This window comes from Apus apus, chromosome 2, assembly GCF_020740795.1.
Source record: "Apus apus isolate bApuApu2 chromosome 2, bApuApu2.pri.cur, whole genome shotgun sequence".
Taxonomy (NCBI): Eukaryota; Metazoa; Chordata; class Aves; order Apodiformes; family Apodidae; genus Apus; species Apus apus.
In genome coordinates this window covers 116,809,641-116,881,284 of record NC_067283.1, presented here as the reverse complement: position 1 = coordinate 116,881,284, position 71,644 = coordinate 116,809,641, and the positions used below count along the sequence as shown (strand labels likewise).

The window sequence follows — 71,644 nt, the reverse complement described above, 5'->3', positions numbered from 1 at the left end:
TGTAGTGTTATGGGGTAATCTTTATGAGTAAGTTTGTTTAAGATGGATACAGACAAACATCTATGAAGGCACAGACAGAGAAGGCACTTCCTTAAGCAAGGGGATGGACTGGATCACCTCTTGAGGTGAGCCTGATCACCTTCCAGTCCTGCTCTGGCCATAGAGAGTTGCCCTTGAACAACTTACTTCCTTGAACAGAGGAACTGGGCAATATTTTTGTCCATGGAGTGATATCAGAGATCACGGTCACTGCCCTTCCTCCTAAATTGAAGTCCATCAGGTACAGTCAAATTCAGTTCTTAGTGTTACCAGGACTAGAGAGAGAAAAGTCTGGCCTAAAAGTGATGGCAAAACCTGGTCGCAAACACATAAAAATATTAAATAGTCCAAATGTTTTGCAATTATCAGTGTGAAAGGGTGCCTTACTGAACAAATGGCTCAAATGGCTTAGAGACACCGGACCAAGCATGTTACTCAGGCATTAATCTGTTGTACTTTATTCCCTAAGAAACACTGCTTTTGCAATAAACTTGACTATGGCTTCTGACTTCTCATCAACCTACAAATGAGGTTTGTCACAGTTCTGGCTGGATTTTCTGGTTTTATTGAAGAATGAAACACTCCTACAATCTGAAATTAATTACAATATTTTTCTCACTTGTCTTTAAATAAATTCCCCCATTAAAAGAAGTGTGTTCCCTAACATTCAGATTCTCAATAAACTCAAAAAGGCTTTTACCTTTTCTTTCTGCTGTGGTTTAGTCAAGATTATAATTTGTACACCCTCATCTCAATGATGGAGAAGAAAATATAAAATTTTCATTTTAGGCAGAATATTTTAAGTTACACTTTCGTAAATGTTCAAATGAAAATTACTTGATAGTACATGAGAATATGTTAGGAAAAAAACCCCTCCACAAAACCAAAGAATGTCTTGTTAAACATTTAAATTCCTGATGACTAAAGTATCCTGCACAGATCTCTTCAGCAAAGCCCAAGCTCCTGTAAAGTTTTATGACCCTTCAACCCTTCAGAAGACTTTCTTGTTTGGTGTGCACACAGTGCGTGGGCAAGCTGAAAGGGCGTACAAGGAGGCATGTCACCCACACTTGGTATTACAACTCATCTACTTCATCTTCATTTGTGCAAATTCTACCCACTTAAGCAATTGCTGCACATACACCCACTCAACTGCTTGCAATAGAAAGAATGCTATTGTTCCAGTATTTATCTGAAGTAATAACTAGAGCAAGGTGGCCTAACCTCTTGACAATCAGGACTTGAACTCTATTATAATGTTTCTTTCGAGAGTTGATGGTGCGTACAGTTTATAATGCCTGTAGTGGTGCAAAATCCTTCAGAAGCAACTGGGCCATCAATTTGACTGCTCTAAACTGGAGACCTCAGTCCTAACTATAAGTCCAGACATGGTACAAGTTGTACAGCCCTATGTAAAGGAAAATATCTAATGAGATAAGGCCATATTTTACTGTGTACGTGTGCATAGATTCAGAAAAAAATTGTGTTCAGGTGTATGTAATAGTTAATAGCCATACAATTTGCATACATGTCTGTCAGTCACTCCATCACAGGGCAAGTACATTCAATACACTTAAGTCCTGCTAAAAGATGTACACTTATGGTAATCACTCGTATTTTGACTGGACACACCAACACTGGGCTTGCTCCATTCTGCCCAGAATGGTGCTGTGTTATCAGAGAAACAAACGATGTGTGTATGCTTTTGCTAAGGTATCACACAAGTGTTGCAACTCAGAATGCAGTATGTGCAACTGCTGCAAGTGTTTCTGAACCCCTGTGTACATTTGGGAGGAACTGTTTTTTCCTCACTCTTCTTTGAACTTTCTGGCAGCAGGTTGTGACATGATGGTCATTTTTGGGAGGCAAAATTTAAGTATTTTGATTCTATGAGCTATACACAGATCTTGTTTGGCTTTGCCAACTGCTTATTGAGCTTTCAGCCATTGATATGAAGGTTAGTCCATTGTGAAGCTGGAGTAAAGGGAGGGAAACCATCAATTATATTTCTGACCTGCATCTAGACTCACCTACTACAAAACTTTAAAAAATGCAGTGTGCTTGTGTTCAAAATGAGCATAACCTTTTAATATCTAAATATCTGCAAAGATTCAGTCCTCTTTATATACTATAACTCCTCTCAATATATAGCATCGATCAAACTACAACTAAGAAGAGCAATTCATCCTGTTACCTCTAAGTGCAAAAGTAGCTCACAGCTATCAGTGCAGGCAATGAAATTTTATGATAACTGCTGAATTCCAGGAGACCAGAGTAAGAGAGAAATGTAAGGGACTACTAGAGGTTGTGGGAATGAAACATGGGGGGCTGTAAAACACTGGTGCAGTTTAACAGATATCATAGAATCACAGGGGTTGGAAGGGACCTCTGAAGGTCATCAAGTCCAACCTCCCTGATAGAGCAGGACCACCTAGGACAGATCACACAGGAACACATCCAGATGGGTCTTGAAAATCTTCAGAGGAGACTCCACAACCTTTCTGGGCAGCCTGTTCCAATGCTCCATCACCCTCACAGTAAAGAAGTTTTTTCCTCATGTTGAGGTGGAACTTCCTGTGTTGTAACTTCGTGCTGTTTCCCCTTGTCCTGTCACAGGGCATCACTGAAAAGAGATTGGCCCATTCTTTACATCTACCCTTCAGGTATTTATAGACATTAATAAAGTCCCCTCTTAGTCTTCTCAAGACTAAACAGCCTCAGGTCTCTTAGTCTTTCCTCATAAGACAGGTGTTCCAGTCCCTTAATCATCCTTGTAGCCCTCTGTTGGAATATCCTAAGTAAATCCCTGTTCCTCTTGAACTGGAAAGCCCAGAACTGGACACTGTACTCCAGATGCGGTCTTACAAGTGCAGAGTTGAGGAGGAGGAGAACCTCTCTTGATTTGCTGGACACACTCTTCTTAATACATCCCAGTTTACTATTGGCTCTCTTGGCTACAGGGGCACATTGCTGTCCCATGGATAACTTGTTGTCCACCAGGACTCTAAGGTCCTTCTCCACGGAGATGCTTTCTAGCAAGTCAACCTCTAATCTGTACTGGTGCATGGTGTTATTCCTCCCCAGGTGCAGGACTCTATGCTTATTCTGGTTAAACCTCATTAGGTTCCTCTTTGTCCAGCTCTCCAGTTTGTTCCAATCTTGCTGAATGGCTGCATAGCCTTCCAGTGAATCAGCCAATCCTCCCAGTTTTGTATCATCAATAAACTTGCTGAGGATGCACTCTGTCCCCTCATCCAGATTGTTGATGAAGATGTTGAATAAGACTGGGCCCAGTACTGACCCCTGGGGAACACCACAAGTCACAGGTCTCCAAATGGACTCTGCATTGTTGATCACAACCCTCTGGGCTCTATTGTTTACTCAGTTATTGATTCATCTCACAGTCCACACTTCCTCAGCTTATCCCCAAGGATGTTATGGGAGACAGTGTGAAAAGCCTTGCTAAAGTTGAGGAAGACAGCATCCACTGTTCTTCCTGCACCTGTTCGTTCTGTCACGTCATCATAGAAGGCTATCAGATTAGTCAGACATAATTTAGAATCACAGAATCATAGAACGGTTTGGGTTGGAAGGGACCTTAAAGATCATCTAGTTCCAACCCCCCCTGCATGGTCAGGGACACCTCCTGATAGCCCAGGTTGCTCAAGGCCCCATCCAACCTGGTCTTGAAGACCTCCAGGGAGGGGGCATCCACAACCTCCCTGGGCAACCTGTTCCAGCATCTCACCACCCTTTCGGGAAAGAACTTTTTCCTAATGTCTAACCTGAATCTCCCCTCTTTAAGCTTCAAACCATTGTCCCTTGTCCTCTCACTACACACCCATGTGAAAAGCCCTACCCCAGCTTTCTTGTAAGCCCCCTTCAGATATTGGAAAGTTGCTATAAGATCACCATAGAACCTCTTCTTCTCTAGGCCAAACAATCCCAACTTCCTCAGCCTATCATCTTCACAGGGGAGGTGCTCCAGCCCTCTGATCATCTTCATGGCTCTCCTCTGGACATGCTCGAGGAGTTCTATGTCCTTCTTCTGCTGGGGACTCCAGAACAGGACACAGCACTGGAGGTGGGGTCTCACCAGAGCAGAAAATTCTATTAATGTCAATGAAGTGGAGGTATATTGGAAAAGAATACAGAGGACACTTGCAAAATATTAAGGTATAGAGAAAAGAGAACCATACCTGCTCAACACCATGTTCTTTTATAAATTGAAAGAGACACAAAAATTCCCGATGACTTGTCACATCTCTGGTATCAGAAAATGAACTGTGGGAAACCATGAAAAAGTATGCATGACAAGAAGGCAGGATGAAAAACTATTTTTCTAGTGAAGGGTTACAATACTGTCACGTGGCAGACTCCAGCTGCAGTGTTTAGAAGGTTTCCAGCCTTTGGGGCTGAAGAACCATCGTCCCTGCCACTGTTAGACACCGAATTTGGAGCTAGCTGACCTACATTGACAGCTGTGAAAGAGAAAAATAATGACACCAGGGATATGACAAAGAAATCAAGAGACTTGAGCAGCAAAGCAGCCTTGGCTCTCATGGTCTTGTGTATGTAAGAGGGGTGGCTTACAGAGAGTATGGCATCCACATCAATGAGCTCTTCCTCGAGCTCAGATTAAATACTCTGTTTTTGCCGAGGTCAACCCCTTCTGCTTCAGGGCAAACGAACTGAGTAGGTTTTAGACCACAGAATCTTAATGTCAAGTGATTTTCTATTTTCATCCATGTCAGAAACGATATTTGCAAGTACACGCTGAGGCTGAGCTCTCAGCTTTGGCAGAGTTTGGCTTGACTCTGTCCATTTTACATAGGCAAATAGAGACTAAGCTTTCACATTTAATGTCTGCATTCCCCTGCCTGAGCAATAGAGATCGTCACACCATCTACAGTCAACAAATTCAATCCATCTAACAGCTTTCCAATAATGTTATTGAGGGGTGTTTCCTAAGGAAAAAACAGTATCCTTTTCTTTATCTGCTCATTTTTCTTATCTCCATCATTTGAGCATGTGTTCCAGAAAATAATAATAAAAACCCCCCATTATTTGTCTCAGCTTCCACCTCTGCTGCTTCCAAAGAAGCCTGCAAATGATCCCAGAGCTGTGGTACTGTCCTGATTCCCACATTTTAGCATCAGTGCTTGATACCTCTAGAATGTCAATTCTGAAAGAAAAAAAAAATAAAATAGGGCCAAGTTCAGCTTGTTGAGACTTGAGACCTCCAAGACAACCACCTCTTCTTATCACTCTACATTACTAGCTGAAATAAGATCCAGTCCAAAGGACCCATGAAGACCATCACTTGCTCCAGCTTGGGGTCGATACCATTACTAACACCATCCGGGTTCTGGTGTTTATATCAGCAAGTATAAAGAGACAGAAGGCAAAACTGAGGCACTTAAAAAACACTAGTATCAAGTCATCAGTTTCTTTTAGATAAGAAACTTCACAGCTTTCCCCACCCAAATGGTCACCCTATGTTAACTATCAATCCTTCCACATTGTCCTGGTTTGAGCCAGGATTAAGCCAATTTTTCTTTCACTGATTCTTTTTTTCCTTCAGTAAGCTTTCTTTTAACTAGCAACTGTGTGTTCTGCTAGGCTGATAAGACAGTGGAATGTTTTTCTAACTACTGAGGTTTCAAGGTTACACCTTCACTCCGCCGGCTCAGACACTATGGGGAGATCTCTGACCCCCCCGTGGGAGGCTGAGTTAGACAGACAGCAAAATTGGCCAAAGATATTCCATTCCATATATCTACGTAAGCTCAAAGGAAGGACAGAGATCTTAGAAGACAGCTTCCTCCTTCTTCTCGCCTTCTCTTCCATCCATGGCCGGCGTCCGGGGAGGACTCTGCTCATCCATCACTGTCGACCCTTAGGCTCGAGCTCTCCTGACCCTCATAACTCTCCGCTTTCTCCAGCAGCGGCTCCGGGATTTCTCGGGACTCTTCCCAGTTCAGGGGAGTGCTGTGGGAGTTGCTGGGGGTGGGGGGAGGCGAGAGGCTTTTGCCCATATCTGAATATATCTGTATATAATTGTATATATTTTCTTGTGTGATTCATTAGTGTTTTAATTAAAGTTGTGTAGTTTAGTTTTCAATCCAGCCAAGTCTCTCTCTTTTTCTCTCTCTCCTTCCCTACCTGGGTGGGGGGGGGAGGGGATTGAGAGCATTGTTGTCGGACCTGAGTCAAACGGTGACACACATGCTGCTGGGACCATCCTTGGCAAAAGGGAGACAGCTCTGAGCTGAACTCACATGCAGTGCTGTGCAAGCAATACCAGACTAGGACCACCAACTTTCTGTAACTTATTTATTTCAACTTTCAAATAGCAATAGAAACTTTGTTACTTCTCCTGTAAACAGATTCAGAATTTTTTTTTCCTAGAATTCTTATCTGAACATGAAATGTCCTAAAGTTACAGACTTGCCATTAACACTCATCTATTCTGACTGACCTTTAACTGAGTTACTTTCTTCCTACTTAACCCCAACATTATTTAACATAGAGTTATATCCTGTGTGAAATTTGCTAGGCTTAAAAAAAAGCCACATGTCTCTTATTCTCCTAAAACAAGCTTCCCCATCTCTGTCATCCTTTGAACTCTTTTCCGTTTCTGTTTCTTTTTTGGTGTTTTTTTTTTGTTTTGTTTTGTTTTTCCCCTTTTCTGCTTCTTTCTTTGTGTTTGAAACAAGCTGCTGGTGCTTTTAATACCATATGGGCCCACAATAATGGAATACAACACCATAGATGTGCAGTCTCACTGCTCTGTTGAATCACAGAATTATTGAGGCTGGAAAAGATCTCTGAGATTATCACACCAACCTATGACCTAACACCACCACATCAGCTAGACCATGGCACTAAGTGCCACATCCAGCCTTTCTTTAAACACCTCCAGGGATGGTGACTCCACCATTTCCCTGGGCAGTCCATTCCAATACCTAATCACCCTTTCCATGAGGAAGTGCTTCCTAATATCCAACTTAAACCTCCCCAGGCACAGCTTCAGGCCACGTCCTCTCATCTTGTCACTAGTTCCCTGGAAGAAGTGCCTGACCCGCACCTAACTACAACCTCCCTTCAGGCAGTTGTAGAGAGTGATAAGGTCCCCCCCTATGTCTCCTCCAGGCTAAACAACCCCAGCTCCCTCAGCCTATCCGTATAAGACTTTCCCTCTAGTCCCTTCACCAGCCTTGTTGCTCTCCTCTGGACCTGCTCCAGCACCTCAATATCCTTCTTGAAGTGAGGGGCCTAGAACTGGACACAGTACTGGAGGTGACGCCTCACCAGTGCTGAGTACAGGGGGAGAATTACATCCCTTCTCCTTTTGGCCACACGATTCCTGATACAAGCCAGGATGCCATTGGCCTTCTGGGCCACCTGGGCACACTGCTGACTTGTGTTCAATTGGTTGTCAACCAGCACTCCCAGGTCCCTCTCTGCTGGGCTGCTGTCCAGCCACTCTTCCCCCAGTCTGTAGAGCTGCCAGGGGTTATTTTGGCCAAAGTGTAGGACCTGGAACTTGGTAGTGTTGAACCTCACACCACTGGCCTCGACCCATCAACCCAGCCTGTCCAGGTCCTTCTGCAGCTTCTTCCTACCCTTCAGCAGATCGACACTCCCCCCCAACTTGGTGTCATCTGTGAATTTACTAAGGATAGACTTGTTGCCCTCATCCAGGTTGTCAATAAAGATGTTGAATAGAACTGGTGTCCCTGAGGGACACCACTGGTCACTGGACACCAGCTGGATGCAACTCCATTCACCATCACTCTCTGGGCCTGGTCATCCAGCCAGTTTTTAAACCAGCAAAGGGTGCACCTGCCCAAGCTGTGGATTGCTAGCTTCTCCAGGAGGATGCTGTGGGAGACTGTGTCAAAGGTTTTGCTGAAGTCTAGATAGAACATATCCACAGCCTTCCCCTAGTCCACTAGGCGGGTCACCCAGTCACAGAAGGAGATCAGACTGGTTAGGCAGGACCTTCCTTTCATAAACCCATGCTGGCTGGGCCTGATCCCCTGGTCATCTTGTACATGCCGCTTGAGGCACTCAGGATGATCTGTTCCATAACCTTGCCAGGCACCAATGTCAGGCTGGCAGGCCTATAGCTCCTCAGATCCTCCTTCTGGCCCTTCTTGTGGATGGGTGTCACATTGGCCAACCTCCAGTCATCTGGGACCTCCCCAGTCAGCCAGGACTGGTGATAAATGATGGAGAGTGGCTTAACCAGTTCTTCCGCCAGCTCCCTCAGCACCCTAGGATGAATTCCATCTGGACCCATGGACTTGTTAGGATCTAAGTGGCACAGCAGGTCCCTAACTACTTCCTCCTGGATTACAGGAGGGGAATTCTGCTCCCCATCCCTGTCTACCAGCTCAGGAGCTCAGTTGTCCTGAGGATGGCCAGTCTGCTTGTTAAAGACAGAGGCAAAGAAGGTGTTAAGTAACTCAGCCTTTTTCTTGTCTTCCATTACTATATTCCCCCCCATATCTAATAAAGAATGGAGATTTTCCCTGGCTGTTCTTTTATTATTAAAGTATTTACAAAAGCAGATTTTATTGTCTTTAACAGAAATGGCCAGATCAAGTTCTAACTGAGCTTTTGCATCTCTAATTCTCTTTCTACATGACTTTAAAATATCCTTAAACTCTTCCTGATTCACCTGCCCCTTTTTTCCAAAGTTGATACACTCATTTTTTATTTGAGTTCTTGCAATAGTTCCCTGCTCAACTAGGCTGGTCTTCTTCCCTGCCGGCTCCTTTTTCGGCACATAGGGACAGCCTGCTCCTGTGTCTTCATCATTTCATTCTTAAAGTAAGCCCAGCCTTCCTGGGCCCCTTTATTTTTGAGGGCTGCTTCCCAAGGGACTCTCCAAACCAGCATCCTGAATAGACCAAAGTCAGCCCTCCAGAAGTCCAAGGTAGAGGTTTTGCAAAAGACCCTCCTAACTTCAACACATATTGAAAATTCTATCGTATGATAGATCACTCTGCCCAAGACGACTTCCAACCTCTACATCCCTCACAAGACCTTCTCTGTTAACAAGCAGTAGGTTCAGTAAGGTGCTTTCGCTAGTTGGCTCCCTCACTAGCTGTGTTAGGAAGTTGCCTTCCACACAGTCCAGGAACCTCTGGGACTGTTCCCTCTCCTCTGTGTTACATTTCCAGTAGACATCTGGGCAGCTGAAGTCCACTACGAGAACAAGGGCAAGTGATCACCAGTCCTCTGCCAGCTGCTCATAGTATATTTCATCAGCTTCTACATCCTGGCTGGGAGATCTACCACAAACTTCCACCAAGATGTCTGCCTTATTGGCCTTCTCCTTGATTCTTACCCATTGACACTCAACACTGTCATTCACATTGTTAAGTTCTAGGAATTCAAATCTATCCCTAGCATAGAAGGCCACCTCTCCTCCCTTGCCTATGCCTTCTGAAAAGTTGGTAGCCATCAATCGCAGCACTCCAGTTGTACGAGTCCTTCCACCACGTATTCTGTGATGGCAACTATATAATTGTTTTCCTGCTGTACAACGGCCTCCAGCTCCTCCTGTTTGTTGCCCATGCTGCATGCATTTGTGTAGATGCACTTCAGCTGGGCCAATTGACCTGCCACTTTTTGGGGGGACAAACCCTAATTCCCACCTGACTGCACTGAGACATTTCTGTAGTTACCAGCCTATCACTACCCCTCATGTCTTTGCTACTACATGGATCACCATCCCCCACCTCTACTCAGTCAACAGATTGCAAGAACTTGCTAGCACTGTTACCCACAAGCACTGGCATGCTGCTCCCAGCCTCCACTCTAGTAATCCTGTTTTCATCTCCATTCCCATTCAAACCTACTTTAAAGCCCTTTCAATGAGCCCGGCTAAGTCTTGTCCCAGGATCCTTCTTCCCCTTCGGGTTAGGCTTCCCCCACCTGTTGCCATGCCTCGTGTCATTGTAGACCAACCTACGATCAAACAAACAGAAGTCCTCCCGGTTGCACCAGTCTTGGAGCCAGGAGTTAATCTGCTAGGTCTTCCTGTTTATCCATTCATCAGTCCCTGCAACAGATGGGATAGAGGAGAGCACTACTTGTGCTCCTGATCCTTTAGCCAGCCGTGCCAGGGCCCTGAAGTCTCTCTTCATTGTCCCTAGACTTCTGGTAGCTACCTCATCACTGCCTACTTGAAATATCAGTAATGGGTAGTAATCTCAGGGCTGAACTGGGGTAGGGAGATTCCTCTGTATATCCTTAATCCTGGCCCAAGGGAGGCAGATGACTTCCCTAAGATGTGGGTCTGGCCTGTATATAGGGCCTTGCACTTGCTGTCTAAACAAGAAGGAAAGAGAATAAATACAATATTTCAAAGATCTCAGTAATGCCTTCTACACTGGCTGTACACGTCACTAATCCTGCCAGGAATTCTCAGATAAACTCTAAGGTTATACTTACCTCTGTCATAGCTTCCTCCCAACAGAAGGATTGCCTGGCAGTATTTACAATTAGAGGATAAAACATGAACTTACAATTTATCTATGTCTTGAACTACTATTTACTTAACACATATTGGTCTGCAACACATTGAGCACTGCAGAACACAGGAGACTCCAAACTGTTCTTACTTTCTCAAATATAGGTGTTAAACTTGGTATTCTTCAGTTATCTGGAATTCTTACCTTTATTAAGCTACTAAAAAAATACTACTGGGCCTGCAATGACATCTGCTAGACATAGCTCTTGTATAGATTAAGAAAACTAACTGGTTCTATCCTTACAATTTCGGAACCTTGATTTTTCATTTCAACTTAGAAATTTCTGGACCTTCATTGTTGTTATCGATCTGCCAATGTTGTATCTCATTTCCTTTGTTAAAATGATAACAAAGTACTTTTTCAGCCCTATTAATTTTTTGTTTCTTTCACCTCAATTTGTTGCTACTTTTGGTTTCATCTAAGGTAGGAAATCTTCACTGTTACTTCCATTCCCCCCACCCCGTTTAACATACATTCCTGATTCACATGACACAGTTTACTATACCAACCAGTTCCTTTTTCTCAGTTTCTCATAGAATCTTTATATTAATGATATTATAGATTATACTCTAGATATTTGTACAATGATATTGGACTTTCTTTCTAAAATTTTTGCCCATTGTTTAATCTAAAAATTCAACTGTTGAAATTTTTCATCTCTTATATCATAGAATAATACAATGCCAGGTTGGAAGGGAACTCGAGGATCATCTGGTCCAACCTTTCTAGGGTAATACTATATCTTCTCCCACTCCTTAAGATTCAAATGCCTAAATTCTGACTTCATGTAATGACATGCTATTCAAGACTCTTTATTTCAATGCATTTTTCAATATCTGTATCATTGTGAACATTACTTCATTACAGATCTGCTTTTCAATAGCAGTTGTAGTTCCTACATTTCTTTCCAGTTTATTTTCAAGATAGGACACCATCATGCAAATACAAGGAAACAAAACACATACAAACAAACCAAAAGACTTTATTTCAGCTATATTTGGGCTTGGCCAGTAAGGGTTATGTACAACCTTTTTTCTATCTGCATTGATCACCTAAATCTACTTTTGTGACTTAAAGACTTTATATCTGCATTCTCTTGACTTCTTTACTAGCAAAACCACTTCTCCAATGATTCTGCTTCTCCATGCTAGGAAAGGTATATCAAGTTTTTCCTAAATGTCTTCTCTCACAAGAAAAGCTGTCATTGATGAAGTCTGCCTTGAGCCACAGAGGCCAGAAGCCAGCAGAGAAGCATCACTGGTGGGTGCTTTTTTCAGGTTTGTGACTACTTCCCTGAGTCACAGGTACAGCACAATGTATGTGCAGGAATAAATGTACTGCAGCCATGCATTTTATTTCATGGGAGCTATGCAAGGGCTGAAACTGGGATGAATGTGGCTAAAGAGAAGATGCTAAGATTGCAGCACTGTCTTGTGACCTCTGCATCCTCTGAAGAGAAGGTGTCAAGCCAATTTGCTTGTGTCAGCTGAATCAAGACTCAAAAAGTTTGGTGAGAGTCTAGGTGCTGAAGAATTTTCTTTGGGATAAATCCTACTGGACAACTATTGCAAATCCCCTTTACAGTGCTATTGAATAAGCTTGCTTACTTCTCTGAGCATTTTAAAGTTTGGGTCAGTATTTCTTAAGAACTTTCTGTCACACTGTGAACAGCAGTTGGTGGACAATTCTGCCCTCCTTCAAGACTTGTTTCAGTCCTGAACCAGTATGCTGTATCCTGGAAGAGGCAGACTCCAAGTTCTCTCTCAGAAGCCGTTTTAATCTTAAGAGGAGGACTCTAATAATAGAAACATTTTTTCTGGTGTTCACCTGGGAAACTAGATTCTAGGTTCCTCTCCTCTTCATTTGCAAATCACTGTTATTCCTCAATTTCTTGTTCTGTATCAAATCAGAAATTCTATCACCTGTCTTAAACAGGTCATATTAATCCTTTCCTGAATGTAAAAGTTGATACCTATTGGTCTTATCAATCTAAATGTGGCCTCTGCCATACTAACCACAGGGTGAATAACAATATGTAAGTCCATTATGTTTCAGGTTTCCTCTGCTCAATTTAGCTGCAACAGCATGCTCTAGTTGCGTTCTATTTAATTATATCCTGTCTATGTGACAGCCAGTTCTCCTAAGCTTTTTAAAGAGATTACTTCCTCTGCAAAACCAGCTCAACTCACTCATCAGTGCCATTGTCTGAGAGTTTCTTTAATCAGTGTCCACACAAACTGACTGGAAGCATGTTCCGGGGAGGCTTCATTCTTCCAAGCAGAGAGCAGGTGCTCCTGCCTTATGGACAGTGGTGGAGGCCATGTGGGAAGCTGTGCAAATGCTGAAATCCACTACCTGCAGCTGTTTTAGATCCCATCTCCCCACAGGATATACTGGCTGAACTGCGTGGAATTTCAAAGTAGCTGGATAGGAAACACTACTTCATCAATCATAGAATGGTTTGTGTTGGAAGGGACCCGAAGATCATCTAGCTCTAACCCCCTGCATCTTCCACTGGATCAGGTTGATCCAAGCTCCATCCAACCTGGCCTTGAACACTTCCAGGGACGGAACATCCACACCTTCTCTGATCAACCTGTTACAGTGTCACTTTCACAGAAAGGAATTTCTTCCTAATATCTAATCTAAATGTACCCTCTTCCAGTTAAAAGCCATCACCCCTTGTCCTGTTGCTATGCGCCCTTGTGAAAAGCCCCTCCCCAGCTCTCCTGTAGCCCCTCCAGGCACTGGAAGGCTGCTATGTCCTCTCCCCAGGAGCCTTCTCCTCTCCAGGATGAACAACCCCAAGCCTCTCCAGCCTGTCTCCATACCAAAGGTGCTCCAGCCCTCGGCTCATCTTCGTGGCCCTCCTCTGGACTCGCCCCGCCAGCTCTATGCCCATCTCGGGCTAAGCCACAGCCTCCTACCCCCGCCTGCCCGCCCGAGCTGCCGCTGCCCAGGCTTCCCGTGCCAGAGCCTCCTTCCTCCTCGCTCGCTCCTGGGCAGCTCTCCCCGGTAACCGCGGCAGGGACGGGGCGCTCCGGCCCCGCCGCGGGGCAGAGGAGCGGGCAGAGCGGCGCGGCGCGTCCCGCTGCAGCGCTGCCAGCGGAGGTTCGGGCGCGGAACCCCCCGGGGCTGCCAGGCCCAGTCCCGCCTCCCGGGGCCCCGGTGCGTGGGCGGCGACGCGCTTATCCCGGGAGACGGGGCCCGGGCCGCCGCGTCCTGGTGCGGGCCGGGCGGCCGCGGGCAGGTGAGCGGGGCCGGGGCGGGGCGGGCGGCGGGAGCGGGCGGCCCTTACCCCCGAGGGGGCACCGGGGCAGTGCCCCTGTTATAGGTGAATCAGGAATTTAATTTGCTGGTCAAATGTGAGTGTATGTGGCTGGGTGTTAAGCTGCAATGTTTGTGAAATGTTTGTAGTTCTGTTCTGTTATGTAATGGTTAATGTTGGAAGGCGCCGGGGCAGTGCCCCTGTACTCGAGCAACGGGCTTTCCTCAGGGGCTCTTAGCACCAGAAAGGGAGGGAGCCCCCCCTCCCCCCTAGTTTTCGCAGGTTGATGGCGTTTGAAAACGTTAATTACGTTTCCAGGCGAAGAAAAGGGGTAAATGTTGGTGTCGGCCACTTGCTCTGTTTTACCTGTGCCTGAGCGTGACGGGGGCCGCCACGAAACGGAGGTGCTGCTCCTCATAGACCTTCTTCCAGCTCTTGCCTGCCACATTTCAGGACACGTAGCTGAGGTGCCCAGCCAGGATAGTTCCTCGTTTGCATGTGGTGAACCAAACTCGCGTGGGAATTCCATTAATTGTATTTGCTGAGGCTGTCAGAGAATAAACGGGAAACAATGGGTTAGGTCCTCTCAGTGAGTGCAAAAGGGGGAATTGCCACCAAAAGCAGGGCACTGGGCTCTCTAATTGCTGATAGTTTCTAGTTTGGGGGTACCATAGAATCATAGAATGGTTTGGGTTGAAAGGGACCCTAAAGATCATCTAGATCCAACCCCTCTGCGTGGGCAGGGACACCTCCCACTAGATCAGTTTGCTCAGAGCCCCATCCAGTCTGACCTTGTACACTTCTGAGGATGGGGAATCCACAGCTTCCCTGAGCAACCTGTTCCAGTGTCCCACCACCCTCACAGGAAAGAATTTCTTCTTAATGTCTAACCTAAATCTCCCCTCCACCAGTTTTAATCCATTTCCTCTTGTCCTCTCACTACATGCCTTTGCAAAAAGTTCCTCCCCAGCTTGGAGTGGATGTACTGGTAGTCCATGAAGGTAGGGAAGGCTGTAGAAACATAGCAATGTAGAAGATGGATGGATGGATTTATAGAGGCAAATAAAGTGGGTGATGACCAGCAAAACAGTTATTTTCTGTGGAACTGGCACCAGAAATCTGGGAAATGTAAAAATGACATTGTAAGGAAAGATGCAGAGTTGTACCTATTAAATCATTCCCCCTTGCAGTTGATTTTGACAGAAGAGAAAGTGGAAGCTTGTCAGAAGAAAGCATATGTCAAAAAAACCTCTACAGAAGAGTCTCCAGTTACATGAAACTCATCTGCCCGCTATGCTCTGCTAAACCTGCTGCCAAGAACAAACTGGTAAGCAGGAAGACTGAGTTTATTCACTCTTTAAGCATGGTTGAAAGCCAGCTACAAGGTTCTAATTTCGATGCCATAGGTCTCTTGTCACAGCTTTGTTGCACTTCCGTATCCGGGGATTACAGTGTTGACAAGATTATCCTTATAATGGTGGTTCAGCAAGAGCTGGGGTGCTGAATGACAGGAAGCTTTTTTTTGTAATGGGAGCTCCCCTGTAAGTAGGGAGACATTAGTTCTGTCTCCCTCTGACACCACCTGTAATTTTACATCGTGGATACAGCTATTATTCTGGAATTCGATATGCTTTATAGGTGGAGCCCAAACAAACATCTTGCAAATCAACACAGATGTTGTTCTCTAGGTGAAGAATGAAATCTCCCAGAACAGTAACAATTCAAGTCCATCACTAGATGGGATGAGAAAAATAGAGACAATTTAAAAAATGTTTGTTCACAAAACACTATACCCACTTGTTAACATTTTATGGGATATTCAGTATTGAAGAACATGGGGGCTGCTCTTGGCTCAGATTGGACAAAAGGGGAAGAGAAATTCCTCTCTTAAATTTTGGGACTTGAGGCAAACCAGAACAGTTAGTAGTAAACATGTTGTGGTAACACCCTTGCATTGTCTTCCAGTGTGTACTCAAGCAGGTCTGTAGTAATAGCCTTGTAATAGACACTCAGATAATTATGTAATTATTTGCTATATGGTGTTTGCTAGAAAGGATGCTTCAAAATTGTGTTTTCAGTCTCAGCAAGGGGCTGGTGTGAGCTAGCCAGTAGAACATGTCAAAAATAGAAGTTCTGTCCTCTTGTCCTTTGATGTTATACTGGCAGCACAGAGGGATGCATTTACTGCGCTGGACTTGCATCATATTGTCTGAAAACAAGGGTCAGGGTTCAGTGATCAGGCGTCATTCTTTCCTTATTAAATGTTGGAAGCAGCATACAACTGAACTGTGGGAGCAGGAACTGAAACCTGGTTGAGCACCCAGTTTATAGAAAAAAGCCATGCTACTTCTAGTCAGTCATTTATTCTTTCTCCACTCTGGCTTGGATTCAACTGGAATGATGTTGAATCGGCTTGTGTCCCACCCACCCAGCTGGCTGGTGTATGCTGAACTCACTCCTTGTGTACACAACTACTTTCTTATGTCCTCAGTCAAATCTGCCCTGCTAATACCTGGTTTTTGGGTTTCTAAACATATTTTTGCACATTTACATATTTTAATTTCTTTCTAAAGTATTTTATTAGTGTCTACATTCAACTTAAAATTGGAAATTAATAAGTTGCTATGTTCATTTATACTGTAGTCTGTGAGCAAACAATGTTAAATGTACGTGTCTTCCAGCCAGCAAATACTTTTCTGTTACATAAAAAAAACTGGGATAGAGAAGGTGGAATCAGTGGGATGTTACATTGTTTACATTGATCAATTTAAGCATCCTATTAATATTGGGAGAAAATTCTGAAAATGCTCAATAATATAGACCGTAGACTCAACTTGTATTTGTTGGGGGTTTCGCTAATGGCTACTTTTTTTGTCATGTCAGTTGATTACATTATTCATTTATTCTGTGTTCAATTTAATGAGCTTTATTTTTTTAATCAAAATGCCAAGTGACAGTCGTAATGTATGCTCATAATCCCTGTAGGCCAACTTAAGTTTGGGCTGTTTCCAAGAGGGGTTTTGCTTGTGCCAGCATTTTCACAGCCTTCTGTTAGCAGGGAGCCAGCTGATCCTGTTGGAGACCAGCCTGGTGGGGAGAACATACGGCAAGGAGCTGGTGGAAGGGCTAGTTCCAAGTTCCAGCTGATTTGTGGCTTGAAGTGACTCTTTCACAAGCCCCTAGTAGCACTGTATGTGCATGACACCTGTACAAGCTATTGAACCTCCCATTTCCTCAAAGAATGGAGATCCCTTGTTTTTCTCAACATCTGTTTCCCACAAAATTATAGAGTTGCATCAGTTACCTTGGTCACATACCAGCTTTTTAGTAATCTTGCCAGCAATTCATCTGGCTGTTGAGTTTGTAGTTACTTGTGTCTGGGAACTCTGGAATAATCTTAAACCTCTTCCAGTCCTCTGGATTTTCCCTGGTCTTTCAAGAGTTACTGAAAAATTTAATTTCAGGAGGCCAGAGGGAATTTCAGGTATTTTTAAAAGAATGTGACAAGAATGTAAAAGAATGGTACAAGAAGGTACCTGGACTGGTTAGTCTTAAAATGTTGGTAGATTATATAATCTGTTGATCATCACGTTCCTGTCAGTGATCACTATATCCGTATTAATCCCATATCATATAGGGATTATTATTGGTACATTCACTATAGTGTCATGATCTGATAATCAGGTACATGGAGATTCTTTGCAATCCTGCCAGAGCAAAACAAAGGTAATACAGTATCGGGTGCACAAATAGGCTTCTCTTTAGGTAGAGCTTAGCTGGTAAAAGTTATAACTATATATTTGTCATAAGCTTATAGCAGATGTGATAGCTAACCCTAAACTACAAAAGAGAAGGATCAGGAAAGGAAATAAAGAGTTAAAGGAAAGTCACCACCCAGAGCTCCAGTGGAGTCCTGTTGGTCTCACAGTAGAAGAGGGGTGGTGGTCTAGTCCTAGGAGGCATCTAGAGAATGATGCTCTTCTCCTTTATTTAGTTAATTCCTGGAATAGCCACAGTGGTTACCCAATCACTGTTCCACTTTTGTAGTGAAATTCTTTATCACCTCCTCTGAATAGACTTCAAGTCTTTTCTGCCAAGTTGGTGATTTACATGAAAACACTCCCTGAGCCGCAGTTAATACGAGGCCTGGTTATCGCTGGATGTCCTTGCTCAGTGCTAGCTGTGGCACCGATTGTGTGCTTTTGTGTCTACAATCTCAGCACATCCCCCACGGAACTCCCCAGTTTGCAGTTGCCTTCATGCAGCATTTGCCACATTGTTGGCACATCTGGGGACTTGCTGAGTAAAATGGTTTGGTGGGTTGGTGAGACATCTCTTTAGTACAGCAATAAATCGTGCTTAACTCTTAGATGTCTCAAGACAAACACCAAACCAGTGTCTGAATACACTGTTTATCTCTTGGGCTGGTAGAGACAAGCACCATATATCCTGAGACAAGCACTTAACATGTCCTTCCCTGGGCTCTGACAGCACAGTATGCTCTGCAGGTGTTAGAGGATTTGCAGTCCTTGCTCTTATCAGCAACTTTAAACAATAACTTCTTTACTATAGAGTAGCACCAGCCATCAGCTTTATCCTTCCTAAACACCTTTAGAGACTTGAATATCTGAATCATGTAGACTGTTCCTGTTATTTCTTTCATGTTATTGATAAAATCTCTTTTCAGTGGTGATTTCCAGATCTTCCTATATCTTAGCCAGGCACCAGTCATCAAGATATCAACAATCCTGTATTAATCCTCATGACATTCTTAGTCACATTGGTTTTATTTGTTTGTGCCATGCTGAGCATCATTTGATACAGTGCTTGCTTCCTTTGAGCTCCTTGTTTACTATCCTTCCAGCTTGTGCTCTACCTATGAAACTGCCTTTATCTCAGCCTGAGAGTTTTTGCACGTTTACCCTTATGATTCTCTTGCCTATCCCTCTGAAGGGGGGGGGAGCAAGCAAGTGGCTGTGTGGTGCTCAGCTGCCTACTGGAGTTAAACCATGACAGTCCTTTTTGGTGCCCAACATAGAGCTCAAAAAGTTTGAGGTAAGGACATGTTTGATTGGAGTCTGAAAGACCAAATTTATTGCTTTTACAGCAACTTATCAGCAAGGTTTGCCATGGGGCTTGTTTGCCTTACTGCATGTTAAAGAGTATAGTGCTTGTTCGTGGCTACTTTTTGCTTTTACTGTTTGCTGTGCTCCTTGTCTTCCATAACTCTGATCAGAGCCATGCTTTAACATCAGTCCACTCCTATATTCTACTGAGGGCTTCAAAGAAGAAAAACAAAAGTGGAGTGGGTAGTGTATCACAGGCTTGCTCATTTAAATACATAGCTGAAGACAAAGTCGGAGAAGTTTGGACTTTCTCTACGTTATGATCTTGGCACTGACTGTGGCAACTATGATTTGTTTCTTGTACATACTTGTTCTGTTGTTGGAGCAGAAAATCTTACTCATTAAATAAGTAGTAACCTGATTGAGGCAAATAAAAGCTGTATTCAGTTAAGGATTACTGAACCTGATCACAATGTTTAAATCTCTGGCTAATGCTCAAGACTCTTAAAATCAGCTAGCAGTGCTAGAGTGCTCTTGCATTCCAGAGAAACCACTACTTGCTGTCAGACCCGCAGGCTGAGCTGTAGGAACAGACTAACTAGGGAGCAGCAAATGGGAAACATATCACTAGGGCCGTCAAGCCCACTTGGCCTTTGCCAGAGCTGGAAAATTTGAAAGAAGGGTGTGTTGGCATGGTTGTGTGGATGAGGGGTGAAGAGCTGCTTTTCCTAGTGTTACCAGCACTTCCAAATGCTATCTCAGGCACCTTCAGACCTTGGGAAGGGGCCACAGCTGCCCAGGTTTTGCTTGCAGCTCTTCAGCTTCTCCCTCTGTTTTTTGTTCCCCTTGCCACCGGTTGCTGCCAAACTGGGAGAGACCAGAAGGCCAGGCTGGATTCCCTGCAGAGGACTGGGAGAACCCAGCCATTGGTAGCAGTCTTCTTGGCTAATGATGCTGAAAATATTGCCACATACCCTCTTTTGAGATTCTAATAAGTAAGCCTTACTTATACAGAGAAATCATCTGATCAGCCATGTTCCATGGATCCTGAGGTTTCCTTGGACTCCAGCCCTTGTCCTTTCAGCATATGTTATCTGGATGTATAAACATGATGCATAAAAACATAACATAACCTCATCACTCTTTAAAATCGGCAGTGGATGGCAAGCACCAGCAGCTATCTTAGCATGACAGAGAGACAAAAGGTTTGACTCTGTGCTACACAAAACAGGCATCAGGTTTATGTACAGAAAACTTTTTTTCCTAAATTGAGAAACTTTCATGATTAGAGAAATTAGAGCGCTTTTTTTTTCTTTCCTTTTTTTTTTTTTTTTTCCTGGTCCATGCAGGACGTGATAGGCAGAAGAGAATCCTGTGCTTCAGGACAGATACCGATGACCATCCTAAGCTGCTTTGCCTACATATTGGAAGAATGGACTGTTGTGGAATACCTGAAGAAATACCTTTTTCATGTGATCATTGTCTTGCTGACAATTTCTGCAATATTAGTTTTTTTTATAGTTCCTTTAACAATCCTCTTTTTTCTTTACCTTACTAATATTTTTCTTCTAATATATCAGAGGAACAGTGAGGTAAAAGATGATCCCTTGAGTGAAGTCTGGGATAGTGCAAGGAAAAGTATAGCAAGGTTTTGGGATGTATATGCAAGAATCTGGCATGGTAAGTATGACACAGCTTGTTGGAAGGTTTGAATTACGATAAATAGTAAATACACGAGTTTTAATATACTGTTTTATTTCTTCCAAATGGATGCAAAGAAATTACATTTATTATACTTTGTATGGCATCTAACTCAAAAGTATTTGCTTAAAAGACTGATTGCAACATAGAATAAGCAGGATGAGAGGGATAAATTAGTTTACACAAGGTAAATTTGTCTTATGTGGCTAGGCAGGTGCACTTCTCTGTATAAGGTATGAGAGTGCAGTGTGGTGTCAATGTTAGTTTTAGGAATGCAATTGTGAGATAGATATGTGATTTAGTTTTTACCGTAGTAGCTGCTTAAAACCCACTTGATAAATGGCCAAAACACAACAACTACTTGGAAATGTAATTAGTGTCTTTTTAGTTGGCAACAACTACTTTGTGTTATAATTGAAAATAATTTGAAGAGCTGTAGGGACCGATAAATAATTAGATATCACATTTAAGTTTGTACTGTGGCAGAATTTAAAAGTAACCTGATTTTTCAGTTTCATTACACTCAACCTTCAGATACTTTCAACACACTGTGCTCCCTAAGAAGATCCTCAGCTGAGCCCTAGGGTTTTGTTCTTCCCACAGATGTAGTTGAAGGCTCAACTTTGCTTAACTTAAAGCAAGACTTAACTTTGCTGCCCTAAAGATGAAGAATAACAGGCTGTTATCTATGTTGCTGTCCTTCCTCACAGCTTTTTCATCTTTGAACATCCTGCAGTATAAAACTTTCTCCACCTCTAGGTAGGACTCTGCATGTTCCTTTCCCATCCTTCTCCCAGAATGGCTCATGATAGGAGCTGTAGTAGGGATGGAGATGAAGGCAGACAAGGTGGAAGAGAGCTCTTAGTTGGCAGATGCTGTGGTTTTCCCAAGCCTTTGTATACATTAGTCTCTGAGTCTGGCTTCACCTAAAACTTAAATGAAACATAGGAAGAGTCAGGAGAGGGATTTACAGAAGTCCATGTCTGTGAGGAAATTCCCTTCCATTGTGAAGTGAATACAGAATCACAGAATCATTCTGGTTGGAGAAGACCTTTAAGATAATCAAGTCCAACCATAACCTAACTCTGCCAAGTCCAGTGCTTAAACCACGTCCCTAAGCACCACATCTACATGGCTCTTAAACACCTGTGGGAATGGTGATTCACCCACCCCTCTAGGCAGCCTATTCTAACGTTTTATTACCCTTTCAGTGAAGAAGCTTCTTCTAATAGCTAACCTAAATCTCCTTTGGCACAACTTGAGCCCATTTTTTCTTGTCCTATTGCTTGGATAGGGATAGGTTACTTGGGAGAAGAGACCAACCTCCCCCTCACTACAACCTCTTCTCAGGTAGTTGTAGAGAGTGATAAGGTCTCCCCTCAGCCTCCTTTTCTGCAGACTAAACAACCCCAGTTCCCTCAGCCACTCCCCATAAGACTTTTTCTCCAGACCCTTCATCAGCTTCGTTGCCCTTCTCTGGACTTGCTCCAGTACCTCAATGTCTTCCTTGTAGTGAGGGGCCCAGAACTGAATACAGTACTTGAGGTGCAGCCTCATCTGTGCTGAGTCTGGGGGGAGGATCACTTCCTGCTGGTCACACTATTCCTGATACAAGCCAGGATGGTGTTGGCTCATATTCAGCCACTTGTCAATCAACATCCCCAGATCCTATTCTGCCAAGCAGCCTTCCAGCCATTCTTCCCCAAACCTGTAACTCTTGTGGAAAGAATGTCTCTTTGGGATTCTTACAGATTCTGGTTTGGACTTAAACATCTCAACCAGAGAAACTTTTTATTTTGTCAAATCCCAAACTTTTCATTCTGTCTAACAAAAATGGAGATTCACATTTCCACCACACTTCAGGAAAGTATCCTGGCTGCTCATCTGCATCTCATTTTGCCAATGAAGTGTTTTCACATAAGTATAGGGGTTTTTTTGTTTGTTTTGTTTGTTTGGGTTTTTTTAACTATTGTACTTTGGAGTGGGAAAAGTTGCTAATGGGAAATAATTAATTTAGTCCCCTCATGGGGGAAAATGTCAGTTTCAGGTCTGATCTAGTGGTTAAACTGACCAACAAATTAGTCCACCAATCACCTGTGGTTTTTGAGGAGCTTTCTCTTTGTTATCGACCAAAAGTTCTTAAATCTTTTAAAATCTGTGGCAGAGGCTTTCACAACTCTCTGAAAGTAATTTAACAAAGGACAGAAAAGAATTTTCTTTAAATTGCCAAGTGATTTGCAGCTATCATTGTCAGTGTATTCCGTTCCATCCCAAACAGGTTATGAGCTTCATGGTGTGGAAAACCTACCAGAAGGTCCAGGCATCCTTGTGTATTACCATGGAGCTATTCCTATAGACTACCTTTACTTTTTGTCTAGGCTGTTTCTCTGGAAAAAAAGACTCTGTTTGTCAGTAGCTGATCATTTTGTCTTTCGTTTACCAGGTAAGGACATGTTCTCTTGTATTTAAGCATCCTGGATTAACTCAACCTATTGCTGGTTTTGGTGAAGTTTACATTTATTACACTATCAAGACAGCTTTTATACTAAAATACTGCTTTTAGACATTTAAGCTAAAAGCTGGTTGATGCAGAAGGGCAAACAGGGTAGAAGATCCTGTCTTTTAAGTGAAAAGTCATAAAAATACTGGTAGACCCTCCAAAGCCAACATCCCTTTGAGATGAAATGTTATGCCTCAGTAGAAGGTGTAGGACAGGACTATATTAATGATCAATAGGCTGTGAGTGCAGAAGAGCCCACTAAGTGGTAGGATATCAATTATCTACATGTCCTCTACACTGAGTAGACATTACAGTGGGGTATGACATCAAATCTGTCTTTTCATCAAAGCCTTGATTAGAGTACAAAACTTACTTGAAGATTTTATTGTTGAAGAGACCTCTGTAATACTGACCACCACAATACCTTCAACACATTGTAGGCTGACGAACAAATAATTCCATTGTGAAAAGGAGACTATACAGGAAAGCAAATCTCATTTGCTCTCAGAAAAACAAGGCATAAAGAAAGAGCATCCAGAAGGAATAGCAGAGAGATTATTTAAAGGCACCTTTATACCACTTACATTAAAAATTATTATAAAAATAAAGAGTAAAATAAGCTATTTAAAAGTAGAAGGACATTCTTCAGAAAAGGAAGTTGTGTCCAAACACTGAAAACAAAGAGCATAAAGTCAAGCAAGTTTGAAGTAAGAACATATTAAGGCACTGCTAGAAAGATGATGAGGAAGAATTTGCTAAAGCATACTTAGTAGTACTAAAAATATCAAGGCATAGCTAAAGGTCATCAAGAGATTATTGGCTTTTAAGAGGACCCCTAAATGAAGATAAAGGTTAGCAGAATCTTGCAAAGGAGACTTTTTAGGTGATAAATGAGGGGTTACTGGTTCAAATTGAAGCCTCTGTAGCACAGATTTTTATTACAAATATATAGTAAACTACTGTCACACCAAGCAACACTCTCAGCTATGTGATTTCCGGACTTCTGATGTGTATATAACATACTGCTTGAATTATGTTCATGCTAGAGGAACAGAAGGTGGCAAATATGGTGTCAACCTATAAAAAGGCTACCGAAAACACAACTGATAAAAAAGACCACAAATAATGGAGATTATGCCTCTACATTTGCTGCATTAGTAGGAAATGTGACTAAAAGTAATAGACTGACTGGAACTTCTCCCTAACTCTCTCTTGCTCTACCATACTTGTTTTTTGCAGAGAAATGTTGAACTTCACAGACTGGTTCTTTGAAGAATGCTCATGAGCATAGGCTGAACCTCAGTCTGTTGGATTAATTACAGGCATGGGAGAGGTCTTTTTGTGCATTAATAAGTGGTTAACAGCTAAGTAATAAAGGGTAGGAATAAATAGCTAATTTTCACAAAGAAGCAGAATTCAACAGGTATACCGATGAAGATCAGTGCTGGCACCTAAATTATTCAACATAATATTAATGTAGATCAGGGAGGTGACAGCTTAATACTGGCCATTTTTTTTCAAGGCAGTAAAAGCCCACATAGTGAGCATGATTAACTTCAAATTCTAAATCACAAAGGGATTAAACAAAATCAACATCTGTCTTTGACAGAAAGATTTATCAAACATAATGCCTTGACTAAGATTAAATACAATTCAGTTACAGGATGTGGCACTGTTTATTCCATTGTCTTCTAATGTTTCTGCTGCAGACCTTTGTTGTGGTCCCAGCCACCATTTCTGGCAGTCCATTTATTAATATAAACAATTTATTTTCAAGCCATGATGTTGGAACAGTGAATTTGGAGACTGGGGAAGCTCTCCTTGGCTGAAGCTCTCCATGGGGTTTCCAAACTGATAGATTTAAAACGTGGAGGTAATACAAGAAAGCATAGAGTGGTTCTATGGATCTCAGTCTTTCTTTTGGAGAAATCCCAGTTGTGGAAATGAGGGAGATTCACCAGACTGTTCACACAGTGCTGAAACTGCCCTGCTAACTTCTGCCATTCATGCATCTTAAGAGCTGTAGAGCAGTTCAATTTGATCCACGTAGTTTACAATTTAACAAAAAAATACTCATTATAACAACTCAGAACCTCAATGTTTAAAATATTAAACATCACATTTTTAAAGAGCACTAGGAGTAGTCACTTATCAGGTATTTATTTTTGTAGTAATGTTTATTGTACTGAAAGTTTATATTCTTTTCTATATTAAAATATATTAAAAGAAGGAGGAAGGAATAGATGCTTATTTTGAGATTTCTAGCTATGATGCACAAGTTTTGGTTGCATGGCTAATAATGAATTATTACAGAAAATGGCATGTTGAGGCATTAATTTACTGAGCTGCTCCTGATAAGCTGCTTTATTTTTTGGGGCAAAAAAACTTGTCGTGTTTGTCATTTTGCCATTATTTACTCCATAGGTGTTTTACTTCCTTTGTACAAATTTGTCTTAGTCTAAATATATTGCTATTACATTTTAATTTAGCTGTAATCTTGTTCCCACACATAAGCAATATTTGCGTTATATTGTTATAACAATATGTATTTGCTACTTACTGATTGCAGGACTTAAATTATTACTCAAAGTGACGGGTGTTATGCCAGGTACAAGGGAAGAGTGTCTCATTGCACTGAAGAATGGACACCTGGTGTCCATCTCACCAGGTGGAGTCAGAGAAGCACTATTCAGTGATGAAAGTTATCAGCTAATGTGGGGGAATCGAAAAGGCTTTGCACAGCTTGCTCTAGAGGCAAAAGTGGTGAGTATTATATGTTACCAAAACCAGTTTATGCTTATTGCATACATGCTTAATTATAAAAAGCAGTTTAGGAGTGTTTGTTGGAATATCTTCCAGAAAGAAGAAGAGATTTCAGAGTACAGTTTTCTTTTTCTTTTCCCTCCACTTTCTTCAAGCAAATTAATCTGTAGGGAGCAAGGTTTTTTATGGAACTGTATAGCTTTTTCCTGACTGTTGTAAGGCATCTGCCTCTGCAGTTCCATGTCTACAGTTTCGTCATGCAGGCATCCAGTTTCTTGTCTTGACTATATTTCAGGTACCTTCACTGTCATCCTTCTTCATATTCCCATAAGGATTCATTCATTTTTCTTATCCTACTGGACTTCTATCTTTATCTTACTTCTGTATACCCAGTCATTTTCTTATGGCTCTTGAATACATTATCCTTATCTTTTGTTGTTCTAATTAATTACGGAAGGGTCCAGGATTTTGTTCTTACCTGTTCTTTTCTTCATGTTTTTGAAAGATTGCATCAACTAACACAAGGTGTGTCTACATAAGTGTCTGAGGTTGAATCATGTGTGCACTTCTGAAGCAGTTTTTCCATCTCACTCACTTATCATGCTTTCTTTCACATCATGGAAAATGTTAGAATACCTGAGCTTCATTCTTTTTGGCTGAAATGAAACCAAAAGTGGGACTTAATACTCGCAATTGCAAATGGGCCTTCAGTCAATGGTACCAAACAAGAATTAGTTACACATCAAAACAGAGCACTGAAATGTGTTGATGTCAGAACCTCAGCATCCTCTAGAGTTGTGCTTCTGTTTGTTTTCACCCCACTAATGTACACATGACCACAGTTTCAGTTACATTTTCCATATGAATTATGATCTGCAAATACAAACTTCTACTTCTTCCATCTGATTTCACATTTCACATGGTGAGACTGTTTCTCTGACACATTTCATTTGGGATGGCATAGAGCTGAAAGAGCAGCAATCGTCTCTTTTTCCTAACTGCCATTTCTCCTCATCATCACCTCTAGAAAGGAGTTTTCTGTCTTAATTTAGACTTAGCATACCTAGTGCTCTTTGTGTCTGACAATACTGGTACACCTCCAAGATTCAGCTGTTTTGCTGTGAACTTTCTGCTGCTTTCTTATTAGTTCATACCATCATTGTTCTTTACATTCTTATGTATAGCTCATCAATTGCAGTGCTCTTCATTGGCCTTCCACATAAACATAATCCTTTTCTGTCTACGTAGGATAACCTGTACAGGGAGATGAGTTCTTCCCATGGAAATTGAATTTCTTACCACCCCTTTCAGATTTCTTGAGCAATTATCTCACTTTCTTGCCCCATCCAATTTGTTGCTTCTCAAACTTTGCTTTGGTTTCTTGTGCTATAGAATCATAGAATGGTTTGGGTTGGAAGGGACCTTAAAGATCATCTAGTTCCAACTCCCCTGTATGGGCAGGCACACCTTCCACTAGACCAGATACCTCAAAGCCCCATCCAGCCTGGTTTGAACCCTTCCAGGGATGAGGCATCCACAATACAAAGTACCTAGAGATGCAAAATGCAGCTTCAGATTAATATTTCTTCATAACCTTATCTATCTCTGAAACCTTGTCCAGTAGGTTGAGGGAGGTTCTCCTCCCCCTCTCCTCTGCCCTAGTGAGACCCTACCTGGAGTACTGTGTCGAGTTCTGGGCTCCCCAGTTCAAGAGGAACAGGAATTTACTTGGGAGAGTCCAACAGAGGCCTATGAGGATGATTAAGGGACTGGAACACCTGTCTTATGAGGAAAGGCTGGGAGACCTGGGGCTGTTTAGTCTAGAGAGGAGAAGACTGAGAGAGGACCTTATTAATGTCTATAAATATCTGAAGGGTAACTGTCAAGAAGGAGGGCCCAATCTCTTTTCAGTTGTGCCCTGTGATAGGACAAGGGACAATGGATGCAAACTAAAGCAGAGGAAGTTCCACCTCAACATGAAGAAAAACTTCTTTACTGTAAGGGTCACAGATCACTGGAACAGGCTGCCCAGAGACATTGTGGAGTCTCCTTTTCTAGAGACTTTCAAGACCCATCTGGATGCATTTCTGAGTGACCTGCCCTAGATTCTGTGGTGGTCCTGCTCTGGCAGGGGGGTTGGACTTGATGATCTCCACAGGTTCCTTCCAACCCCTAACATTCTGTGATTCTGTAAACTCTGGAATAAATTTAGGGGCACTTATCCAATGGTTAAAGCAATTTTAGGCTGGGAGTCCTATTTCTGCTTCTTTGTCTTCTTATGTGGCCTTTTTAAAGTCATGTTTTACATTCTGCTCCCCTCTCCTGCCCTTTTTCTCAGAAGTGTGGGCTAGTAAATGTTAGTCACAATACTTCTTATATTGTATAGGCCTGTACTTCACCACTACTAAGAAAATATCAAAATGTGAATAGGATAAAGCCAGTCTAATTGATATGGGCATTCTGAATTTCCTTACACTGTTTTCTTCCTGTACATTAATTTAATAATAAAGAGTCAGAAAGAGGTGTCACTTTAACAACTTGAGTGAATCCTCATAATTTTGCTTTCATATCTGTCTTTCAAGCTACTTCAGACATTTCAACAGTCTTTTGCCAGATGTTTTCACTTCACTTAGAACCCCATAGTATAATTCTACAACACAATACGTTGTTTAGGTTTTGTTTAGATAAAAATCGAATTAAAATACTCTGAGTGCACTTTAATATAGAGTGCCACCCTGGTCAAAACACATCACAAAAATTCTTATTAGTACTCCTATTAATCCTTTCAGACTTCCATAATTTAGAATTACATGGAAATAGCTGAATAGTAGTACCTAAAATTCTTAGCACCTTCTATTGACAGAGTTTGTTTTTGTTTTGTTTTGTTTTTTTTTAATTAAATGACTTGGGTATTCATTGAAGATAAGGTTCTCAACAGTGTGAAAGGTTCTTGTGGTCATTTGTATGTTTAGTAAAACAGATACTGCATAGGATTATCTGCTACGCAGAGGGCAGAGAGTATTTTCTCCTTTGATATCTACTAGCCTGAGCTCACGTTTACAGTGATGCTGTCAGAGAAGGAGAGTGTTACTATTTAATGTTAAGACTCAGTGAACTTCTGGGACATGTATTTGTCTCGGTTAAATTTCTCAGGGGTGATCCAGCTCTCTTGCACTATTCCTAAAATTTAAAGAGTTTTGTCTACCTGATAGGTGGGTTTCAAACATTTTAAATGTTAGACTTACAATATTCAAACAGTAGCTGAAGCTAAGTGTGGTATTTTTAGTGTCGAGTAGTTGTATGCTTTTAAAAGAATACTATTTTTTTTTAGACAGAGAAACTGCACGACTTCATTTTATGGTTCAGTCAGCAATACTGCAATTAACACATAACATACAAGTTATTTTTTTAGAATCTCAGTTATATTTTGTAATGTGCAGTCAGAATGAAAGGTATAAACCTCTAATACAATGTCAGTCGTTTTCCTTACAAATGGTGACTTTAAAACAGCAATGTTTGTGGGAGCTGAGAAATAGAATTTAACTTCTATTCTGGAGTTTACAAGATTTTTTGTTTGCTGCTTACCTAACTGATAATTATCCTTTGTATCCAGCTGAGGTTTTTTAGCTGAATTAAAATGCACTAAAATATAAATTCAAATCTGGTATAACATTTTCCTCTTTTTTTTTCTTTCTGATTCCTTAGCCCATCATTCCAATGTATACTCAAAATGTCCGAGAAGGATATAGGATGTTTAAAGAAAGAAGTAAGAACTTCAGAATTTAAGTATTTGGAATGTTTTCTCCCCTCTTCTTTTAGGTTTCTCTCATTTTTCTCTTAGATTTTGCTTTTCAGACTTCGCTTTACTTTGGATTCTCTTAACATGCTTGCTGTGGGTCAGAAGTATCACCAATATGGAAACAGCTTGTGCATAACTGGTTTGTGCTGTGTGATTTTGTTCTTTCATGCAGCCTTATTTCAGCAATCTATCAAGTCTATCAAGCTTTGTTTTGGTGGAGTTTCCTAAATGCTGTGATTTCTTCCTGACTGTCAGAGAAAGCATGCATTTTCAAGAAGTCTTCCATATTAATCAGATTTCAAGTTTGGATTGTGTTTTCTGTGACTGTAACCTCACTTTTTCCTCCCTTAAACTATTTCAGAACTCTTTAGACAGCTGTATGAAAGCACTCGATTGCCGTTTACTCCTCCATACGGAGGACTCCCAGTTAAATTCCGCACATACATTGGGGAGCCAATCCCTTACGATCCAAATGTAACTACAGAGGAGTTAGTTGAAAAGGTAAGTTAGCTCTCCTGGCAATATTGAACTGCACACTTGGCGCTCTGTTATATATGGACTTGAAACTCATTTTTTGTATGGTTGAATAAAGATAAAATAGAGTTTTACTGGCCTGTTAAAGCAATGGGCACTTCAGCTCCAGCATTTAACGTACGGGTACCTACAAGTATTGACTTTGTAGTAGTTGATTGGGATGCTCTCATCCTTTCAGAATGTGAGTTCTGTCTTCTTGGGATGCTAATGTTGTTTCTCCCATACCTTTGATAACTTTGATAAGTGAAATGATGTAAACTATTGTCACGTTTGACTCAGGATTGGCAATTAACCCAGTGACAATAATGCTGTCAGTCCCCTTCCCCCTCCCACCCAGGTAGGGAAGGAGAGAGAAAATGAAGGGAAGAGACTTTCTGGATTGAAAACTAAACTAGACAGCTTTAATTAAAAATTAATTATAAAAGAAACAATGTCCAAATATATACAAATGTGTGCAGGAATGTGCAAAGCCCGTATCATGTCCCTCCACCCCCAGCAACTCCCAGGGCATCTCCTGAGCTGTGAGCAGTTCTGAAATGTCCCGGAGATGCCAGAGAGAGTGGCAGAGCAGATGGGAGCTGAGGGGAGAGTTGTGAGGGTCAGGAATGCATGGGCCTAGAGGCCAAAGGAGATGGATAGATGGAGTCATCCCTGGACGCCAGCTATGGACAGAAGAAAATGGAAGAAGAAGAAGGAAAGAAGTTGACTTCTGTCATCTCTGACCTTACACCGAGCTTACATAGATATATGGAATGGAATACTTGGGTCAATTTTACTGTCTGTCTAGTCCACTCCTCCCTACGGGGGAGCTGCAAATATGACTCTTCTGCTCCTGTAGCATCTGAGGCAGCAGAACAAAATATCCGTCCACTAGCTGGAAAACTTCCTGCTAGTTAAAAGAGAGCTCACTGACAGAAAAAAAAAAATCAGTAATAGAAAAATTGGCTTCATCCTTGCTCAAACCAGGACAACTATTGTTTTAAATTCAGTTTTCAGTAACAAGGAAAATAAATTTCATTTATAACAAATACCATTCAGAATCTTCTCTAAATAACATGGGGCTCTAGAAACTAAGTTCCAGAAGAGCTTCAGCCACTTTGACAAAAGGAAAATGTTTAAAAATAATTTTCATTCAAAATAGAAAAATATTTTTAGTACCTACAGCTTGGTAAAAGCAGTGGTTTGCAGGAGCATAAAACCATTTACAGATCCTAGGTTTAGGCATTTTTCAAAACACTAATATATACAGAAAATGCACTTGTAAAAAAAAACTCCATGGAAGATGAAAGGAGAGCTCTATGCAAAAAAATATAATAAAATCTGCTATGGCCTAGGACTACACAGATCAAAATACTTTTTAGGAATCACTGCTGTAAAAAACACCTCACTGCCCCCGAAACGATGTCAGATGGCCAGTTTTTCTTTTCTTTCCTTTTCCCCTCCCCCCCGTTTCTTTTAAGGAGCTATTGCCATTGTGCTGGGCTTCACAGTAGTGAAACCAGAAAGACGGGTTTGGTCGGTTACAAGGGAACTGCCCCAACAAGCTGTGGAGTTCAGTTTCAGCAGGTTTAGGAGGCTGGAAACAATATTAGTGCTAAAACTGCCCTTATGGTTATCCATATTCTTGTATTTTGGGAGAACAGTATTTTGTGTACCAGCAAAAGTGACTCTCAAATTTCCCATGACATTGATTTGCTTTAGTAAGTCAAGCTTTGACCACCCACTTCAGTGGAAGTATGGTTACATCTTCCATGGCTCGTATATTTCAAGAAAACTCAACTTCAATGAGGTTTGAAATTAGCCATGTCCTGGCTGACCTCTATCTGATCCTGCCCTGGAAATCAGTCTGGACATGAATCTGTAAGGGAAATTTTGGCTACTCATTTCTTCTATTCCCAGGGATATTCTACCATCACTCTGGGTAGACTACCAGAGTATGTAGCTACTTATTTCAAGTTTAAATACATGAGGAAAAACTAAGGGAGATTATTCCTTATCCCTAGTAGAAATACAGAATATTCTATGTATTATCTTCATAAACCTGCATTTGAGTCTCATGTAGAGTATAAAAATATAATCAGAATTTAGATACAAATTATCTTCTTGTGTGCATGCTGTACATGATACAGTTGCAGAAGAACTCATGTTGGGAAGGACAGACGGAGGTTCCTACTCCAAATTCTTGGTCCCAGCAAGGTCAGCTAGAGATCAGATTAGGTTAGTCAGGCATTATCCAGCACCTGGATATTGAAAACCTTCAGGGAAGGAGATGGCACAAACTTAGTATCTGCATGCGTTAAAGGCTGCTTGGACTTAGTAATGCCAAGGTTTGATAAATCTCAATACTTTGAGCCTGTTCAAACTGCAGTCTGTTTTTATCTCTTTCCAAGGGAAGAGTCATGAGGACAACCAGCTAATATAAAAGACAACTTTCTTCTTAAAGTAGATGTTATGTGTGAATTTCCCAATGCCATTTAAACCTCTGAGAGGTCAGTCATTATACTTCCTTCCTTGCATCATCCCTTCTCTTCTCTTCTCTTTTCAGACAAAGACTGCTGTTCAGGCTCTCATAAGCAAGCACCAAACAATCCCAGGCAGCATATGGAAGGCTTTACTGGAGCGATTTGATAAATGTTGTAAAAGTGATTAAAATGCTTATGTTTATTTCATTGTTTTTACAGCATACATTAAAAACCAATGTCCTATGGCAATGATGACTAATAATTGGCATTCAAGCAGTTTAATTAACAATTGGTGTTCAACAAGTTGCTACAGAGTTGACAATGAAAACAATTAACCTCTTGAATTGAGCAACGCAACAGCTAAATTTCCCTAAAGGAAATGATGTAGCCAGGATTTACCTGGTTCCTAAAACAAGTATGTCCATACATCTGAGAGCCTCAGTTTTATCTAAATGGTGGTTTTATGGTTTGAGTGGTTCATAGTCCAGTTTCAGAGCAGAACCTTAGGGCCAGTGTTTTCCCACCAGAGTCCACCCTTAGTGGACACGTTCCCCATTGGACCCCACACAAGACAGTGTCAGAAGAAAAACTCTCACTTTAGCTAATGATCTACTTAGATCAGGTCATTTTTCTGGAGTGACTACACAAAGAGAAACAATCCCATTAAACCAGATACTAGACTTCTACAAACACAACAGCTTAGTGGTTCAGTACCCTAGAAACTAGGAATGCTACACCAGAGACATTTCCCCCACAGAAAGAAGACTCTCAGAGAAAAAAAATAGCTTTAGTTATGTGTAGCACTATGGAAATACACGTAGAAAGTATTTTCAGGTCTGAGCTGATACATACATGCGCTATTGCACCACACAGTGCTGGTTGAGGGGACGAGGCTGCCCCCAGGTTGAGAATCCCTGTATTCCAGCATGTCTGCAGTATGGATGTGCTTTACTCACCCAGATATCCTGGTAAACAGGGAGTAGGCTTGGCGGAAGTTTATGTAGGTAATGAAGGGTTGAAGCACATCCTAACTGGTGGTTTGCCTAAAAAATGCAGTACTGCAACAATGTTATCTCCATATGGATCGAACCTAAATGCCTGCTTGGAAAGGTGCACACAGGCAGAGACGTCTTCCTAATACAACTGGCAAAACATTGAAACTTGCTACAAAGTAGAATGTGCTTTTATAGGCTGTGGGATGGTGTTACTGGTGGGAGTGGGAGAACTTTGTGTAATCTATCCAATCTGCCATTAAATGCGACCAAGTCTCTTAACATCAAACACCAAGAAAGGCAATTTTTGTGCTTCATGCTTCCTCCTTTTAATTCCCATATCATCTTTCCCTCAACATCTTAAGACTTTATGTAGCATCTAAGGAAATATATAAAACTTTTTCCCATTTTCACTAGAAAACTAAATCTATTATTTGGATTAAAATAAATCAATTTTCTTCCCATGCTGCTTCTCCACAAATATTTCTGGCACAATCTGCAGAGGGGAGCAGAATAGACAGGTGGGTTATTTCCCTAGAGCAAAAAGAAAAGAATCCTGTCCTGAAAAATAAAATTTCTCAAATTCATTCTAATACATAGGAATGTTTACTTGATCACCTCAACTCTAATTGCTGTGCACAGGTCGAAAGCTTTTTCTCCCAGCAGAGACTGAACATGCATAGGAGATGATAAACTAAAGCAAACCAAGATGCTGACTCACATGCCTGGACACAAACAGGAATTCAAACCATGCAGCCTTACACACAGTGAACTCCAACAATATAAGCTAAATTTTAAAAGTCTGAGCTTAAGCTGAGTTAGAAAAGGAACTAAAAGAAAGGGCTATCAAATCCTCAGATAGCCACAGATGAAGAAGCAAGAGGAATTAAGAGTAACTGGAATCTGAAAGCACTCATTGTATTGCAGAAACTATGCAAAAGGAACTGACGACACCCTCCTCTGAATATCCCATCCTATTTTTCAAGTACAGTAGCATAATCAATGAATACGTTGTAGTCATCTGAATTTGCACAACCTTCCAAACTCTGAGCCCTCTGGATACCTGATGCCACAGGCTGTGCAGCAACTCTGACCAGAGCACCAGCCCTGGATAACTAATATGTGATCAGACCACTGATTGTCTTTCAAAGTGGGGGTTTGAGCCTAGATCTCCTGTATCTCAGACAGCTCTTAGCAGTTTGCTAACAAAGCTCCAAGTTTTTCCTGGACTATTTTATTATACAGCAGCTTCTCTGTCTTATCTGCAGCATTGCTGAAGTGAGCTGGAGTGAAAACTAATTTCTATTCGTTGTCTTATACCACAGTTGGCTTAAAAGTATTTTCTGGGGTCTCAAGGTGGTAGACAAAACTATTACTGGGATGTGTGAGTGAGTTTGAATGACATGTGACAGTGGTTTTTCTAATACAAAAAATTTGAACATATTTTTTCCAGAAATATTAGAATATTGCTCTAATTAAGAGAGAGTTGTTATTATTTTAGAGTCCCCCCCCCCATCGCTAAATTTTTACTCTTTTTAAGAGCAGTATTATAAAAAGCAGAACTAGAAACTGGTACTATAGAAACTAGCAGAAACAAGTATGTATTTTCATACAAGCAGAATGGTCAGTGCAGATCAAATCACTCCCCTACTACACACTTTCTGGCCTCTGTCATACAATGAAAAAGAGATGAAAAACAGCCCATGCAAATGACCTGTGTCCTCCTTGAAGGTAAGCAGCATTTACGACTCTTTTGGGGTACAGTGTGCCTAATGAACAATGACAGCCAGTCAGGAAAATGCAACAGGGAAAGGTCTGGAAGTGCTCACAGCCAGCTGTGGCTAAACTGATCCCACCTGAAGGTGACTGTAGAATTATCGAATCACTTGGTTAGAAAAGACCTTTCGGATCAGCAAGTCCAACCTTTAACACAACACTGGCACGTCCACCACTAAACCTCATCCCTAAGCACCACATCTCCACCTCTTTTAAATACTTCCAGGGATGGCGACTCCTCGACTTCCCCGGGCAGCCTCTTCCAGTGTCTTAATACTCTTTCAGCGAAGAAATTTTTCCTAATATCCAATCTAAGCGTGCCCTGGCACAACCTGAGCCCATTCCCTCTTCTCCTGCCTCTCGTTACTTGGGAGAAGAAACCAACCCCGCCCCCCCTCTCCACAACCTCCTCTCAGGTTGTTGCAGAGCGACGAGGTCTCCCGCCAGCCTCCTCTTCTCCAGGCTAAACCACCCCAGCTCCCTCAGCCTCTCCTCGCAGGGCTCGTTCTCTAGAGGCTGCACCAGCTTGGCGGCTCTTCTCGGGACCAGCACCGGGACCAGCACCAGCACCAGCACCACCAGCACCAGCATCAGCAGCACCAGCAGCACCACCACCACCACCAGCACCACCAGCACCACCAGCACCAGCAGCCCCAGCACCACCAGCACCACCAGCACCACCAGCCCCAGCACCACCACCAGCACCACCAGCACCACCAGCCCCAGCACCACCACCAGCACCACCACCAGCACCAGCACCAGCACCACCAGCCCCAGCACCAGCACCACCAGCACCAGCACCACCACCAGCACCACCAGCCCCAGCCCCAGCACCACCAGCCCCCCCCCCACCCCCCCGCTCCTTAGGTCGGTTTTCACTCGGCAACACCTCGTCCCGGGAGGGAGTCCCGCACCCCCCGCACCCCCCGCACCCCCCGCAGGGCCCGGCGGGGCACGCGCGCCCCCCAGCGGCGCCCCCGCAACCACCGCCCCGCCCCGCCGGAAGCGGTGCGTGCCGGACGCGGTCCGGGCGGCTCCCGCGGCCCCGGCGGCGCGGAGTTCCCCCGTCCCCGTTGCCCTCGTTCCCCCGGCGGCCCCCGCCGCCTCCTCCGCCCCCGCCCCGCCGCAGGGAACCGCCCTCGCCCGGCCGCCCCGCGGGCACCCGGCCTCCGCGGGGGCGGCGGGCGGAGAAGTAAAACGAGGCCCCGGCAGGGACGGGGTGCTGGAGCCGGAGCCGCCGCCGCCAGGGGAAGGTGAGCGGAGCCCGCCCGGCGGGATGGGGGCCTGCTCCCGGGCCTGGCCCTCGCGGCGGGCCCCGGGCGGGAGGTGGCTTTTCGGGATCGCCACCCAGCCCGGGGCCTTCCTCCAGGCGTCGCCGGGACAGGGACGGCGGGGCGGGGCCGGGCCGGGCCGGGCCGGGCCGGGCTGGGCTGTGTTCTCCTCAGAAGGGGCGCCTCGACCCCCCCGCGGGAGGGGCCGCTGCCCGGCTGCCACGGGAGCGAGCGGCGGGCCGGTTCTTGTCTCCCAACGCGGGCAGGGCCGCCCCCTTCTGCCGGGGTTTCTCGCGGGTGCAGGTGCCCCGAGCAGCGTTCTCGGCCGCCTGGGGCTCTGCGCCTGCGATGGGCGGCTGATCCCGGCCGGAGTGCTCCTCGGAGCTGGGCGATGCGGCGCGAAGCAGCGCGTTTGTGTCGGCGGGGCACGCCGTGGTTGCTGCTGTGTGCAGTATGGTCACAGCTTGGAAATGCCGGAAAGTTTTCCAGAGGTTCCCCTTGCTTCCTACGCGTGCCCTGCTCGCGCTGTGCGTGGTTTATAGCAGCGTGTGCTGCTTCCCCTACTTGCTTTTTTTCTGCCGCTATCAGTAGGGTCTCGGCTAACCCCGGGCGTGCAGACCGCAGCTGAAGACCTCTGCTGTCGTTTGGGTGAGGGCTTTCCTGGGTCAGACCCTAAGGGTCGGTGAAAGGAGTTGTGTCTTAGCCTTGTTCCCGTGTCACCGGCAGCACGAAGCCTTAAGCGTAAGTCAGGGTGCCCTGTCATTAGGCAAGGGAGAAATCGTATCTTTTCCATCTGGTGGAAGTGTATGTGAGCTCTCTATTAGGAACTGGGATCGCAAATTAAAACCACTTAGTTTGAACTGCGCAGCAGGAAATGGGTCCGTGGTGTTGCTTAAAATAAGAGTTCTTTCAGGCTATGGTCATATTGCAGGGGGATTCTGCATGTAAGTTGGCTAAGGGTGAGACTTAGTTGTGCTGCATCCCATTATAGTTTTTAGATGTGAACAGTGACAGACTCAGAAAAAAAATGATGAGGAGGACAGGATGATCACTCTTTGCTTGGATGAGGTCCCAATCAGAGTGACATTGCTCGTGTTTCTGGAAGACAGACTGCTTTATCTTGTAATTCGAAGTGCTGTAGGCAGTCCTAAAGTAGACAGCTGTAAATCCGGAACAGACCAAAATTACATTAACTGTTGGTAGCATATATGAATTATGTTGAACCTTTATTCAGTGTGAAGCATCCTGTGCTTTTTTTGAGCATGGAAACAGAATCCGTCTCTATTCTTCACTGCTGTTGTCTTTGATAGGATATTTAGTGTGGCAGTAATATAAACCACACTGGGGCTTGAATATGGACGATTTTTCTGGACATACCATGGGTGTTCAGAACAAATGCTGGACTTCTTACAGGGGGAGCAAAATTACAGGAGATGAAGGAGGAGGCCTTTATCTGGTGGATAGTAAGTCAAATACGAGTGAGGATGGCCATCTGCATTTTGGGCTATGTTAGCAAGGCCATGACTGTTAGACCAAGCAAATATTTTTCCCCCTCTTTTGAGACCACAGGTCAAGTTTAGAGTCTCACAATATAAGAAAGATGCCAGCAAACTGGAAGGGGTGCAGAGAAGGGCCACTGACGTTGCTGGGTGGCTGGAGCACTGATCTGTGTGGAGAGGCCGAGAGAGCTGCGAGTGTTTAGCCTGAAGTAATGAGGGCTTAAAGGGCATCTTACTGCTGCTCTTAATGAGTGGTTATAGCAAGGGGGAAGTTAAGACTCTTCTCAGCAAAGGGACAGGAGGCAACATGCACAAATTGCAGTAAGGGGAATTCTAAGTAGAATAAAGAAAAACATTTTCACCATGAGGTTCATCGAGCTCTGGAGTAGGGGCCCAGGGAAGCAGAGGGATCTCCATCCTTGGACATACTACAAACTGAACTGGACATGGCCCTGAGAAACCTCATCTAATGCCTTAATTAGCAAGAGGTTGGACAAGTGCTGTCCAGTGGGTCTTTCTGATATAAATTATTCTATAATACTCTTCAAAATGAGGAAGGAACGTTGTTCAGAATAGAGTTTACCATATTTAAGAGAAGGCAGTACTTTAGGTGTTGCCTCTGTGGTTGACAGCGAAGAAGATGTAACATTTTAATTTCTGTTAGAGGTTAGTGCATGGATGCATGAGTGAGCTTAGAAAACTGCGACAACTGCATTTGAGGTATTGCCTCTAACATTGCAGGCAAAAGAATAAGTAATGTTTCGCAAGGCTGGCATGTGTGAACAGGACTTTGTGTTTACTTGATGCGGATTTTGTATTCGGAGAAAGCCATAAACAAGTGAAAAAGTAATAGGCAGGAGAGTGTAACTTTAAGTAATCTTTAAAGCTGTGTAATCACCTCTGAGTTTTGAAAAATGTTTCTGTGCCATAACCCATGCTCCATATTGTTCTCTTAGCTAGTAGGTGGGACCAATGGAGAAGTCCAGGGGTAACAATCTGAAAATACTGTGATATTGAATGCTGCTCCTAAATCCTGCTTGGTCTCACAAGTTGTGTTTCTTTTACTTGCTGTGGGTGTTTGCTGCCTGACAGGTTCTGGAGTTTGACTCTGGCACCTGGAATGAGAAAGAGCTTTCTCTTGCTCTCCCACATGCTCACTCTCTCCTGTCCTTTTCCCTTAGCTGACATACCCAAAACCACATGCATGAAATCAGTGAAGTGCCTGTCACTAGTTCTATGTGCTCATACATTGCTGGAGATAAATCCGCTGCTCATCACACTTTCCTCAAGAACATGCAGAGGAGCAAAATGTTGCAAGCCTGGATTAGTGGAACAGGCTTGGATCATGGGCACAAAGTCCCAGTCACAAGATCATCTTTCTTCTCATTAATATCTTGAGCAATGTGGGTAAAGGCCAATTTCAAAACTGAAGGAAAAGGAACAATCTGGCTTTCAAAGGGAGGGAAGACTGAGGCTGGGAAATAAGTTCTGGTCTATTATGTGTTTTAACATCTTATAGGAAATGCAAGTTAGAACTGATCTGCTATGTAGGTTTTGTTGTCATTGGGTTTCTGTTTAGTAGTCATTAGGGTTCTAATAGTATTAGCAAAATTGCGTTCCAAATTTCAGTCACTTGTTGCTTGCAAAACCAGAACAAGAGTAAAGGAATGATGACATGTGTAGCTAGGCATAGGAACTCTGCGATCATACATGCTATAAGTTACATTTTAATAAAGAACCAAAACACAACAAGCCCAAGCTTAGATTCTTTCAGATACTATTGTTCTTACCCATTTCCCTCTACAAGCCTACTTTATACTTGCAAAATCTTTTTCTTCTTGGTCCTGACTAGCAGTTACTTCAAGTCTTGACCAAAACTTTTCTAGACTAAGATAATTTTTTTCCCCAAAAAATATTGTTTATGTTGTTCTAGAACTGTAGCTAAGATTACCAAGCATCCAGGTTGTCTCACGTTTGTAAGATTAAGTGAATAGCAAGTTTTCCCCTAAATTTTACAAAGATAAGAAAAAAGTGTTGCTCCAGAATTATAGAAAGCCTGAAATATCAGCCCGGAGAGATCTAGCCCTGAAACTTCTTAGGAAAAGTTAGATTCTTACACATAGAAACAGTACAGCCATAGCTTTACTCTGTGATCTTGCCCTTTCTACTGCCTCTCTGTGTTGTGCTCTGGGACTTGGCATTTAGCAGTCCGTAAATTTCTAGGTGTGGCTAGAGGTGTCTATAGGAGTGAGACTTGCTCATTTGAGACTGTCTTCTTCCCGAGTCATAATACGCTTCTTGTTCGTGGAAGCATTTAGTTGGTTTTTCATAGCATTGGGTTTGAAATTTGTGTTGATTCCTGTTTTAGTAAGTGCTTGGGAGAAGGTTTTGAGTGTACTGCATGCTGTGCAGAACAAAAAATTAGCCTAATCAGTATGACTTTCTGGGAATTGAAAATACAGCATAAATTGGTATTGGAAACAGTATAAATGTTCTGAATCTGCGTAAGTTGAGCAGTTTTTAATGAGATAAAATCTTAGCCTGAGATTAAGCCATGCACTACCTTTCTCAGTTGTCATCATTTCCACTACACAAAAGAGAAGGACTGAAAAAGTAAAGTAAAAGTTTTGCTGTGTGAACCATTGTATTTCTAATAGGTGCTTCTGGGATGTGATGTAAATAGAATGTGAACAAAGTGCATCAGAGAGGTTTTTCAGTATGTTTAAGCAATATAGGCAGGTCTGGTTTTTTAGGATTTATTAATCTACCCTTTGTTGTTTGTTTTTTTTTGTTTGTTTGTTTTAATTGAACAGGAGATGATAGGTGGAAATGAATCCTGTTCTGCAGGACCGATACCTGTGTCCTACATAACCTGCCTGACTTACATTCTGGGAGAATGGACTGGCGTGGAGCATATTGAAGATTATTTGAGTTATGCAGTCTACCTTTTATGGGTGCTTTTTCCACTCGCAGTAGTTTTTCTACTTCCAGGAGTTATTGTCATCCTCTTCTACATTTCCATTCTCTTACTTCATATTTATAAAAGGAAGAATGAACTGAGGGAAGCTTATTCCAGTGATTTCTGGGATGGTGCAAAACTAATGTTAGCTACCCTATGGGATGGACATGGAAGAATATGGCATGGTGAGAATCTGACTTTTCCATAAAATATTCTGAAGCTCTTATTTCTGGTTTACCTCTCAGGATTATCACTATATCTGTAATTGTTGCTGCTGTTGCATGAAATCTGAAATTCAGGCCAATTTTTTTTTTTTTTTTTTTTTCTTTTCCATTTTATCAATGATTTCTAGTGGAGCTTGGGAAAAGAAAAGCCATTGAGACTTTTTTGGATATAAATTTTTTTGTCTTATACATTCCTTTGCTGCTACAAAATGAGATCATTCATCCAGTGGAATATATATATATGCTTTTTTTTTTCCTTTTTATAGCTACTCCCAGATTTCCTTTCCAGAAGAACCTGAAATGAATCCTATGTTAAAAAATAGATAAATTACCTATATTATTTAAGAGTTAATATATGAACATTGGAAGTCCAGTGCCAGTTCCCTGATAGCTAGTATGGCAGCATGTTAGTATAATTTAATCACACTTAACCAGTCTTCTACATATAATGCCAAATGGTGACTAAAAGGAGCACTTAGTGTCAATTCACTTTGAGATACTTCAAACTGACTTCAGAGTCCAAAACTGTTCCAGATCCCTACTTTATTTTCTTTCTATGTATTTTTGACAACTACTTTCTCTACTAGAATGTCAAAACTAAAGGCTCTGTTCCTTGTCCTTCTACTAGTATTTCTTTTATAAAGATTTTAATAAATGATTTGGCTTTTTTTTCTAAGGAAATGATAAGCCTCTTTCAGAACTATTCAGTCTAGATGCAGCTAAAGGAGAAAGAGATGTTTAAGAGCAATTTACATAAAGAACAAATCCTTCTTGAAAATCATCTCTATTTGTTCTCTAGTCAAAGGCAAGTGGGTTTTCAAGACATTGATAACCAGATGGTGCAGCGGCTGTATCAGATAGGCTTTGTAAGAGAAAGATGTAACTTTCAAATCTAGGAAAGTGCACTAGATCAAAATCAACAGCTACATCAAAGAGCTTAAAATGCTGGCTTCACAATAAAAAGCTATTTACTTTTTTTCATAAGAAAATGATTTTTTAAGGCCTTGGCTCTTTTCATCCTTAGCAACTTTTTATAAGGTCTGAGTTTTCATTTGTGACAAAAAGATTATTATCCAGTCCCTCACTGACAGTTGTGACTTTTTTTTGCCCTGCCAGCTGCTTCCATGTTCTCTATACACTTCTCTGGCTAAAGAGTGAAACATTTTACAATTATTTTTTTACTTGATTAATCAATATATTACAGGAAGAACTTTTCATTCTGAAATCTCATAGCATCAGGAAAAAAAAAAAAAAAAGCAACCCCAAAACCAAAAGGCCCCAAACCTAAAACCAGTGTGTAATACCTGTAACTTCACAGACATTATGTCAATGCTACATGTAGGTATCACTCTGGTTGTCACTGGCTGGCATGAAGCACATTAATGGTCACTTGGGATGGTACAGAGCCAGGAATACCTTCAGAATGAAAACAAAATAAATTAATGGAATAAGAATTGCAGACCTAATTAACTTCAGAAGAAATGACAGGTTTTGTTTGTCAGCTCCCCTTCCCCATTTTGTTTGTTTGTTTATTTAAAAAAAAAACAGCCACAAACAACATACTATAACACTATTACTCAGTAATAACTGAATATGTTCTGTATGTGTTTTGATATTTTTTGTTAATTGGATATATTCTGCACTATTGACTTAATTAGAAGTGTTAGTTCTGTAAGAAACTTGTGTGTGTTGATGTATGTTTACATTAAGCATATAAAACCCCAAATAGCTTTTAGTACTTTGTGATGGAAAAATGGAGCAAGTATAATTCTGAGAGAAATAACAAAAATAAAGTTCATACCCTGGAGTAAATGAATGCTGTAATGTCAAATGTTCTTGAACAGTTACTGGCAGCAATGAACTTAAAAAGGTAAATATTAGCTTGAAATAGTTGTTTCACCACTCCTGTCCAGTCCTTGTTGTGGTTTCTCTTCAGTGATTGATTCAGAGGACTCTACAGCATTGAAGACAGTGAACTGAAAAAATTAAGGAAAAAATTACATAGTTCAAGACAGTGAGACTGGGTGTTTTCAGGGTTTTTTTTGTTCTTTCTTTTAATGTGGTTCAACTTGCATTTCCTGTGAAAGCAACTTAGTAAATGCTTCGTGTTACTTTTTGTCTTTTTAGAGTCACTTTGCTCTTGCCACATCTCAATAGCTATCAGTTTCAGTTTGCTGACTTGCTGCAAGTTTGTTTCTTTGGGATAGAACTGTATCAAACTTTGACATCTGTTATGCCTTTTGTCCTAACAGGTTATGAGCTTCATGGTACTGAAAATATTCCTGAAGGACCAGGGCTTATTGTGTTTTATCATGGAGCTACTCCTGTCGACTGTATCTATTTCATAGCTAGACTTCTTATACAAAAAAAGAAATACTGCCACGTAGTAGCGGATCATTTCGTCTTCAGATTGCCAGGTAACATACTTCATTATATACAAGCAGTTTGAGAACTCTAATTTTTATTATTATTATTTTTTAATGGTGTAATTAACAAAAACTGAGCCACAGTAACTCAGCTCTCAGAACAGACATTCAGACAAAGTGAGTGCAAGTATCGCAATACAGCTGTCTCACATGTTCTTTATGAACAAGAATGATTTTACGAGACTGGCCCATGCAAGGATGGGTCATACTCCTGGCTGGGGAATGCATTTCAATGACTCTATAGAGTGTTTAGAAACAAAGAGATTGTTGGAGAAACAGTTGCCTCTGCATTAATTGGTAGCAAAGACTTCAGTGAGCTGGTTCTTTTTTTTTTTTTTATTGCTATAAGCAGAATGGGTGGTGTATTCTGATTAAGACAGAAACTGTTTGGAAGCAGTGCCCTTGATGTTGACAATATTAGTCTGGGGAGGCAATGTATTTTCATAGAGCAGTGGACTCTGTCCCCAAGTGGCCTGTTCCAAGTAGATTCTTTTTTGGAGGACAGCTGTAGAAGTGTCTTAACAAGTTGGTGTGAAATGGGAGAGGAAGCAAGAAGAAAATGAGAAATATGTTCAGGGCAAGTTTTTTGGCTGGACAGCTTAATGAAAAACACTGCTGATTGGTGGAATTAATTATGTGAGGGGTTTGGGCTTTGTGTGTGTGAAATACAATAGTACTCAGTTCTTTTCTCACATTCAGTTTGTGACTAAAAACCCTTGTAATTCATTCTGTGAATTTACAGGTGTGTTCTGTAGTGTACCAATGCTTTTAGTGGAAGCAGATCATATCAGAAAACTGTCCTTTTGCCAGTATAGTTTAATTTCTGCCTTAATCCCTGAAAACTTAACTTTTTCATAAGTGTTAACAGCATGATTTTACCTCTACTGCCAACAGACTAAGATTTGTCGGTTGATTATCAAATCTTTGGCATACACCTGACTAATGTAACCTATTTTGTAATTTAGGTTTGACTTCCTACTGTAGCTATTAATACTTATGCACATCTGTTTATCAAATGGGATATGATTATGTTTTTCTTCTTCTCTGTGTATTTTCCTTGTTTTAAGGTTCTGAGTGTGAGTGTACTTATGAGTCCCCCAGAATCATTTGTGTTGCAGACATGTTGCACACACGTCTAACTGAAGAGCTAGTCTCAAAGGATTGAGTTCAGCAGTGTAACATCTAGCTAACAGCTGGTTTCTGCAGACATTCCTCAGGGATTGATACTGGGACAAACATAGCTTAATGTTTTTATTGAACTCCTGGATGAGGAGTTGGAGCGTGTCACAGGAAGTTCACTGATGATACCAAACTAGTGACCCAACAGGAGGTTGCAGAGAAGAGGGAGTCATACTCTTCTGATAGTTGCACAGTGGTAAAATGAGAAGCAACAGAGATAAGCTGCAACACAGGAAATTTTGATTAGATGTCTGGAAAGGTATTTTACTATGAGGGTGATCAGACTTGCCTAGACGAGTTAGGGAATCTCCATCCCTGGGGACTTTCAGAACTCTGCTGGGTGAGTCCCTTAGCAACCTGATCTAGTTGGACCCACTTTGAGTGGGAGGTTGAACTAGATGACCTTCAGAGGACCCTTAGAACCTACATAATTCTCGAGTTCTGTGAATGAACTAAGGCTATTCAGGGAAGACTAGCCCAAAGAACCCAGATAACATTCTGGATTGTGTTTTAAAAAATTGCACAATAATCTATGACTGGCAAACCAGATAGATGCCACTTCTCTTGTGAATCAAACTGGAAAGATTGCCATAATTTTATCCTAGAACTAAGACTGCCTGATCTTAAGTCTTCTGTTGCCTACAGGAAAGCTGGGGAGGGACTGTTTACAAGAGTGTGTAGTGATAGGACAAGGGGCAATGGCATTAAACTAGAGCAGAGTAGATCTAGATTGGATATCAGGAAGAAGTTCTTTACTATGAGAGTGGTGAAGCACTGGAACAGGTTACCCAGAGAGGTGGTAGAGGCCCCATCCCTGGACACATCCAAGGTCAGGCTTGTCGAGGCTCCGAGCAACCTGATCTAGTTAAAAAGGTCCCTGCACACTGCAGTGGGGGCTGAACTAGATGACCTTTAAAGGTGCCTTCCAACCCCACATCTTTTATGACTCTTTGATGAAATTGGATGTCTTTTCAGAAGATGTTTTAGTTAACCAAAAGTTATTATGCTGAATGCAGGAGAAATGGGTGGGTGTGGAGAGTCTGTAGCTGTTAGATGTGCTTGGATTAGATGATTTAGTGATCTTTCTTTTTTTGTATTTTTTTGAATCTACTGTGAATAATTGTGAGGAGTGGCTTGTCCCATGAATCTGAGTCTCAGGTCCATGCCAGTACACAATTGCATGTGGTCTCACTGCATCCTCTGCATTGGGCACTGCTGCCCTGAATTAACTGCAATTAACTGGAGTGTGTTTGTAAAATGTTGTTGTGCATCCCAAGGGATGTGTCAGCTGGCAAGAGGTCAAACTTGCCTCTCCCTACTGCTTAATCTTGAAAGCCTGGTAACTTATGGAAGGCATCTAAGATAATAGGAGACCTGCTGGAGATATCTGGAGGTTCCTACTGAACATTGCCCAATGTGTCTTTCATGTCTTCATGCAAAAAGAAATTATTTTGTTGTCTCAATTTGTACTGTGTCAATACTGCGTATGCTTCTGTTGTGTTTTCGGGCAGGAGGTTATGAAATATGGTCCTGTGGCTTGTGTTTTTTTTCATTTTTCTTTTAAATACTGGAGGTTAGTCACAGAAAAAAAAATATTACTCCAGTGATTTCTGTTTCTTTTAGAGTCTTAGCTCTGTAATGCTCAGGAATACATTGATTTCTCTGAGGTTTTCTTAAGAGAAAATCTTTTCCCAAAGAGTGCAGTGAGGACTGAGATTTCACTTGTGTTCTTCTACATCACTCCATCCCCTATAGTATGGGCCATGTTTGCTTCATAGCATTATCTGCTGGGAGCCCTCTTTGAAGAGTTGCTTGCTATTTTAGGGATCTAAGACAGTCCCTCTCCTGTAATGTCCCAGATAAAAGGAGCTGTGGCTTCTTGTCTGTTACATGCAGAAGATATTGCAAAGTGTCTTGTGGACTAGATGGTATGCAGAGAGACCTGTGTGGTTACCTACAATCATGGAAGGTTTGATTCAATGGTCTAAATGATTCCTCTCTGTCTGTGGTCCTAAAGATCAACCATAGAAAAATGGTTACATCCTTGCCATCTTGCTACCAGGTGGCTGACAAGCCCCTATTTTACATTCACTGGGGATAAGTCAAACAAATGTATATAGTGCATTTACAGAGATAAATGTTAACTGCATTACTGAGCACCCTAAAAAGGGATTTTGAACATCGATGCGGACACTGTTGTGGAGAATAGAAGATTGTGCTGAGGCAAAGGGCAGAGTCCAAGTTGAACTGTGGAATAAAACTAAGTTTGGACTTCTTGGTATTTGGAAAAATTAGCAACTGTTCATCTGGAAGGCTGAAAAACTGTGCTTAAGATAATTTTGAGAGTTGCTTAAACTGGATTCATGGTCACTTTCATGCAATAGCTGGAGACTACCTCAGTGTCTCTTCTGAGTCCATGATCTTTGCTTCAGGGCCACTGCACTAGTTCCTGTCTCTCTGCTGCTCTAAGTGAGTCAAGTTTTTGCTTCTGGAGTAGAAATATTGATAGTTACGTATGATCTGCTGGCTAGGCTATAAAGTACAGCTCAAAATATAAAGTTAATACTAAAAGTAAAAGCAGGAGATACGACTGAGAAATTTTTTAGACTTGAAATCCCACTATTCTATTATTTTTTTCTGACCCATCTGTCATACACACACCCCCACCTCACCTTCTCCAGCATGTCTAATGTGGAAAGAGAAATTATCTTCACAGCTTCTGCTTCCTTGAAGTTTGTCTTCCAGTTCTGCTCAACCAGCTGGGGAGGGAGCTGGGTCTCTTTAGTTTGGAGAAAAGGAGACTGAGGGGTGACCTCATCAATGTTTACAAATATGTAAAGGGTGAGTGTCAAGACGATGGAGTTAAGCTTTTTTCAGTGAAGACCAGTGATAGGACAAGGGGTAATGGATACAAGTTGGAGCATAGGAGGTTTAAGATGAATATCAGGAAAAATTTTTTTACTGTAAGAGTGACAGAGCACTGGAACAGGCTGCCCAGAGAGGTTGTGGAGTCTCCTTCGCTGGAGACATTCAAAACCCGCCTGGATGCCTTCCTGTGTGATGTGCTCTAGGTGACCCTGCTCTGGCAGGGGGGTTGGACTAGATGATCTTTCGAGGTCCCTTCCAACCCCTAGGATTCTATGATTCTATGATTCTATGAACCCTTCTCATTGCTATTTTGTATCTGTCCTGAACTTGTTGATAGGAAGGGCTTAGAGACAAGCAGCTTCTTACCACCAGCTACATTCCAGAAAGCTTTAATTTGTTTGGGAATGTAAAACCTTGTAAAAACCAGCTATTTAAGATCCTGCGAATAAAACACCTGAGAGAAATTAAATTACTGTAGGAAAACTATTTCAGGAGTCCTCTGTGCTAATGCTACTTGCTGAAGACTGCTGGTGTCACCTGCAGTGTGTGAGACAGACACAGCACAGCTCTAATGGAGCTTGTGTTCTGTTATGTTTACAGATAGATCCCAGCTGCGTGTAGATATAAATCAGGAGTAATTATACTCAGACCAACTACAAAGAATAGTTAGAGATCAGAGTTTAGTTAAGAATAAACTAATGATACAGTGTCTGATGTTCTCCTTCCCAAGCCCTGTTTTTTTGCAGGCTGGGAGAGAAGATAGGTCTGTCTTCTTAACTATATTTGGACTCTTCAGTGTGGGTTCATAGTATCAGCTATTAATATTAATATATTAATTTGTTAAGCTGGGGTTAAAAAGCTAGCATCTATTATTGAATGGCAAACTTGATTAGGTCAGTTCTGTGACTGATAAGGTTGTTTGCCTCAGAGGGAAACTTAAAGAAAGAGAAGTAATCTTTCCCATACTATTTAGGTCCCAATTTGGTATAAATTTAAAATATATTGAATCAAGTGAACATGACTGATTTCCTACAAACAGAGGTTTGTGCTAGTTAATGTTCTTTCACATTAAACTAGTTGTCTAAATCGATCAGATAGGTGCTCATTTGATGCTTGTAAGCAAACTTTTTATGTTCTGCTGTTTCTTGAAGAGAAGTGCCAGTATGACATTTCAAATTCAAGATGATATGAGGAATTTATGTAACTTTACTGTTAAAAACTTCAGTAAATGTAATATCTTAACCTGATCACGTGAAAGATGGCACAGTACTTGCCACTTTTTTCCTGCTTTGTCCTGATTGTGAGAGAGCACCTGACTTTACTATGATAAAAAGCCACTGAAACCCCTAAATCTTTCAACTTTCTACACCAAAATCTATAAGAAGAACTTAGTGCCTCAGTCCCTTTAGAAACAACTTTGATTTGGCATTACGGTTTTTAGACAAGTTTTAACCACTGTGCTGCAAGGAGGGAATCTGCTCTCAATGGCAGCGCGAATTAACATTTTCTGTATTAATATTGTCATACCCTCCAGGTTTTAATCTATTACTTGAGGTACATGGAGTTATACATGGACCAAAAGAAGAATGTGTCAGGAGTTTGCAGAAGGGCCGTCTGCTGGCCATTGCCCCAGGCGGTGTTCGGGAAGCGCTCTTCAGCGATGAGATGTATACGATTCTCTGGGGTGATCGGAAGGGCTTTGCTCAGGTGGCCATTGATGCAAAAGTGGTAAGTATGGCAGATCACAGAAGAGAAGCAAAGACTCTTAATAGTACTTCCTTTTGGTTATCATATATTTGTTGCTACATTGCTGAGTGCCAATGAATATGGTCTGCTTGCTCTCATAACTGCATTTCAAGACCCTTTTTTTTGTTGTTGTTGTTGCTTTTGATTAGAAGGCTTTGGAGTCAGCTAAGAATAGTGTGGTCAGGATATCCAGAGTTTAAAAGAATGGGATATGAAGTCCAGTTCTACATTTCAAACTTGTGGTGTTTTACATTTACTGGTCAGGGTCATGATGGCTCAGCCTCTGACCTGGGAAGCAACCGTACGTCAGCATTTGTATTTCCCCTGTCTTTGAAGGATACTGTGACCCATGTACTGTATTGGCATTTTGGTGGGATGTCTAGGGCATGCAGCAGCAGCAGAAGATGCTGTTTGCTAGTGTGAACTGTTTCACTTCAATTCTAATACATAGCATTGTGCTTGGTCAGCAGGCACATAATTATTGGTATGGGATGACCTGTGAAAGGCACATAGGTATATGATATGTTTGATTTCCAACTATTTTAATAACCCTTTCACAGTCCCTTTCATTCTATATTTGTACTTGAAAGATGTGTACCTATGTCCATAGGTCTGCATACAGCTGATTTGAAAGTAAGTCTTACACCAAGAGTTTTATATTTAGGTCCTGTCACAGAGAGACTAGTTAAATCTCTATATTTTACACAGAAATAAAATACATATGAGACCAAATTTTAAGTGTGTGTCACTTTTATCAGGAGGAAAATAACTCAGTTTAAACAGCATATTTTTAGCTGAGTTAGATTTTGCTGATGCATTGTAATAGCATATGAAAAGCCATTCTGGGGATTCAGCTGTGGTTGTAGTAGTTATATTTATTTTATTGAATGTATGTTTAGTTTCCTTTGTGCACTCACAAAGATCTTGCAGCTTCATCCCCCCCCCAAAAGAAAAAAAAACAAACAACAAACAACCTGAGAGGTGGAGTAGGATAGGAATAGTATCAGAAGCAGGCTGAAAATGGGAAAAATATATTTAGATTTAAAGGTGAACTTTAAGTCACCATTAATCATGCACATAACTCCTCATGGGAAGGAAACATGTCTAAAACATCAGAAAAATGTGTCTAAAACTGGGACCTTCAGTTTACTGAGGTTGTCTCATTTTAGCAGGTTTTTTTGCCAGAATAGTTCTCATATAAACAGACTTGGTACATGGAAAAATCTATTGGTGTGTCAGAAGTACAGTGTTCTAAATAAGATGGTTCTAGAATAAGGACATTTGATACCATTCTCTTTAGGCAACTGCACTTCTTTATATACACTGTAGTTGCATTGAATTATTTACAGACTTTCCTCTGCCCACTGAAAACTTGGTACCTGTTTGAAAATTTTAATTTACTAGCTTATGTCAATACTTTTTAAAAATAAGTTTGAAAGAATCCAAATGTTTAAAAATCCCATAGAGTTCTGTATTTCTGGTGATGCTATGTACGGTGAGTACATGCTATAAAATGATATTAGAAAACTTCATGTAGTAGTCAACACTCTCCTGGTTCTTAAATCTTGATGGCTGTTTGCAAGTTCAAAACCAGCAATAAGAACTTTAAATATTTAAGACAGTTCCAAATATTCATCAGCAGAGATATATCATGCATGTGTACTGAATGTGACATATCATGTGTGAAGCAATACAATCAGCATAGCAGAGACAAATCAGACAAGTTTAGGGTCCCAATATGTGGATTCTTCCCTTTGAACATAACTACAACTTAGGTAAAAGTTTTAACTGCTTTAGTCACAGCTATGCAAATTCTGCTAGACGAGGGGAAGCCTAAATGCTCCATTGGTTGTGAAATCCAGGACTGCTTTGAGAAAATGGACTTGTTGAAACAGCGACTCACTGAAATCTCATGGTATTCTCCACCTTGAAACCTCATGGCAAAGGGTAGCAGAAGAATTTAAGAATACTTGTTTTGCTCTCTATATGTCCTTGTCTGTGAAACACTTCTGAAATCAATTGACTTGTTGGGTAGAAGTTTTAAGGTAGTGCTATCTTCATTAAATTCTTAATTATTTTTTTTCCCTCCTAGCCCATCATTCCTATGTTTACACAAAATGTTCGAGAAGGCTTTAGGACATTAGGAGGAATAAGTAAGAGACTTTCTATTTTTTTTGTAGTTTATTTTTCCATATGTGTTTAGCCTATCACTGTAGAAATAATCTCCATATACATTTGAGATTTGACACGGCCTTGTTTCTGGAGGTTTGGTCTCTGGTAGAGTTCAGAGATGTTATTAGGATTTAATATCGGTATTGGATCACAGATGTTGTATTGGCTCATCTAAGTTGCTCTCCATATAGCAGTGTGCCTTCACAGAAGCAGCAGAAGAAAGGACAAAGGAGCCAGAAAAAGGCAAATAGATTTAGAGCACTTTTTTTCTCTGCTTATTCTGCTAGGCCAACTCTAGATTTTCTGCTGTGTGTTAAGAAGCAAAGCAAAGAGGTTTGCAACTTGCATGTAATTTATTTGAATTTCCTCCTAAAGCTCTGTGCTTACATCTCTGCCTGTATTTAAACTTCAGATGGTTTGAAATATGTTTAATCTGTAGTTGGTATACTAATCAGCACTAAAACTGAGAGAGAGAATATTGGCACCTATAAGGAATCTGGGCTAGATTTGGGCTAGATGCTTACAAGGTGGCACGTGATGATGTGTCTTCTTAAAGTTGATTGAAACACCTTTTTTTTTTTTTTTTTTTTTCCCCCTCTCTTTTTATAATGTTTCATTGCAACCAATATGTGGTCTGAAAGAGAATTCAGTGTTTTAGCACAACTGACCTTTAGGCAGATAAGGCTATTTCTGATCCTCTGGACCTCAGCAGGACTGAACAGAACAGTCTTCCAAAACTAGTTTTTTTTATGCTAACCTGTAAACTTAGCTGAATCTGTAACCTGTATGGATTAGCATGCCATTCCTCACCAGAGAGATACTGGATTTTTCTCCTTTCTTTTCTTTGCTGCTACAGTTTAGAGAAGATAGTTCATACCAAGTTAGGGTGGAAACAAGTCTGATGTTAGCATGAATACTGCTTTTAGGAAATTAAAGGGTAGAATAGCACTTGAGATGCCATGTTGTTTGACAGTCTGGGTCAGGGGTTGGACTACTTGACAAGCCAGTTTCAGTTTTAAGACATACTTGGAAAAAACAACAACTTCACAGGGTAATCTCAGTCTCTCTGTGTCTGTCTCTCCTCCCCTTTTCCTTCTCCTGCTTTCCCCCTCCCCCTAAATTTTTTTTCACTTTAGAAATACTTAGGACACTATATGAACGTATTAGATTGCCAATAGTTCCTTTGTACGGTGGGTTTCCAGTCAAGCTTCGTACATTTGTTGGAGAACCCATTCCATATGAACCAAATATAACTGCTGAGGAACTAACTGAAAAGGTAAGATTGAAATGCATATATATATATTTATATATTTAACATATTGACTGTTCTGATATAAAACACTGGAATATTCTTGTCAAGTGATTCTGCCTTGGAACTAGTTATAGAAGTTGGTGGAATTATGATAAGCTTTGGACTTGCTTAGCTCTGAATGTCATTCTTAAATGCTATCTTTTTATTACTAACCCTTGCAGATGTTCTAGGCCTTTTAAAGTCAATACTTCACACTATATTTGCTTCAAGAAGTAACTTGCTTTAGGGACTGAAGAAATAAGTGTGGTCAGAAAAGACTGCTCTGGGTTGATAAGGACAAAAGCACTTCACTCAGAGAAAGTGTTCTGGTTCTTGGTCTTTTCAGGATACTAATGAAGCCTTTCAAATACAGCAAATATGTGTTCACAAACTGTTGAAATTCAATACAATAAAAAAAAAAAAAGATCATTTCACTGCTTTGTACTGTGTGTTTCCATTTCTATTTCCTTCCAACAAATTAACTTTTCAGTGTTCCCCTAGTTCAGATTTAGGTGGTTTATAGAAAGGATTGTCAGTTTTTTGTGTTCATTTAGTTTATTAATAGATTTCACAGTGCAGAACATAAACCAGTTAAGTGATGGAGCAGTCGGATGGGCTGAGACAGCCTTTTTTGAAGGCTCCCCAGATGGTCATTCTGAAAACTTCACTTGAGAGATATTTTTCTTCTTGACCATGCGGGTGTCAGTTCAGTTGTCTCCCCTCACCTGTTTACCCTCTGATTAGATCTCTACAAAATGACATCTTACAATGTTTTATCTGCACTGTCTTATGGTTATGGAAAACTGATTTTCTTTTGAGGGTTCAGTCTGATAGGACTTAAGAACTGTTGCGTTTTGGGAGAGAATGTGTTCAGATTACTTTCAAATATACTTTCGTGTCTTATATTTTTGCCAGCCCTCACTTGCTTCTGACTTAAGTGCAGATTCTGTAACTAAGGCCCCTAGAATGTGATCTTCTAGAATCCTAGTTAGTTAGAGTGATCTTTAAAGTTGCATCTCATGTTTGAGGCTATGGCACAGTATGCATTTTTCCATTTTATTTATATATATATATATATAAATTAACCTCAAAATTTTTACCTAATAGAAATTTTAGATCATAGAAGCACTTCGGACCAGATCTATAAAGAGTTGTGGGCTGGAACCTTCTCCCTGGACTTAACAGTTGATCATGTACTTCATGTAAACAGTGGGAGCTTGTACCAAGAATCAGTTTTTCCCTTGCTGACCACTGGTTTACAAAGGGAAATAGTTCTCTGTTCTGTCACTGGCCTTAAGAATTCAGCAGCCTGTGCTTCTCTGGGCAGAATAGGCAGGTTATGGCATGCCCTCACCATAGCTTTGGCGTATTTCCCTGGTTTAGAATGTTGCCCGTAGAGCTTTTATATAGTAGGAATGGCTGCAGTTAAGTTCTTGGCCTGCAGTGTTTTTGAGTGCAAGTGAACCCTCCTGTCATATGCAGTATTTTAGGTGTGGTCTAAGCAGGCTTTACAGAACCTCCTCCTTTACGGGCATTGGGTGCAGGGATAATTACTTTTTGCATGCCAAGTGTGCTGAGAGACAATTGTGTTTCCCGTGCTGCTGCTTAGTGTGTGTAGAAGCAAAGCTTTTGCATACTGGAGCTGTGTTACTGGTGTAAACCTGGCTATAGACGGGAGTTTCTGGGGTGCAGTACAGCACACAAGCACTGACATGCTTTCTAGATCAAAGCCTCTACATTAGTTTATGCCAGTTGTCATTTTACTGTTGCATATCATTAAAAAAGCTTGTGAACACAGACACCAGAGGTGAAAGATACTAGTTGGTATGTTTCTTGGCAGTGATCATACAAACACATTCTGTAGGCTTAAATATGGAAAAATAGTATTATGACCTTGGAGTAGTTCTGTGACATTTGAAAGTAGGAAAAAGAGCCTAGAAATTGTGTTAATGTATGAACAATATAAAGATGACTTAATCTGACCAAAAACTTTTATCTTTCCCTACAGGCAAAAGCAGCACTCCAAGCTCTAATAGACAAACATCAGAAAATACCAGGAAATATATTTAGGGCTTTAATGGAACGATTTCAAACACAAAAGAAAGAAGATTAAGGTCTTCTAGCTAAACTATTATTTAGCTATAACAGTCTAAACTCATTAGTAACTTATTCTTCTAATAATACATTTTAAATACTGTCCTAATGAAACTGATGTATAACTTAAGCTGTAAGACACTTTCCCTTCCCCCCTGTCCAGTGTCAAGCTCAGGAAACCAAACTTCAGATCATTCATAATGGGGCAAAGCTTAGTCTTTGATAAACGCATTCCTACCTGAAAAGTGTTTTTTTCCAAAAATGACACTTCAAGTCTTTATGTACATGGTCTGGTACCTTCTTTTTTTTTTTTCCCCTGCTTGCTCTTTCATCTGAATGTTAGACAGTGAACCAAGGAAGTTTGTTACAGAAACCACCCTGATGTGGTGAATGAGAACCCCATAGCACATTGCTGTTCCAAGCCCAGCCATATTGGATGTCTGCCCTTGAGCAGAGTGTTCTCCCACATACTGATCAGTGACTCTGCAAATTCTCCTTAGAAAGAATGAGCCAAGCATTTAAACTTTAGAAGTGGAAATGATAGTCGTGTAAGCTTATAAAGCTTTACTTTGAAGGAAGGAATAGATTAGTACAATACTCCTTTTAAAAGCAGTAGTTCCTTGAAGAACAGGATAGACATTCCCAAAACCCCCTTAAATTTAGTATATGTGTAAACCATTAAACATTAATATTCTTCAAATGCAGTTATTTAAGTAAGTTATTCAATCAGGGTTGAGAGGGAAATCCTATGTTCTTTCCTTAAGTGAAAACAATTGAATGAACAGGAAAGAGTTGCTTTTGTGCACTTACAGTAAATTAAATTATTATATTTTTTTCTCAACTAAAGCCTATACTTTTTTTGTCCAAATAGGAAATATCTGAAATATTTCCTCTGATTGCCAGAACATTTAATGTATACTTCTTAAAATAACATATGGGAACTGTTTGGTTTTGGGATGAGAACAGCTTCCTTAAGGAAAGAGGAAATAAGTTTTTGCTGTATTATGTGGTGTCCTTCCAGTATTGTTGGAGTTGGACCTTTTCCTAAAAAAAACACCCCAAAACCGAAAAAAAAAACCCAAACCCTTGACTTTTGCAAGTTTTATTCAATTTAGTATCCACTCCTCCCACCATTTAAGCAAAAGCTTTGCTTTATATTCTTCTAAATGTGTACATTAGTGAGATCAGGTAAGCACATGTGGATGTTGCCCGATGTCAGAAAAATATCACTTTATGGGAAGGAGTCTATAAATTACAGTTTACAAAAAGCTTACTTTTTATATAAAAAATATTTTATGTGGTGTTAAATTGAACTTACTAAAGGTTGGGGAAGAATCATGTAATATAAAATTAAATGCCCATTCTGAAATGTTTTTAAATGACTTGAGTTTTCTTTGAAGGCAAGATTATGTTCTTTTTAATTTATCAGAATGTTTTGTAAAAAAATTATGTTAACACACTATGTTGTTAAAATTGGTAATGCCAAATTCCTACACTGGAGTGTAATGACACTTACTGTCCATCTTGAGGAAAATGTACCTCATTCTACATTGTGAAATTCTTAAAGACAGCTGAACATATTATGTGCTGAGGTTGCATGTATGTAAAAGAAAACTCAGTTTAAAAGTTTCTGTTATACACTGACAGACCTTTGTGATCTGAGATTTTGTAAAATTTATTTTACTAAATACATGAGCTGCTTGGTGCAGTTTTGTCCCTTTAAATATTGAAATATGAGTATAAAACATGAAGGGCAGTATTGGTACTCTAAGTATTGGTACTTTACTATTGGTACTCTATATTTGTGTAGGCCTTTCGTATTTTTTTCTATATATAAAAAATAATGTATAGAAGAAACCTTTCAAATAAAATTGACAGCTGGAACAGGCTTCTGAAGTTTTGTGTTGTCTTTGAACTAAATGAAATTTTACCTGGCCTGCGCCGCTGAACCATCAATGGTTCTGAGCAGCATATTGTACCCTTGAGAAGCTCTTCTCGCCTAGTGTCTGGTTAAGGGATGGGAGGATCAAAGTCCCAGAAGGAATGAAGTAAAAACAATTCAGACAACAGTAAAGGAAGAAAGTCACATAAGCAATAAATTCCAGTTTTTAATAGTTGTAATCATTGCTGCAGGATGCACTGACAGACACTGCAATACCACTGTAGTTAGGTTTAAGAATCCACAACAGAAAATATGTCATAAATTGTGACTAGTAAGGCTTATATGTATTTGGTGTGTGAATTTGGTAGGTGATTACCTACTTAATTTCATTGAAATAAGGGGCATATCTGGAGAGAGACTCTTATGGGTAAGGCTACCAATCAGGCATCCTTTTAGCTGATTAGGTTTACTGTGTGTTAGGCAGAAGTATTTAAAGGAAATTTTAGCAGCATTAGGCTAGACTGATGATTGCCTGGTTAGCCTTTGGTTAGCTGGTTAGCTGAGGACATTCCAGGTTTCTCCATGTGAACAGCATAGCCAGGATGTGCATTTTTAGGTTATTTGGAAGTAGAAATAGACTGGCTGCTGTACAGACAGGTATTTGTCATTATCTCTCAGCAAGACCCAGATCTCCTACTGGCCAATATACTCTCCTGTTGTGTCACAGGAGAGCTCAGTCTGACCACCTATTATTAGAATGCTTTCATATGAAATTAATCACTGCAAATGCAAGGTAGAGAAGTTAATCAGTATTTTCAGTGTGATTGTGTTGTTCATCCAGTGTTGGGTTTGCTGTGCAAGTGTACTGGGATGTTGCTTCGTCCAGTTAGTCTGTAGAGAAAGACAGAGCTGTGGTAATGCTTAATGTGGTAGCTGCACAGTGCTTACTCCCCATGCATCCCATCGGAGACACTAGACTGCTTTTTTGGTGTCATTTTTGCTCCCAAAAATTATGGTACCAAAGCTAGATGTGAAAGTGCATGGAATGCTACATAAGTGTAATAGCACAGAAAAGACATATTAAGTAAGATAATCCTCCAAAACATGTCTGCTGAAACTGGATGAGGCGATCTGATGTCACTTACTTAGTTCTATTCACTTCATGTCTGCCAGGGTCCTTGCCAGCAACAGAGATAATGTGTTTCTACTGTACAGATCAATGATGCTAATGCCTTCTTGTGTATATATATATTTTATTCAGAACTAGCCAAAACAAGTGGTAGTCTCAACACAAAATGCTTTCCTCACCATGGGTTATTTGTAGGATTTGTTGGTTTGTTTTCTTTATGCAATTTTGTTCTGAACAGATGGTTGCAAATTTACCTCTTACTACTTTGAATCTTGTCACGGTATACACTGAGTGCAAGCCATGTGTTGCTTTCTGAAACATTTGAAAATTGATGTAATGATCTCCATGTCAGAGAACTGGTGACAAAAGTATAATGCACTTTTGAATTGTAGGAAGAATTTTTTTAAAAAATTCTCGTTCGCACTCCTCAACTGTGTGTGTGTGTGAAATATTACAAGAAGGTAAGATGCCATTTGGAATTAACATCAGGCTGCAGATACAAGGCAGGCCAAATATCTTTTTCCCCACCATGGAGCATAGTGGATTGTTGCAGAGCAGATCCTAGCCCACCAGGCCTTGTGTTGCAGCCGTCACATGAGAGCAAGCCTGTCACTCCCTGCTGTCTGTTCTAGTTACGGTAAGGAGAGAGTGTGGCACAATTCTTCAGATCACCTTTGGCTCCTGTTTTCCAGCTAAAATGGCTGCATGCTCTGGTAACAGGAGATGCCAAAGTTCTAGCAAAATACAGAGAGGAGTATTGTGTTATATTCAGATAAGATCTTTTAAAAAATAAAGTCAAAAGTCAAGAAATTGATCCATTTTTACCTAAATCCTTTTAGTGGGAAAAAGAATGTGCCAAACATAAGGGAGTGTAGGAATTTACAATTTTCTGTCATCTTTCCAGGGAATTTGTGGCAGGTGAATTGGAATTACTCCCATCACAGATGTGGCTGATCCTCATGTGCTCCAGACTGGTGTTTGCTTTTCTTTTTCTTCCAGTAGTGTTTTCTCATGGTCAGGTCTACATTGTGTTCAGAGCAGCTCCAGTCTTCCTTAAGTTACGTCTTAAGCAAAAAACAGAAGTGGAGACCCCAATGAACATTTGTTCTCTTTGATCTATTTGAAGTCTACCAAAGGCACCTAGAAACATTTCTGAGCTCCTGTTTCAACTGCTGTGATGGAGCTGCTAGCTTTCCAGACACTTCTTTAATGATCAGATTTCTCCTTTCTATATAAAGAACACTGACAGATCCACCAAAGCTTTTGAAGTGTTTTGTTCATTCAGAAATGAATTTTTTTTTGCCCATTATGCAGTGGTTTAATTTTCTTAATTAGCTGGCACAGCAGTTACAGGCTTTCTTGGTTGTTTTTTTTGTTTGCTTTTTGTTTTTTACCAGAGATTTCCACATACCAGACAGATTTTTGGTATCTTGATCTTGCTTTGCAAGAAGAAGCTTGAGAGAAAAGGCTGGCAGTGCTCAGCCCCTGAAGGCATGAATGAAAAAATAAACATAAACCAAACCCCACAGCTGAAATAAGTGCACCAAAACCCCAGACTAGTTTTGGAATCTTAATTCTTGACAATCTTCAGTCACATTTCTATAAAAAAAACTTTCTGGCTCCTTTTTCTCTTTGCAAAGACCTGCCAGCAGTGCAGAAACATTGCAACTCTGATGGTGTTTCCAGAACCAAAGCTGCCATCTGAGTTGAATGGCGGCAGGGTGCTTGTCTGTGAGGAGCAGCCTCAGGAGATCTCAGTAGCCCTCAGGGCCCATCTGAAGCAAACTATAAACCAGTAGACAAATGGAAGGTATCTAGTAGTCAACTCTATTGGTCATCAGGTAGCAACACATCAAGGGTTGATATTTCCCCTTGAAAGCAAGCTAGCAGTCATGCTTGCTACCCAGTTCCTCTCTCTGCCACTAGTCTTGGTCTATATCCTGCAGACCACCTGCTCCCCATGATGATACCTAGGATCATTCAGGATGAGGTCTGACTCATGCTAAAGCTTTGCCTTTGGAGGGGAGTGCAGCACACTCAAGCACCTGTAGATGCAGTGCTAAGGTTGCCTGTGCAGAGCAGTGAGGGGAAGGGGCGGCAGCAGCCAGGCTGGCCCAGACACCCTGTTCTCAGTGCCTCAAGTGCCCTTTAATACCTTGCTCAGCCTGGGGCTGGCTCAGGTCTGGCAAAGCAGACACAAGAAGTTACAGCTGAGGAGCTAACATGGTTAAGATTTGGTCTTTGTGCACATCCCACCACCACCTTTAAGATCCCCATAGACACAAAACCTGATGAGGGAAGACTGCTGTTCTAACAGGTGAGAAAGCTTTCTATGAAGAGCCTCTTGGGGTTTTGTATCGTACATACGGTATCCACAAATACCATTTCTGGGACTGTCCTGGTTTAAGCCAGGATGAAGCCAGTTTTCCTTTTACTGATTTTTTTTCTTCAGCAAGCTTTCTTTTAACTAGTCACAGTGTGTTCTAACTAAAGCTGATAAGAGAGGAATGTTTTTCTAACTGCTGGGTCTTCAAGGTCGCACCTTCACTCTGCCAGCTCAGACACTACAGGCAGATCTATGACCCCCTGCAGGAGGCTGAGTCAGACAGACAGCAAAATTGGCCAGAGATACTCCATTCCATATATCTACATAAGCTCAGAGGAAGGTCAGAGATCACAGAAGACAACTTCCTTCCTGCTTCTTCTTCCTTTCTCTTCTGTCCGTGGCCGGCGTCTGGGGAGGACTCCGTCCATCCATCACCGTTGACCCCCAGGCTCGAGCTCTCCTGACCCTCATCACTCTGTGCTTTCTCCAGCAGCTTTGGGACTGTTGGCAGCTTAGGGGAGTCCTGTGGGAGTTGCTGGGGGTGGGGGAAGGCAAGAGGTTTTTGCACATACCTGAACATATTTGTATGTAATTGTATATATATTTTCTTATATAATTAGTGTTTAATTAAAGCTGTGTAGTTTAGTTTTCAATCCAGCCAAGTCTCTCTCTTTTTCTCTCTCTCCTTCCCTACCTGGATGGGACGGGGAGGGGATCAAGAGCATTGTTGTCAAACCTGAGTCAAACAGTGACAACAACGTGGGGCTCGATATTAAGCCCAAATTACACATTTTCATTAATTGGGAGTGTTCAAAATTCCATCTCTGATGGGAGGCATCCCTCAGATAGCAATGGGCAACAGCTCTGCTGAATTTCCTGACAAATTGAAAACTGAACACTTTCTGCAATGAATCTACTGGACCTTTTTCCAAACATGCAACTGTACATGTGGTGTGCAGCCGAGAGCATTCTGTTCTTTGTAGCTGCTCTTGTGATTGTTTTATGGTTTATTGACAGAACTGTAGCCATAATCAACCATATAATTACCAGCCTAGTGATCCTAGGGATTATGTTATTGTTCTTTATGGGGGCACTGTATGTGTACAGTTACAGTACAAATCCTAAAGAGAGCAGAGTGGTCCATGTTGGTAACGCCAGTAGCTGGTTCAGTTTTACTTCTCCATTTTCTTTCAAGCTGAATCTCCCAGCTCTTGATCTGAATAGCATTGTTGCAGTAGGGATGCTTCTGCTGAATATTTATGATGTATTGTGGATGCGTAGGGCGAGGTGTTGCTCCACTCACTGCCACTCCTGCACAAGCAATGCTGCTGCCACTGCTGCTGCCACCTGTGATGCTGCCACCACCACTGCTGCTGATACCACCACTTGTATTGCTACAAAAACAGCTGCTTCTACAAAGATAAAATCCACTCCCTTTCGAAGCAAGCTAGTTCACCCTGTGACCAGGAGCAAGGCAAAGGCAAAACGCTCCCGTCTGAGACAACCAGAGTTTCTTCAGGCAACAATAGAGACTGAAACTGAGGAAGCAGAGGATTCTAAATCAGTTGATGGAGCAGGTACCTCTCAAACAGTTAAAAAATAAGGCCACTCTCAAGCAGATAGAACAGCAGGCCCTCCTCAATCAGATGACAACAATGACCTTGTCCGGCCTTTCTCTATGAAAGAACTGCACCTCATGAGAAAGGACTTCACCCGCACTGATGGTGAGGGAATCCTTCCTTGGCTGCTCTGATGCTTTGATAGTGGTGCTGAAACCTACAATGTGGATGAGAGAGAAGCCAAGCTTCTGGCCAGAGATGCTGGTTTTGATAGAGCACTTAGTAGTAAGATGGGAACTACCACCCTATGGGACCGACTCCTTTCAGCTGTGAGAGAGAGACACCCCCACAAGGGTGACATCGAATGGTGCTGAAGCAGAACACCCACTCTTGAGAACCATCACATACTTGAGAGAGAGAGCTGTGCGAGAGGTGATCTATGATAAAGATGGACTTAGAAATCTTGATGATGTTCAGTGTGACACACAAATGTTCCGGAGGTTTGCACAGGCTGTACCAGCAGCACATGCCCATATATTCTCTTTCATGGGATGCTTTGACGATTACACAAGACCAACTGTGTGTGAGGTGGCTTTCAAAGCACGACAGTATGGAGACATAATCTCTGATTCCCTTCAGTTCCACACCTCAGCCATTGAACAAATGACTGACAGAAAGAATAAGATGCCAAACAGATGGGGAGGTAAACTCCTGAATCTCCCTAGAGATCACATGTTGCAGCCATTAAGAAGAAATGTCCTGCTACGAGACAGCAGCAAGAGAGACAGGACCCACAGCAACGCCACCTGTGGGGTCTCTTGTGTAATTATTTTAAAGAGGACATGAGAATCTGGGACAAGAAACCTACTGATATTCTCCAGATACACGTGCAAGAGCTACTAAACAGAGCAAAGGCAGGAGATGGTTCTTCCAAGAAGAAGGCTGCACCAGTCTTCACCCAGGATAGTGCATCAAACTCTAATGCTCAACCTTAGAGGTGCCCTGCCTCCAGCCAAAGGGAGGAGAGGGACAACTGAGTTTACTGAACTGTAGAATAACCTCTCTCCTGTCCATTATGCCACCGATATGACTTGGAGTAAATGGACTGCTTTAATCACCCAGGGAGACCTAATCATCCAAGTATTCTGGAAGCAGTTACAAACTAGCCAGAAGGCACCCACTTTGGAATGCCACCACAAGAAGTGGTGAGACGGGCGCAAGAAGCTCCACCATATGATCATCTACCAGAGACTGAGAAACAATTTGCTCTTTTCACTGATGGCTCCTGTTGTCTTGTAGGGAACCGCCGGAAGTGGAAAGCTGCCGTGTGGAGTCCTGCACGACTGGTTGCTCAAGTAGCTGAAGGAGAAGGTGAATCAAGTCAGTTTGCAGAGGTAAAATCCATCCTGCTGGCTTTGGACATTGCTGAGTGAGAGGGGTGGCCGAGACTCTATCTTTACACTGACTTGTGGATGGCAGCAAATGCCTTGTGGGGTTGGCTAAAGCAGCGGCAGCAGAACAACTGGCAGCGAAAGGGTAAACCTATTTGGGTTGCTGACCTCTGGAAGGACATTGATGCTCAGATAGAGAAACTGGTGGTAAAAGTGCGTCCTGTAGATGCACACGTGCCTCTGAGTCGAGCCACTGAGGAACATCAACACAACCAACGAGCAGATGAGGCTGCTCAAGTGTTCCAAATAGACTTAGACTGGGAACACAAGGGTGAGCTCTTTCTAGCTCGATGGGCCCATGATGCTTCAGGTCATCAGGGCAGAGATGCAACATACAAATGGGCTCGTGACCAAGGGGTGGATTTAACCATGAGCACTATTGCACAGGTGATCCACAACTGTGAGACGTGCGCTGCAATTAAGCAGGTGAAACGGTTGAAACCTTTGTGGTATGAGGGGAGGTGGTCAAAGTACAGGTTTGGGGAGGCCTGGCAAGTTGACTACATCACACTGCCTCAGAGCCGCCAGGGTAAGCGCTAAGTGCTTACAATGGTGGAAACAAGTACAGGATGGTTGGAAACATATTCTGTGCCTCATGCCACAGCCAGGAATACTATCCTCGACCTTGAGAAGCAAATCTTGTGGAGACATGGTACTCCAGAAATAAACGAGTCAGACAGTGGGAGTCATTTAAAAAATAATCTTGTGACTGACTGGACTAAAGAGCATGGTATTGAGTGGATATACCATATCCCATACTATGCACAAGCCTCAGGGAAATTTGAAAGGTACAATGGTTTGTTGAAAGCTACCTAAAGGCAATGGGTGGTGGAACTTTCAAAAACTGAGACAAAAATTTGGCAAAGGCCACCTGGTTAGTTAATACCAGGGAATCCATCAGTCGGGCTGGTCCTGCTCAGTCAGACCTTTTACATACTGCATATGTGGATAAAGTCCCTGTGGTATGTGAAAGAAACCTGCTGGGTAAAAGTGTTTGGATTTATCCTGCTTCAGGCAGAGGTAAACCTGTCCGGGGTGTTGCTTTTGCTCAGGGACCTGGACATACCTGGTGTGTGATGATGGAGGATGGTGAAGTACAATGTGTACCTCAAGGTAATCTGACTCTGGGGGAGAATCCTTAATTTGACAGCTGGTGAAATATAGAGCCTATATGTAATATATGGTATGAAATAAGGGTTGGAATGTCCTGGTTTAAGCAAAGTCTCTCTCCTTTTCTCTCTCTCCTTCCCTACCTGGGTGGGAGGGGGAGGGGATTGAGAGTGTTGTCGGACCTGAATCAAACGTTGACAGGGAGGCAACAGACTTTCTGCATAGCAGCTGTAATAAATTGCCCAAGAGACACTTCTTATACCATGCAATTTATTCCACCCTTCCTGGTGTAGCAACTGGGTCGTACAAAGATTTAACTTGTGCTGAACACACCACATTCAAGTTGCTTTGGTTACTCCATGCCCAGTGCCTCATTTCACAGAATCACACAGAATCACAGAATCTTAGGGTTTGGAAGGGACCTCAAAAGATCATCTAGTCCAACCCCCCTGCCAGAGCAGGATCACCCAGAGCACATCACACAGGAACGTGTCCAGGTGGGTTTTGAATGTCTCCAGAGAAGAACACTCCACAACCTCTCTGGGCAGCCTGTTCCAGGGCTCTGTCACTCTCACAGTAAAGAAGTTTTTTCTGATGTTTACATGGAACCTCCTGTGTTCCAGTTTGCACCCATTGCCCCTTGTCCTATCACTAGACATCACTGAAAAAAGCCTGGCTCCATCCTCCTGACACTCACCCTTAACATACTTGTAAACATTGATGAGGTCACCCCTCAGTCTCCTCTTCTCCAAGCTAAAGAGACCCTGCTCCCCCAGCCTTTCCTCATAAGGGAGATGTTCCACTCCATCATCTTTGTGGCTCTGCGCTGGACTCTTTCAAGCAGTTCCTTGTCCTTCTTGAACTGAGGGGCCCAGAACTGGACACAATATTCCAGATGCAGCCTCACCAAGGTAGAATAGAAGGGGAGGAGAACCTCTCTTGACCAACTAACCACACCCTTTCTAATACACCCTAGAATGCCATTGGCCTTCTTGGCTACAAGGGCACATTGCTGGCTCATGGTCATCCTCCTGTCCACCAGGACCCCCACGTCCCTTTCCCCTACACTGCTCTTCAGCAGGTCAGCCCAGAACCTGTACTGGTACATGGGATTGTTCTTCCCTAGATGCAAGACTCTACACTTGCCCTTGTTGGATTTAATCAAATTTCTCCCTGCCCAACTCTCCAGCCTGTCTAGGTCTCGCTGAATGGCAGCACAGCCCTCTGGTGTGTCAGCCACTCCTCCCAGTATAGTGCCAAGCTCTCCTCATGATCCAGTGGATGTACAGTTTGACAAGAATTTAAAATTGGAGGATGGCTTTTGTTGCAGTCTGCAGCAATGTGAGTCAGGAGAACTTGGCAGGTGGGCAGCTAAGCACCCACAAGTGCCCAAAAACACACTTCAAGGAGCAATTGGAGCAGAGCTGACCTAAAAAGTCAGCCAGAAAATCTCAGCTGTTGAAACGCATTAATCTGTCTTTCTTTAGTTTCTTAACTCTTAACATCTTCTGACCATTAATGGCTACAGGACCAGATACTGTCTGACATTATTATTTCCAGAGCAGCATAGATATGTATATGCATGTGAATGCATGATGCCCTGTTTCTTTGTTATAAACAGGAGCATGGAACCTACTTTAGCCGTTGTTGCAAGGCAAATAGCAGACCATTATTATTCAATCCACAATTAGCTTTGCAAATGTCAAGATGATATCTTTCATGCTTGCTTTGTCATTATTATGCTTAATAATTTTTTATTAGCTGGCGAACTAAGTAGTTTCTGTAGATGTGTTGAGTTCTTACAGGTCGTCTCTTCAAACCATGCAGCAAAATATGGATAATACACAAATAATGATTTCCAGAGCTCAAGCTCCTGATTTTAATGCAGATTTCTGTAAGTGTAGGAATTAAATCTATAGGAACATTTTCATCAATGAGGAATGCACCCACATCTGAGGATTTGGGCTCCACTTCCAAAGTCTAAATTAGGAGAGAGCATCCTTGTTAGCATCATGCTTACATCAGGGCAAACAGAGTCACAAGCCCTCAGGTTCCAGAGTAGTGTTGCCACCTTTACAAATATTTGCAATGCTGACATCCCTGAGCTCCAGAGTAAAGCACAGCGGAATAGCAGGTTTAACCTCAGATAACAACTAAGCTTCACACTTTCCCCCAGAGAGAATCAGGAAAGTAAAAGTGAGAAAACTCGTGGGCTGAGATAAAGACAGTTTAATAAGCAAATCAAAAGCTGTGCACGCAAGCACAGCAAAACATGGAATTCATTCATTCACTACTTCCCATGGAGAGGCAGGTGTTCAGCCATCTCCAGGAGAGCAGGGCTCCATCAGATGTGATGGTGACTTGGGAAGAAAAACACCATCACTCTGAACATTCCCCATTTCCTTTTTCATCCTCCAGCTTTATATGCTGAGCACATCATAGGGTATGAAGGCAGGCTAAGAGAATTTGGGCTGTTCAGCCTAGAGAAGAGAAGGCTCCAAGGAGTCTTTATAGCAGCCTTCCAGTATCTGAAGAGGCCTACAGGAAAGCTGGGGAGGGGCTTTTCATCAGAGAAGATAGTGATAGGACAAGGGGTAATGGTTTTAAACTGAGAGAGGGGAGATTTAGGTTAGCTATTAGTAAGACATTTTTCACTATAAGGGTGGTGAGGAACTGGAATGGGTTGCCTAGGGAGGTTGTTGATGCCCCATCCCTGGAGGTTTTTAAGGCCAGGTTGGACGAGGTTTTGTGCCACCTGATCTAGTGGTAGGGTTCCCTGCTCATGGCAGGAGGGTTGGAACTTGATGATCTTTAAGGTCCCTTCCAACCTTAATGATTCTATGATTCTATTAATATCCCTTTGGTCAGTTGAGGTCAGCTGTCCACTCCTGGCTTCTTGTAGACCCCCAGCCTGCTCACTGATGGGGTGATGTGAGGAGCAGAAAAGGCCTTGACTCTGTAAGCACTGCACAGCAGTAACTAAAACATCCCTGTATTATCAACAGTGTTACCATCACAAACTCAAAACACAGCCCCATAGCAGCTACTATGAAGAAAATTAACTCTATCCCAGCCCAAACCGGCACACTTTTTTCAGTGAGGGCAACACTCAAACATAAAGGTGCAATTTCACCTGTTGAGGCAAACTCCTGAAAAAGACTGACATTTTTATATCAGGGCTGTCCTTCAGAAGGAGCTTTATTTCTTTGGCAAGCTGTCCTGTTTTGACAGTCCCTCCACCTTTCCAGGCAGCATGCCAGACAAGAGGCAGCAGCAGTGACAGGCAGTCAAAAGAAAACATGTGAGCCTTGTGGTATCATCTCTTTTGGGACAGAATGAGGACCTACTTCTATCAAATTTAATCAGATTTAATACTCAGCTGCTGGGAACAGCTACTGTTTTGCAACTGGGGAAAGGAAAAGACATTCGGTTGAGCACAGGCAGGCTAGGTAGGAAGATGCATGGTGGTGATTCATCATAAATGCGGCATCATAAATGTGCCACTGCTGGGGTGGGGCAAAATCAATTTTAAGAGGTGCAGCAAGTGTTGGCAGCTGTGTGAAGTAAATTAATACATTTAATGAAGAAAACATGACTGGCTGCAGGTAATTCATATGCACATGACCCACGTTTCCCTTCTTGAGATCCAATACTGTCCTGTGCATGTACTGGGTTTACCTTATATTTCAGCAGAAAAAGCTGCAGGTTTGTTTCTTCCAAGAATCCACTTCTTTTACAACAGCCAACCTGGAATGGAAACTTGTGGTCATGCACAGGGTGCTGGGCTGGTTTCTTTTCCTTTCTATTGCATCCATTTTGCCCCTTTGTATAGTGACCCATTACCACCATCCTAATACAAATTTACAAATTTCATCTGCTGCCAGTACAGAGATGAGTTAATATTTAGCAAGGCAAGTTGCCTTAAGTTAGATAAGCCGTCAAATGCAAAATGACTCAGTGCAGCTCAGATAGTGGAGTTACATCCCTTTTTAGGGTGAAAGTAAAACTTTTTTTATATGCTTGATCCCTAAAGATGTTTGCCCTGGCCACCTGAAAGCAGCCTTGCCTGCCCATGTCTTGGAATTAGGCCTGCTTCATAGAATTATAGAATTATGGTTTGGGTTGGAAAAGACCTTTAAAGGTCATCTTGCCAAACCCCCCCTGCAGTACGCAGAAACATCTTCAACTAGATCGGGTTGCTCAAAGCCCTGACCAACCTGACCTCGAGTGTCTCCAGGGATGGGGTATCCTCCACCTCTATGAACACCCTGTTTCAGTGTTTCATCACCCTTATTGAAAAAAATAATCTTCGTCATATGCGTCTTTCACGCTTACAGATGCCATAACACATAGCATGGAAGAACCCAAACATTGCATAACCTCTGCAGGCATCTGAGGGCAAGTGAGGGAAGGATATTTGCATGGGGAAGTGTATAGCATGAAAAGGGATGATTTGCGTTTTAGGGCATGGGGAATTTAGAAGCATTGCTGGCTTGGCACAAGCAGAAAACTACATTGCTGAAGCAGAGGTTATTTCTTTCAAAACTTGAGCTGAGCATCTCTGAGCACTCACACCAAATCCTGTCTGTGTCCTGACAGCTTGCAGGGGGATCTCAGCTCAGCTCTGGGGGCTGTCCAAGAGAGCAGCAATGTAAGCTGGCACGTGGGGGGCGAGTTATTCATGCAGCCTGATGTGGTCTGAAAAAGCCTCTGCTTAAAAACATGGACATGTGGGACCTGGAAGGTGCCAGGACATGGAACACTGCCTTGCCATGGATAATAGCTCAGCTCTGGCAAGGCAGCAGGCAACAGTGCCCAGTTCCATTACTCATCCTCCCTACCACATCTGACCAGCTGTATCTCCTCGCTGGCTCTGCCTGCTCCTGCTGCATGATCTGATCTATATCCTTACACCTCCACACCTAGGCACAGAATCTTTGTATATTTGTTCCAGGCAGTTGCAAGATAAATAACAGAGAGATCCTGAGCCCAAAAACTCCTGCTTTCATCCCCCTACACCAGCTGCCTTCATAAGAGGTAGAGCATTTCCCTTGAGATCTGACTTCCTGTATGGATATGAATGGCACCTCTTCAGTACTTCTTTTGAATTGAGGCAGTAGATAATACAGAGCAAATTACAGCTTCTGTTAACTCAAGTTTCAGAGGAATGTCAGATGAAGTCTCCAAGGCAAACTGTAATGAACACATGACTTTTATGTTCTTCCAAGATTTTTTGTTTTTCTCTAAGGCTGCCTTGTTTTTTCTTCCTCTTCCTTCAGGAAATGTGAGAGCTAAGATCTCAAAAGTTGTTGCATGCATGCACACAAGAAAAAGTACTCTGAAGGATAAAAAATGCAACCAAAGGCTTCCCTTCCTATTTTAATTATGCTTCAGGCTGAAATAGAGAGTATATTATTTCTATGCACAGTGAGAAGCATCCTGTGGCATAGGCTGCTGGCAAAAATGAATTATCTCTGTAAGAGAAGTTAATTAAAGTAAAGGTTTAATGACATCTGTATTCAAAACAATGTTTAAATAAGTTAAATTTAAATTTGAGGTTTCTCATGTCCTACTTGCATGCACTACCAAGGGAATGGCATACTTGATTGGAAATGCAGTGCAGTGGCTTCTCAGCCACCACTCAAGGAGGCGATGTGCCATATTGGATCAGATATTAGCCCATATTGCCATCTGAAGGCATGCACAGGTGAGGCTGCCAAATTCCTGCCAGACAGCTTGCCCGAGTGCAATTCCATAGGGCTGTGTGACAGGTGGGATGAATCCAGATCAAGCAGCAATGTCCCTGCGCCGAGCAGGTGGCACAAGAAACTTTGAAACAGGCAGGATCCACAGGTAACCTCATGTAGGTGTTTGGGTAATGAGATCAGGCAGGAGCAGAAATGGTCCTTTTGGTTCCTTGCTCCCGAGCCCACATTTTGAAGTGTCTCCACAAAGAGGAAAAGCAATCAGTGTGTCAATAGTCCAGCTGAGCTCTCAGAATGAATCCTGAGGACCACACTCTTTGGATCCCCAAATTTCCAACAACATTTCTCATTTAATCGCATATTATCTGAAGATGTCTGATTCTAGCAATCCTACAGGGAAATCAAAGACAGAAACTTCACTATGTAATTCTTTCTGCAACAAAGCTTCACAGAGGTGAGGTAAATTAATTTTATGTGCTTGATCTTACACTACTTTAATGAAATATTGTCCCAGCAGGGTGTTGAAGATGCTGCTATCACTGAAATCTCTTGTCCTACCAGCAAAGGATAAGGTGATGTGCCAAATGTAAAAAACTGCGGATTACATAAATAAAATATTTGGACCAGATGGAGAAGCAAAAGCCCATCTAAAGGCTAAACTTGATTAATTATTAGTTACAAGTCACATGTGGGAGTTCATGTCACTTTAAAGAAAGATATAACAATGAGGCATTTATTCTTAACTGCCAATAATGTCCTGCCTGCACTTGGTTGGGGCAGAGAGGGGAGAGCACCAGGACTTCTCACAACAGGCAAACAAGCCCATCTCTCTCTTTATACCACAGCATAGTATTATACCTCATTTTTCCTTTACAAACACAGAATACACTGCACTGTGTATGCTGCTTACATGGGTATGATATTTGGAGATGCTCATTAAGGAATATCATTAAAGCACAGTATATGATTTATTCTACAGCAGAGTTTAAGCATATTGCAATTATTTGCATTCCTTGGAAACGGTGAGTGCTTTAGGACATTAAAGCCCAGCTAAGGCAGAGAGTCCTTATTTTGGTTTGTTTTTTCTTTAGATTTTAAATTATGGGCTTCGTAGAGTTACACACAAAGGCCAAAAAATTCAAAGTTAGCACAACAGATCCTGGAGTGAAAATGTTGGCAGAAGATGGCACAGAGTACCTAACACAACACTGAGTTGTCAGAGAGGCTGAGAGATGGGTTAATTTTCCTGCTTTTATCAGGACATCGGTAAGACATTCCTCAGGACACCAGACCTCTGACAAAA

At 41.8% G+C, this 71,644-nt stretch overlaps 2 protein-coding genes across 4 annotated transcripts; both read left to right on the top strand.

Moving 5' to 3' along the window:
• Positions 1-13,811: 13,811 nt before the first annotated feature.
• On the top strand, positions 13,812-33,019 carry LOC127381736 (transmembrane protein 68-like). Its single transcript, XM_051612412.1, has 8 exons — positions 13,812-13,839; positions 15,048-15,184; positions 20,273-20,603; positions 22,903-23,067; positions 25,694-25,887; positions 29,593-29,653; positions 30,048-30,187; positions 32,766-33,019. The coding sequence occupies exons 2-8, from the start codon at positions 15,131-15,133 to the stop codon at positions 32,868-32,870; spliced, it is 1,050 nt and encodes a 349-aa protein (XP_051468372.1). The 5' UTR covers positions 13,812-13,839; positions 15,048-15,130; the 3' UTR covers positions 32,871-33,019.
• A 3,483-nt stretch (positions 33,020-36,502) lies between these two features.
• LOC127381738 (transmembrane protein 68-like) lies at positions 36,503-57,067 on the top strand. 3 transcript variants are annotated; one of them, XM_051612414.1, is made up of 8 exons: positions 36,503-36,703; positions 37,310-37,462; positions 41,034-41,364; positions 43,656-43,820; positions 49,411-49,604; positions 51,715-51,775; positions 52,931-53,070; positions 55,094-57,067. In XM_051612414.1, the coding sequence occupies exons 3-8, from the start codon at positions 41,037-41,039 to the stop codon at positions 55,196-55,198; spliced, it is 993 nt and encodes a 330-aa protein (XP_051468374.1). In that variant the 5' UTR covers positions 36,503-36,703; positions 37,310-37,462; positions 41,034-41,036; the 3' UTR covers positions 55,199-57,067. The 3 variants fall into 3 exon arrangements, with proteins under 3 accessions (XP_051468374.1, XP_051468373.1, XP_051468375.1); XM_051612413.1 differs by lacking the exon at positions 37,310-37,462; XM_051612415.1 differs by lacking the exons at positions 37,310-37,462; positions 52,931-53,070; positions 55,094-57,067 and adding an exon at positions 52,082-52,924.
• The last annotated feature ends 14,577 nt before the right edge of the window (positions 57,068-71,644 follow it).

Coding starts and splice junctions, on each gene's coding strand:
- LOC127381736 (XM_051612412.1), top strand. CDS start 15,131: ATGAAACTCATCTGCCCGCTATGCTCTGCTAAACCTGCTGCCAAGAAC. Junction 25,888..29,592: donor TTGCTCTAGAGGCAAAAGTG/GTGAGTATTATA, acceptor CTGATTCCTTAG/CCCATCATTCCAATGTATAC. Junction 30,188..32,765: donor CAGAGGAGTTAGTTGAAAAG/GTAAGTTAGCTC, acceptor TTCTCTTTTCAG/ACAAAGACTGCTGTTCAGGC.
- LOC127381738 (XM_051612413.1), top strand. CDS start 41,037: ATGATAGGTGGAAATGAATCCTGTTCTGCAGGACCGATACCTGTGTCC. Junction 43,821..49,410: donor TTTCGTCTTCAGATTGCCAG/GTAACATACTTC, acceptor CATACCCTCCAG/GTTTTAATCTATTACTTGAG. Junction 53,071..55,093: donor CTGAGGAACTAACTGAAAAG/GTAAGATTGAAA, acceptor CTTTCCCTACAG/GCAAAAGCAGCACTCCAAGC.